The sequence below is a fragment of the Nicotiana tomentosiformis genome, chromosome 4 (genome assembly GCF_000390325.3).
Source record: "Nicotiana tomentosiformis chromosome 4, ASM39032v3, whole genome shotgun sequence".
Taxonomy (NCBI): domain Eukaryota; kingdom Viridiplantae; phylum Streptophyta; class Magnoliopsida; order Solanales; family Solanaceae; genus Nicotiana; species Nicotiana tomentosiformis.
Genome location: NC_090815.1, coordinates 45,174,115 through 45,246,203, shown reverse-complemented (window position 1 = coordinate 45,246,203; position 72,089 = coordinate 45,174,115). Strand labels below are relative to the sequence as shown.

At 40.3% G+C, this 72,089-nt stretch overlaps 2 protein-coding genes and 1 pseudogene across 3 annotated transcripts; 2 read left to right on the top strand and 1 right to left on the bottom strand.

Annotated features, from left to right (window-relative positions):
- Positions 1 to 3,296: 3,296 nt before the first annotated feature.
- LOC104113058 (uncharacterized) lies at positions 3,297 to 7,679 on the bottom strand. The gene is made up of 4 exons (XM_070200808.1): positions 7,323 to 7,679; positions 4,277 to 4,471; positions 3,577 to 3,699; positions 3,297 to 3,473 (listed from the first exon to the last, which is right to left on the bottom strand). The coding sequence occupies exons 1-4, from the start codon at positions 7,677 to 7,679 to the stop codon at positions 3,381 to 3,383; spliced, it is 768 nt and encodes a 255-aa protein (XP_070056909.1). The 3' UTR covers positions 3,297 to 3,380.
- A 16,585-nt stretch (positions 7,680 to 24,264) lies between these two features.
- On the top strand, positions 24,265 to 54,192 carry LOC104113061 (exocyst complex component EXO84A-like; annotated as a pseudogene).
- A 3,568-nt stretch (positions 54,193 to 57,760) lies between these two features.
- Positions 57,761 to 64,755, top strand: LOC104113059 (exocyst complex component EXO84A-like). Of its 2 annotated transcripts, XM_009623144.3 has the most exons (7): positions 57,765 to 57,870; positions 57,984 to 58,152; positions 59,346 to 59,443; positions 60,628 to 61,669; positions 62,711 to 63,412; positions 63,772 to 63,908; positions 64,401 to 64,755. In XM_009623144.3, the coding sequence occupies exons 2-7, from the start codon at positions 58,000 to 58,002 to the stop codon at positions 64,537 to 64,539; spliced, it is 2,271 nt and encodes a 756-aa protein (XP_009621439.1). In that variant the 5' UTR covers positions 57,765 to 57,870; positions 57,984 to 57,999; the 3' UTR covers positions 64,540 to 64,755. The 2 variants fall into 2 exon arrangements, 1 of the variants encoding a protein (XP_009621439.1); XR_011415377.1 differs by lacking the exon at positions 64,401 to 64,755 and adding an exon at positions 63,494 to 63,614 and having other exon boundaries at positions 57,761 to 58,152; positions 63,772 to 63,895.
- The last annotated feature ends 7,334 nt before the right edge of the window (positions 64,756 to 72,089 follow it).

Below are 72,089 nucleotides of genomic sequence, written 5' to 3'. Positions count from 1 at the left end.
TGCCCGCCTGCAGTTGGCCAGAATGGCTTTATACATTATTATTATATGGATCGGGGCTTCCCGCCTGCAGCAGGCCTTATAGGCTTTGTTATTATATGGATCGGGACTGCCCACCTGTAGTAGGCCATATAGGGTTTATGTCACGCTTGGGTTGAAGGAGCCCTCCAGAGTCTGTACACACCCCAGTGAGCGTAGATTATTATATATATTCGGGATAGATTTCCCAGGGCATGGACTTGCCTTACTTATTTATATTGTAATGAATTTACCTGGACAAGGATCTTGTCCGTATCATTTACATTTGGGGATAAATTACCCCAGGGCTGGATTGGCCTTATATGGTATTGAGTGAGTGACTGTCAGTCGATGTGTATATATATACGAGTTGGAAAACCCCTGGGCTGGATTGGCCATAAACAGTACTGAGTGATCAAATAATTTGTGACCAGTATTTACATGAGGTCTTTCTACTGGGATGTCATATTCCTCATATCATACAGTATTGATTTATTTTACTTGTACTGAGTTTAACTGTTGAACTTGAAAGCATGCCTACATTTTTGTTCCATTATTTATACTGGACTGTACCTGCAGAGCTTGTTATTACTTTTAGCCCAGAGGTTAGTCTTGTTACTTATTGAGTTAGTTGTACTCATACTACACTCTGCACCTCGTGTGCAGATCCAGGTGCTCCCGGATACGGGGGCTGCTAGATTTCGAAGTTAATTCTGTTGGGAACTATCAAGGTAGCTTCTTGACGTCCGCAGACTTGATTCCTTTCCTGTTTAATTCTTGTACTATTCTATAATTTCAGACAATGATTTTTATCCATCAGGCTTTGTATTCATATTAGATGCTCATGTACTCAGTGATACCGGATTTTGGGAATGTTGTATTTGAAATTGTGAGTTTCTTCCGCTGAATTTAATTATTATATTTTCAAATTTAAAAGATATGGTAGTTTATTGAGATTGTCTACTTACTTAGTATTGAGATAGGCGCCATCACGACAGGTGATAATTTGGGTCGTGACAAGAAGAATAGTAACACATTTCTATATTTACAAATAATTTAACTTAAACTTCTTACTTTACCTTGATGAGAATTTATAGCAACACAAATATCTATAGCTTATTTTGACCGCAAGTTCCAAAAATCTTCCTTTCTTAAACTCCGAAGTCCAGTCAAACGTTGTCACATAAATTAGGATGGAGAGAGTAATAAAGAAGAATTTTAGTTAAGAGCACTTACAATGCAAAAGATTTTTCACCATTGTGTAATTTAACCTTTTATAACAGGTTATTTACCATTTTTTCCCATTAATATTGTTATATAGAGTTATTTGTAATTACCCTTTTAGGTGACGTCATTTCTTACTCCGTGATGCATAGAACTTAAACTGATTAAAAGAAATTCATTGTGCAGTGTGCTTCCAGAGGATGACTGGTTCGCAGAAGTAGCTCAAATTGCTATAGATATGCTAACTGGGAAAACACACGTTGGGACTGTGGATAATGTTAGCAGTCCTACAACATAATCCGTTCTTTCTCATGGAAGTAACTAGTAATATTTTACTTCTATCTATCTTCCTGAAATAACATTTAGATAGTAATCTTTAAATATTTCATTTAATTATCGATTAGAGAAATATATTTTCTTAATTACACTCTGGTGTTTAGCTAAAGTCAACTTAGTTTTCTCTCATTGAACAAAAATGTATTTAGTTCTTTGAACTTTGTAATGCTTATAATTGATTAATACGAATGAATATTTGACTGTAGTCAAGCGCACCAGTACAACAGTACAACAGGCTTAGACATGTAAAACAACCATCATTCTATTTCTTTCTTTTATTGTTTATCGTTTGAGGAATAGGGATTCAAATGACCCTGTGCTACAAGATATGAAATAAGTATGAATTATTTACGCAATCGGTTGGTACTCGAAATGATTCCAAATCTAAAATATTGTCTTGCAAAGAAAGCCCGATGCTTATGTGAACCGTCCTCGACATCCCAAAAAGTCTAAACACAAACTCAATATTAGAGTTGCATAAACAATTAGACAAAAAAGGAAGAATTTCCAACTGCCCTTTATATTATCCAATGTATCAAGAAATATTCGATAAAACAAGAAGCAACATCTGCGGGATAAAATGCATTAAAACCTAGGAGGGTTGGATCTTCTAGAAATCCCAAAATTCCTGAATTTTCATATCTAATCATTTCACAAGTAGAATTTCAGAGAAGTGTTTTAAGTAGAGAAATCTGAAATAATTTAGACTTTCGGATAAAAATTCCCTTATATAAAGTAATTCATCGATCTTACCCATAATTCATGCTATGGAAACAGAGTGGGCAACTGTAAATATTGGATTTCACCATTCTTTTTCCCTTCACATAGTTTTCTTTGAAATTACCTAATATAGATTAGTATCTAACTGCTACTGCAACTTTTTGCTTCGTGTTCTCCATATTTTAATGGAAGTGGGATCATATCTAAGCAGAGGAGGATCCAAGATTTAAACTCTATGGGTTCAAGTTTAAATTTTTTTAACATTGAACCAATTATATTTTTAAAGTTATGGGTTCATATCTATTATTTTTGCAAGTTTAATAAATTTTTACACATAAACTTTTACTCCGCGTCGAAAGTTATGGGTTCAATTGAACCCGTAACTGTCACATTGCATCTGCCCCTGCATCTAAGATCTCTTTACTTCCAGGATTTTGAGCATATTTACATTTTAGAAAGCAGTAATAAAAGCATGTGTTGCAGCAAGCATTTGAGACAGATTGCTGCATGATGAAACATAGAAGCAAAGTGGAAGACTCACTCTAGTAACTATTTTCTCAGCATTCAAACTCGTTATCTATATCTTGCTCGATATGCCATTTGCTTCTCCAGAACACATGTGAAACTGTAGTTGGCAGCAAGAGGTGCGCAATACTGGCAAGTCCAAGATGGATCCACATAGCAGTCTTGTCCAGTGCAAGAAATCATCTTAAAAGAGTTCTTACGAAACCAGAGGCGGAGCTAGAATTTGGAGTTTATTATGGGTTATGAATTTCAAAAGAGGCAATTTACTGGGATCTAGATAAATTATTTATACATATTAAATAAATTTTTTTAAAATAAAAATACAGAGTCTGAGCCAAAGCTATTGAATTTTACCGAACCGGCTTGAGGCTCCGTTCCTGTATGAAATCAGCTACTTGTATATCCTCATAATACATTACGAGGCGCTGAAAACTCTATCAACTGGGAGAAAGGGGAGATATGGAGGCACAAGCAAATACACAAATGAGCTAACAATAACTTTATTTAATTGCCATATCCTGTGGATTACACTGTTTGTGCACCTATTCAAGGGGATCTCCTTACAATCCCAGTTGCTGATAATCCACATAGTCGATTTCATTTAACCGTACATAATATAAGACCTCTTCTGCCAGTTCTTCAGCTTTGTTACCCTGATTTGAGAAGTTAAAATATTGCTTACGATTGATCTCCAAACCGAAAAAAGAAAAGAAGAAGAAAATGACACAAGTATTGAATTATAGAACATATAGTCACCTGAATTATGAGGCCTACATTCAAGCAATAGAGCTTTAGCCTATCTAGGAATATTTCCAAACCCTTCCTAGAAATGAAACTGAATCTGTACATATCTATATCAATCTCAAAATAATTTTCTCCCTACAAAGAGACCATTAGCAACTCAGTAAGAACCTAAGATTTCTCCTTCAATATGCTAGAAATGAGACAATGATACAATGTTTGCAAATTAAATATTTTAATATCAGATCATATTACGCTGTGAAACAACATAGTTTATGTAACAAAAATATGAATTCTCTTTCGAATGAGAATTAGGAAAGGCCATGTAATAATGTTTTATACCAAGAGAATAAGAATGTCTACCACACTTCCAAGTTCCAACACCAAAATGGTTCGTGCTCTTTTCTTCTAAAAAGAAAATCTCAGAGCCAATAGTAGACTCTTAATCGAATATATTGTCTTAATCATTGTATAACACGCAAAATTTATGGATCCCTCATCAATTGAGGATTATCTTTATTTCTACAGGAAATTAATTTCATTTTTCTTAGACTAAAATTTTTCAAGGAAATGAAATCTCCGTAAATCATTCCATCGGATACAAGAATAATAACAATTTTTATTGACTCGTACTAGTGCCCACATGAAAATAGGAGTACGATGTACGTCCAAATCTAACTCAAAAGTGAAGAATAACAAAATATGGCCATTATACCTTATAGAATTCATGTTGAGGACGTGAAAGAACAGTCTTTTCATTGTAGGCATGCATAATCTTCCTCTCTGCTGCACTTAACCGTAGGTCCTCCACATTTTCTACACGACATAATATCTTCAAACGTTCCCTATAGGGAACAGTACCATCTGTTGGAAAAGCCTTCACTTTTTCCACTTCATCATCCATTACCCTCTGTTCAATAAGAAAGGGGAAGGAGGAAAACTGTAACAACCAATGTAACGACCTAGCCGGTTGTTTTGAGTATTATAACTCTGTTCTCCCATTTACTGCTTATTTTATGCTTTCTAACTATTATGTGACTTGTCGGGGTAATTGATTCGGGTCCGGTGAGGTTTCAGAATGAATTGCGACACTTAGTCTCAATGATGAAAACTTAAGTTGAAAAGGTTGACCGGATGATGACTTATGTGTAAACGACCCCAAAATAGAGTTTTGATAATTCTAATAGCTTCATATGGTGATTTTGACTTAGGAGTATGTCCGAAAAATTATTTGGAACTCCGTAGCTAAATTAGGCTTAAAATGGCGAAAATAAGAAATTTAAGTTTGGAAGTTTGATCTGGGAGTTGACTTTATGATATCAGGGTCGGAATTCAGTTCTAAAAATTTTCACAGGTCCGTCATGTTATTTATAACTTGTGTGCAAAATTTGAGGTCAATCGGACTTGAATTGATAGGTTTCGACATCGAATGTAGAAGTTGGAATTTGTTAGTTTTCATTAGGCTTGAATTGGTATGTGATTCATGGTTTTAGCATTTTTTGATATGATTTGAGGCTTCAACTAAGTCCGTATGATGTTTTAGGACTTGTTGGTGTAATTGGTTGAGGTCTCGGGGGTCTCGGGTGAGTTTCAGATAGTTAACAGATCAAAATTCGGACTTAGAACAATTCTGGAATTTTTTCTAGTTCTGGTGCAATCGCACCTGCGATGGAATTGGTCGCAGGTGGGCGACCGTAGAAGCGACAATAAGGTCGCAAAAGCGGATAGGGGCTGGTGAGTTAGTGGTCGCAAGTGCGAGGGAATTTCCGCACCTTCGTGATCGCAAGTGCGAGGGAATTTCCGCACCTGCGTGATCGCAAATGCAGACGGGGAACCGCAGAAGCGCAAAGTCTGCAGAAGCGGACTGGGTCTCGCAGAAGCGAGCCCACAGAAGCAGCTCCAAGGACGCAGAAGCAGAGGCAGTGACAGGCTTGGCAAACCGCACAAACAATTGGTTTCTCGCACCTATGAGACCGTAGTAGCGGCTAAGTGACTTGCAGGTGCGGAACCTCTGGACAGTGTACAAAAATAGAGGGTTCCGAGCTTTTGCCATTTTTTGACATTTCCTATACGGGTTTAGGAGATTTTTGAGCGAGAATTCACGGGAAAACTAGAGGTAAGTCACTTATGATCATTGTTAGTCAATAATATTGAATTATCATCGATTATTCCAATTAGATTACGTGTTTTTGAGGTGTAATTTGAGAATTTGGACCTAGGGATTTGAAAATAAGATTTGAAGGTCGAGTTGATGTCGGAATTTGATAAATTTGATATGGTTGGACTCGTGGTTGAATGGGCATTCATATTTTTAACTTTTGTCGGGTTCCGAGACGTGGGCCTCACTGATGATTTTGGAGTTGAATTTTAGATTTTGTTAGAAAATTAGTATTTTCATATGGAATTGATTCCTATAATTGGTGTTGACTGTATCGAATTAATTGTGATTAGATTCAAGGTGTTCAGAAGCCGATTCGCGAGGCAAATGCATATTGGAATAAAGAACTTGCACGGTTTGAGGTAAGTAACACTTCTAAACTTGGTTCTGAGGGTATAAATCCTTGAATTTCGTATTATATGAATTGTACGGAGGTGACGCACATGCTAGGTGACGGGAGTGTGGGAGTGCACCATAGAAATTATGACTTAAATAAATTCTGTGGAGTTGTATAATTAGAGAATCATGTCATTATTCGCATATCCTCCACGTGTTAAGAGGAAATTGAGTTGAGACTCATGGTAAAGATCATGTTTAGGCTACATGTCGATATTCTGTGACCCACATAATTGTGTTGCTATTTATTTATTTATTTGAATTGTAGTTTTGTACTCAGTTACATTCATCATCCGCATATCATATCTTAGTCTCTGTTGTCATTCATTGATACATCATATCATCAGGTCAGGTTGATTTTCATGTCATTGAGAGCCCGAGAGACTGGAAAGTTTTAGTGATATTATATGGGATCGGGTTGTATGCCGCAATAATTTTTATTTATTATCTTATCTGTTTTACTGTGTTCTTCTTCTTGACCTCCCTTAGCTTTCCATCCTTGCTTCTGCTTAATATATTTGCCTTGCAGGTGATGTGCAGACTTGGAGGGTTGTTGATGGGCTTTAGCTTGACAACAATGCCCCAATTGTAGGCATGAACTATAGTAAAGAGGTTTCCACTCATATTCAACATTTTGCATAAATAGCTTTCTTTAGGATCCTTGAGCTTCACCTTTGTAGGTAGTGACCTGGTGATATCCATTTTCACAAGAATCCTTGCATATGATATATGATCCACTTTGGTAGTACAATCATCAGCATGGATAGGAGTTCCTAGACTACTCCCTATCCTGCTTAATGTTTCATTTTCCCAACAATTGAGTGGTAAGTTGGGAAGTATCACCCACAATGGTATAGTTTTCAACACTTATTCATTAAAATAAAACTCATCAGTCCAAGCCTTTGTAATTACTGGCCTGCTATTGATGGTGTATGGCCCTGAATGCAAGACTTCCTTTCTTTCCTTCAAACTATTGAACTTGACCACAAAGTAACCCTCATTGTGGTAATATATTTTAGACTTAGAAGTAAAGTTCCATTGGAATGCAATAAATCTCTCTACTTCCCAATGCTTGGGGCCTCCCCTACAACATAGAGTATGATAGCATATTTCCATTTTTTAGTGCCCTTTTCAATCTCAGTCTGTTGTAGCTCCACAATTGGTTCTCCATTCTGAATTGTAGGTGTAATGAAAGTTAAATCCATACCTCGTGCTGCAAATTTATTCCCAATGACAAGGTTCGCCCATGTCTTCTTCCCATTTGAAGCTTGTTGATGCTTTTGCTCTCCCTCAAATTCAATAGGTTCAGTTGTTGCCTTATGTCAATTGCTCCTTCCTTAGTATCCCCCTGGCCTAGGTTTCCCCCCAATCGATTAGGCATTAATTCCTTCTTTGATTCTAATTTCGTCTCCATAGGATTAGGGATTGCCATCATCAATTGCTTGGCTATGTCCGGAGTTCTCATGCATGCATCCTTCGATTGCGACTCAGCAGTCACTCCGACGCCAGAGCTCGTTTCCTCCATAGATCCCATAACTATTTTTAGTGTAGTTGCTGCGGCCATATCTCGAGTTAGGGTTCCCTGAGGTGATTTCCCTTTCCCCGTTGTTCTTCTTATTGTAGTTATGAAGTCTACAAGCTGCACCTTTGTCGAATTTCGTTTTAGGCGTCCTCTTACCCCCTATTTGCGACGGGCGCAAGTTAGCGACACGCTAATCGTACGTTGAGAGCTAGAGAGAGGAGAGAAGTTCTTGGCTTATGATAATGTGTGGGGATGTTCTATTAAATTTATATATATTATGTTTTCAAACATAAAAGAAATTGTGGCTTATTGAGGTTATCTGCTTACCTAGTATTGAGATAGGCGCTATCACGATATGCGAATTTTGGGTCGTGATAAGTTGGTATCAGAGCCTAGGTTACATTGGTCTTACGAGTCATGAGCAGGTTTAGTAGAGTCTTGCAGATCGGTACAGAGACGTCTGTACTTATCTTCGAGCGGGTGCCGAACCCTTAGGAAAATTTTACTTTCTTGTATTCTGTCGTGCGAATTTGTTGATTTCGGAAACTAAATTTCTGTTATTCTTTTTTCTAACAGATGGTGAGGACACGTGCTACCGGATCAGATGGTCAGCCACCAGTGCCACCTGTTAGGGCCACGAGAGGTCGGGGCCGTGGTAGAGGTCGAGGCGTAGCTCACATAGCAGTTAGAACAGCACCTGTAGAACCACCAGTTGCCCCAACTCAGGAGTAGGTTCCAGATATAGTTGAGCCGATGGGGCCAACTCAGGCACCAGCTGTGCCTATTGTGATTCCAGGCCTTCAGGAGGCTCTAGCACACATATATTGACTGTTTGCACTGGCCTTGCTCATGTGGTTTCAGCTCAAGTCGCACCAGCCACTTCTCAGGCTGGGGGAGGTACTCATACCCCTATCGCCCGTACTCCAGATCAGGTAGTACAGGGACTTCAGATACCGGGGGCACTACCAATCCAGCCGGTTGCAGCTGCTCAGGCCCAGGTGGGTCCTATTATGAATGACGAGGAACAGAAGAGACTGGAGAGATTTAGGAGACTCCATCCTCCAACTTTCTGTGGAACTAAGTCGGAGGATGCTCAGGATTTCTTGGATAGATTCCAGCGGATGCTTCATACAGCGAGTATTCTAGAGATCAGTGGGGTCTCATTTACTACTTTTTAGCTGACCGGAGCAGCCTTCAGATGGTGGGAGACTTATGAGAGGAACATACTAGTTGGTGCAGCACCACTTTCATGGCATGAGTTCTCTGTATTATTCCTGGAGAAGTTTGTGCCACAGACCCGCAGAGAGGAATTGCGCAGGCAGTTCGAGCATTTATGTCAGGAGGACTATCCATGACTCAGTATTTGATGCGATGTTCATAATTGGCTCGTCATACAGTTTGGTTGGTTCCCACTGAGAGGGAGAAGATCAGGAGGTTCATTAATGGCCTCAACCATCAGTTCCGTTTTGTTATGACTCTGGGGAATGTAGCAGGTGCTAAATTCGATGAGGTGGTTGACAGTGCTCGATGTCTAGAAATGGTCCGTACTCAGGAGCGTGAGGAGAGGGACGCCAAGAGGTCTCGTGGTCCGGATAATTCCAGCGGTGTTCCTTCTGGGGGACAGTCCTATCACAGCAGGGGTCGACATTATAGGCCCTCTCAGATGGCTCGTCCAGCTCAACGTGGCGCATCAGCTAGCCATGGTTCATACAGTGCTCGACCGAGTTAGTCTTATCTTAGTGCACTTCCAGCTCAAAGTTCATCTCATGCACCATCAGTTTAGGGTTCATCTATACCAGGTTCTTCTGGTAGTTATTCTGGTTCTCGAGGTCCACCTTAGTACTTGCCGACATTTTCAAAGAATGGTTGTATTGAGTGTGGAGATTTGGGTCACATAAAGAGATATTGCCCCCGCATAACGGGAGGTTCAGCTCAGCAGAGGAGTCAAGCTACAACTTCAGCACCAGTTGCTTCACCACCCGCCCAGCCAGCTCGGGTGAGGCTCAGTAAGCTAGGGGTCGCCCAAGAGGGGAGGCCCATCAGGTGGAGGTCGGGCCCGATTCTATGCTATTTCTGCCAGGCCAGATGCCGTTGCTTCGGATGCAGTGATCACAGGTATTGTCTCAGTATGCCACATGGAATCTTCTATATTATTTGTCCCTGGTTCCACATATTCGTATGTATCATCATATTTTGCTCGTTATCTGGATATGCCCCGCGAGTCCTTAGTTTCACTTGTTCGTTTATCTATGCTAGTGGGTGATATTATTATTGTGTACCGTGTGTATCGGTCGTGTGTGGTAACTATTAGGGGATTGGAGACTAGAGTTGATCTTTTATTGCTTAGTATGCTTGATTTCGATGTAATCTTGGGTATGGATTGATTTTCTCCATGTCATGCTATTATGGACTGTCACGCAAAAACTGTGACGTTAGAGATACCGGAATGTACGAAGGTCGAGTGGAGAGGTTCTCTAGATTATGTTTCCAGCAGGGGTAATTTCTTACTTGGAATCCCAACAGATGGTTGGGAAGGGGTGTTTGGCATATTTTGCTTTTGTGAGAGATGTTGATGCAGACACTCCTACCATTAATTATGTACTGGTAGTGCGAGACTTTCAGGATGTATTTCCTGCAGACCTGCCGGGTATGCCACCCGACAGGGATATTAATTTTGGTATTGACTTGGTACCGAGCACTCAGCTCATTTCTATTCCTCCGTATCGTATGGCACCAACTGAGTTGATAGAATTGAAAGAACAAATTTAGGAAGTTCTTGATAAGTGGTTTATTAGGCCTAGTGCGTTACCTTGGGGTGCACCAGTTCTGTTTATTAAAAAGAAAGATGGTACTATGCGGATTTTCATCGACTACAGGAAGTTGAACAAAGTTACAATCAAGAACAAGTATCCTTTGCTGTGTATTAATGATTTATTTGACCAGCTCCAGGAAGCGAGGGTGTTCTCAAAAATTGATTTGAGATCTGGTTATCACCAGTTGAAATTCGGGTTTCGGATATTCTAAAGACGTCATTTAGGACTCGTTATGGTCACTATAAATTTCTCATGATGTCTTTTCGGCTGACCAACGCCCCAACAACATTTATGCACTTGATGAGTAGTGTATTCCAGTCGTATCTTGATTTGTTTGTCGTAGTATTTATTGATGATATCTTGGTGTACTCATGTAGCCAGGAGGAACATGCACAACATTTGAGTATTGTACTAAAGTGGCTGAGGGAGAAGAAACTTTATGCCAAATTCTCCAAGTGTGTGTTCTGGCTTAGTTCAGTGGCATTCTTGGGACACATAGTGTCCAGTGTGGGAATTAAGGTGGATCAGAAGAATATAGATGTAGTTCAGAGTTGTCCCAGGCCATCTTCAGCTACTGAGATTCGGAGTTTTCTCGGCCTGGCCGGTTATTATCGTCACTTTTTGGAGGGATTATCGTCTATTGCATCGCCTAACTAAATTGACCCAGAAAAGTCTTCCATTCAGGTTGTTGGATAAGTGTGAAGAGAGCTTTTAGAAGCTCAAGAATTCCTTGACCACAACTCGTGTTCTAATTTTGCCTTAAATTCAGGTTCTTATATAATGTATTGTGATTCTTCTTGGATCGGTATTGGGTGTGTCTTAATGTAGGAGGGTAGAGTGATTGCTTATGCTTCGTGCAAACCACATGAAAAGAACTACCCTGTTCATAATTAGAATTGGCAGCCATCATTCATGCATTGATGATTTGGAGGAACTATTTACAGATCATCGAAGTCTTCAGCACTTGTTCAAACAGAAGGATCTAAATTTGAGACATCAGAGATGGTTTGCACTGCTAAAGGACTATGATATTACTATTCTGTATTATCCTGGGAAGGCCAATGTGGTGGCCGATGTTCTGAGTAGAAAGGCGATGAGTCTGGGTAGCCTTGCATTCATTCCTGTTGGTGAAAGGCCTCTGGCAGTTGATGTTCAGGCCTTGGCTAATCAGTTAGAGAGATTAGATATTTCGGAGCCCAGTCTAGTTCTGGCTTGTGTGGTTTCTCGGTCTTACTAATATGACCGCATCAGAGAGCACCATTATGATGATTCCCATTTGCTTGTCCTGAAGGACACAGTGCAACACGGTGATGCCAAAGATGTTACTATTGGAGATAATAGGAAGTTGAGGATGCAAGGTCAAATTTGTGTGCCAAATGTAGATGGACTGCGTGAGTTGATTCTTGAAGAAGCACATAGTTCACGGTATTCCATTCATCCGGGTGCTGCTAAGATGTACTTGGACTTGAGGCAACATTATTGGTGGAGAAGTATGAAGAAAGATATAGTTGGGTTTGTAGCTCGGTGTTTAAATTGTCAGCAGGTGAAGTACGAGCATCAGATAACAGGCGGATTGCTTCAGAGACTTGAAATTTCGGAGTGAAAATGGGAGCGTATTACGATGGACTTCGTAGTTGGACTCCCACGGACTTTGAGGAAGTTTGGGTAATTGTGGATCTGTTGACCACGTCCGAGCATTTTACTCAAGTTGGGACTACTTACTCTTAGGAGCGGTTGGCTGAGATTTATATCCGCAAGATTATTCGCCTTCACGGTGTGCCAGTGTCCTTCATTTCAGATCGGGACACACAGTTTACATCATAGTTTTGGAGAGTATTGCAGCGAGAATTAGGCACACAGGTTCAGTTGAGTACAACATTTCACCCTCAGACGGACGGACAGTCCGAGCGCACTATTCAGATATTGGAAAATATGCTACGTGCTTGTGTTATAGATTTTGGCGGTTCTTGGGATCAGTTTTTGTCGCTTGCAGAGTTTGCCTATAACAACAGCTACCAATCGAGCATCCAGATGGCTTCGTATGAGGCTTTATATGGGAGATATTGTCGGTCTCTAGAGGGTTGTTTTGAACCGTGTGAGGCTAGGCTATTGGGTACTGATTTAGTTCCGGATGCTTTGGAAAAGGTTAAATTGATTCAGGATTGACTTCTCATGGCGCAGTCTAGACAGAAGAGTTATGCTTACCGGAAAGTTCACGATGTTGCTTACATGGTAGAAGAGAAGGTAATACTCTGAGTTTCGCCTATGAAGAGTGTTATGAGGTTCGGGAAGAAGGGAAAGTTGAGTCCTCGGTATATGGGACCTTTTGAAATACTTAAAAGGATTAGAGAGGTGGCTTATGAACTTACATTGCCACCTAGTCTATCGGGTGTTCATCTAGTATTTCATGTATCTATGCTCGGGAAGTATGCCGGAGATCCGTCTCATGTTTTGGATTTCAGTACAGTGCAGTTTTATGGTAATTTGACTTATGATGTGGAGCCGGTGACCATTTTGGACCGGCATGTTCAAAAGTTGAGATCAAAGAACATAGCTTCAGTGAAAGTACAGTGGAGAGGCCAGCCAGTCGGAGAAGCTACCTGGGATATTGAGCGGGAGATGCGGAGAAAATATCCACACCTATTTGACACTCCAGGTATGATTCTAAACCTATTCTAGGACGAACGTTTGTTTAAGAGGGGGAGAATGTAACGACCCGCCCGGTCGTTTTGAGTATTACAGCCCTATTCCCCCATTTACTGCTTATTTTATGCTTTACATCTGTTATGTGACTTGTCGGGGTAATTGGTTCTGGTCCGGTAAGGTTTCAGAATGAATTTAGACACTTAGTCTCAAGGATGAAAACTTAAGTTGAAAAGGTTGACCGGATGTTGACTTATGTGTAAACGACCCCCAGAATAGAGTTTTGATGATTCTAATTGCTTAGTATGGTAATTTTGGACTTAGAAGTGTGTCCGAAAAATTATTTGGAAGTCCGTAGCTAAATTAGGCTTAAAATGGAGAAAACAGGAAATTTAAGTTTGGAAGTTTGACCGGGAGTTGACTCTTTGATATCAGGGTCAGAATTCAATTTTGAAAATTTTCATAGGTCTATCATGTCATTTATGACTTGTGTGCAAAATTTGAGGTCAATCAGACTTGAATTGATAGGTTTCGACATCGAATGTAGAGGTTGGAATTTGTTAGTTTTCATTAGGCTTGAATTGGGGTGCGATTCGTGGTTTTAGTGTTGTGTGATATGATTTGAGGCTTCGACTAAGTTCCTATAATATTTTAGGACTTGTTGGTATATTTGGTTGAGGTCCCGAGGGCCTCGGGTGAGCTCCGGATGGTTAACGGATTGAAATTTGGACTAGAACAATTCTACAAATTTTTCCAGTTCTGGTGCAATCTCACATGCGATGGAATTAATCGCAGGTGCGCAACCGCAGAAGCGACAATGCGGTTGCAGAAGCGGATAAGGGCTGGTGAGGCAGTGGTTGTAGGTGCGAGGGAATTTCCGCACCTGCGTGATCGCAGATATGGACGGGGAACCACAGAAGTGCAAAGTCCGCAGAAGCAGACTGGGTCTCGTAGAAGCGAACCCGCAGAAGCGGCTCCAAGGACGCGGAAACGGAGGAAGTAAAGGCCATGGAAAACCGAAGAAGCGGCTAAGTGAGTCGCATGTGCGGAACCTCTGGATAGTGTACAAAAACAGAGGGTTCCAAGCTTTTGCCATTTTTGGACATTTCCTACACGGGTTGAGGCGATATTTGAGCGAGAATTCATGGGAAAACTTAAGGTAAGTCACTTATGATCATTGTTAGTAAATAATATTGAATTATCATCGATTATTTCGATTAGATTACGTGTTTTTGAGGTGTAACTCAAAAATTTGGACCTAGGGATTTAAAAATAAGATTTGAGGATTTGAAGGTCGAGTTGATGTCGGAATTTGATAAATTTGGTATGGTTGGACTCGTGGTTGAATGAGCGTTCATATTTTGTAACTTTTGTCGGGTTCGGAGATGTGGGCCCCACTGATGAATTTTTAGTTAAATTTTGGATTTTTTTGGAAAATTAGTATTTTCATATGGAATTGATTCCTATAATTGGTGTTGACTATATCAAATTAATTGTGACTGGATTCGAGGCGTTCAGAAGCCGATTCGCGAGGCAAAGGCATATTGGAATAAAGAACTTGCACGGTTTGATGTAAGTTACACTTCTACATTTGGTTCTGAGGGTATTTATTCCTGAATTTTGTATTATGTAAATTGTATGGAGGTGACGCACATGCTAGGTGACGGGCGTGTGGGCGTGCACCATAGAAATTGTGACTTAAATAAATTCTGTGGAGTTGTATAATTAGAGAATCATGTCATTATCCGCATATCCTCCACGTGTTAGAGGAAATTGAGTTGAGACTCATGTTAAAGATCATGTTTAGGCTACATGCCGATATTTTGGGACCTATAGGGTCGTATTGCTATTGATTTATTTTTTGGAATTGTAATTGTGTACTCGGTTACATTCATCATCTGCATATCGTATCTCAGTATCTGTTGTCATTCACTGATACATCATATCATCATGTCGGGTTGATATTCATGTCATTGAGAGCCCCAGAGACTTGAGATTTTGAGTGATATTATATGGGATCGGGTTGCACGCCGCAACATATTTTATTTATTTATGCCTGTATCTGGCTATTATAGTGCTTGGGCTGAAGGAGCCCCTCCGGAGTCTACACCCCCACACTGAGCGCAGTTCATTTATATTGAGGGATGGATCTTCCCTGGACATGGATCTTGTGTGAATCATTTATATATGGGGATGGATATTCCCCTAGGCTGGATTGGCCTTATACAATACTGATTGACTGATTATCAGTTGATGTGTATATATACGGGATGGATCTTCCCCGGGCTGGATTGGCCATATACAGTACTGAGTGATTGTGTATTTTGAGATTGTGAGTGTACGAGATTTTCCACAGAGGTGCATCACATATAGCATGTACATTGGCATGTAGATATAGAGATGTCACATTTCTCATATTATTCAGAATTTATCTATTTAATTTGTACTGAGTTTAACTGTTGAACTTGAAAGTATGCCTAGGTTTCTGTACTGTTATTTCTATATTGGACTGTACCTGTGGAGCTCGTCACTACTTTCAGCTCAAAGGTTAGTCTTGTTACTTATTAAGTACATGGGGTCGGTTGTACTCATACTACACTCTGCACTTCGTGTGCAGATACAGGTACTTCCGGGCACGGCGGTTGCTAGTTTTGGGAGATTATCTGTTGGAGACTATCGAGGTAGCTGCTTGACGTCAGCATGCCCTGACTCTCTTTCCTTTTGATTATTTGTAATGTTCTACATTTCCAGATGGTGTTGGTATTAGTAAGACTATGTTATCATTTAGATGCTCATGTACTCAGTGACACCGAGTTTTGGGAGTGTATTTTATATTAGTTTATGTGGAATTTTCTATAAAATTTATATATTATGTTTTCAAACTTAAAATAAATTGTGGCTTATTGAGGTTGTCGCCTTGCCTAGTGTTGAGATAGGCGCCATCATGACATGCGGATTTTGGATCGTGACAAAAATATGTTAAATAGGAAAAAAGAATGTTCAGTAAAAACTGAATATGATGGTTTATTGACAAACAAAGAATTTGAAAAACAAATGGAATAACGGCGAGGAAACCGGATGACTCAATACCACAAGAGGATGCGTACATAGAGAAAGTACCAGAATGTGAAAAAGGATAATGTCACGACTCCAATTTACCTCTGTATGATGTCATGATGACACCTAGTCTCTAAGACTAGGTAAGCCTAACAATTTGCGGAATAACTGAATATAAAACTGAACTCAAATCTCAACACATGATATATAATAGAAACTGCGTTTTAAATAATTACAACTCCCAAAATTCGGTAGAAATAAGTCACAAGCTTCTAAGAGAAAATACTAAGTGTCTCTATACATCAGAGTCTAAAGAGAATAAGGAAAATAACATAATAAGGATAGATGGGACTCCGAGGTCTGCTGACGCTGGAAGATATACCTTGAAGTCTCCACGTACGGTCCAACTCACTAGTATCTGGCCTGGTAGGAAGAACCTCGATCTGCACAAAAAGATGTGCAGAAGTGTAGTATGAGTACACCACAACGGTACCCAGTAAGTGCCAAGCCTAACCTCAGTAGAGTAGTGACGAGGTCAGGTCAAGGCCCTACTAGAATAAAAGGAAATGAGGCAGAAAATGTAATAATATAATGAAATGACTAAGAAATGAACAACAAGAAATTTTGAGAAAGGTAACAACACCACAAATAGAGGTAAACAACAGGGGCGCTCCCGAGGGATCGCCTCGTAGTCCCAAATATAAATACACAACAGAGGGATCTCCCGAGGTACCGCCTCGTAGTCCCAAAAGTAAATATGCAACAGGGGGATCTCCAGAGGTACTGCCTTGTAGTCCCAAAAGTAAATATGCAACAGGGGGATCTCCCGAGGTACCATCTCGTAGTCCCAAAAGTAAATACACAACAGGGGGGGTCTCCCGAGGTACCACTTCGTAGTCCCAAAAGTAAATATGCAAACTCATAACCTATGGAATAACGAATTTACACCAAGTATGTTGCACAAATTTCAAGTAAAAGTTAAGACACGTAGCCATGCGATACTAGGCTAAACATGACAACTACACATGCTAAGGCAACTCAGTTAAGGAATTAAAAAGAAGACTACTCAGCAAGTACCGGAAATTCCACATTTAGCATGTGTACGCACTCGTCACCTTGCGTACACGATGCTAACATATCACAAATTGTTACAACAATACCAAATCCTAAGGTGAGGTTCCCTCACACAAGATTAGACAAGTCACTTACCTCAAATATCACTCAATCAATCGATAAGAATGCCTTTCCCTTGACATTCCGACTCCGATCGGGTCAAATCTAGCCAAAACAATCATATACTATAAATATATTTACAAGAAACTAATTTAAATAATGAAACTACGACTTTAGCAAAAAATTGAAAACTCGGCCCAAAAGGTCGACCCGGGCCCATGTCTCGGGATCGGTAAAAGTCAAAAAATATGAACACCCATTCAACCATGAGTCCAACCATACAAATTTTACTAAAATCCGACACCAAGTCGCCACTCAAATCCCCAAATTAAACTCTCCAAATCCCTAGCCTCAAACTCCCAAATTCCACCTTAAATACACACAAACTAGGTGGGAAAATCAATGGGGAAACAAGATTATTGATAAAAAATGAGTACAAGAGACTTACCCCAAGAAATCCCTCAAAGATGATCTCAAAAATCGCCAAGACCCGAGCTCAAAATGTTTAAAATGAAGCAAAATCGCGAACCCTTGTATTTAAGTGTTCTGCCAGTACTTCCGCTTCTGCGGCGTCGCAGAAGAGACCACTCACTCGCATCTGTGGCTTCTTCCGCTCCTTCGTCCCCTCACTCCGCCTCTGCGGACTCGTTTCAGTGAGCTTACAAGACGCTTCTGCGGTCCCAGCTTCCATGCCCAACTCCACTTCTGCGGCCTTCACACCGCACATGCGACCATAGGCCATTTCCTCTAGCCCCACATTTGCGCACAAATGCTCGCCTCTGCGAGCTCGCACCTGCGGTCAAAGTTACGCAGGTGCGATTACACAAGAACTGGTGCACTTCAACCATTTTCACAAGTCCAAATTGATCTATTAACCATCCGGAAATCACCTGAAGCCCTCGGGACCTCGACCAAATATACCAACTAGTCCTAAAATATCATACGAACTTAGTTGAGCCTTTAAATCACAACAAACAACGCTAAAAACACGAATTGTGCATCGATTCAAGCCTAATAAACTTTAAAACTTCAAACTTCTACATCTGATGCTAAAACCTATCAAATCAAGTCCGAATGACCTTGAATTTTGCACACAACTCATAATTGATATTATGGACCTACTCCAACTTCCAGAATCAGAAACCGACCCGGATATCAAAAAGTTCTCTCCCGATCAACTTCCCTAAAATTATCCAATTTTCCAAATTTCACCAATTGACGCTAAAATGACCTACGGACCTCCAATTTAACACCCGAACACGCTCTTATGTCCAAAATCACCCTACAGAGCTATTGGAACCTTCAGAACCCCATTCCGGAGTCGTTTTTACACAATTCAAACTACGGTCAATTCCTAGAACTTAAACTCCAAATTTAGGGACTATCTATCCCATTTCACTCCAAAACCAAAAACAAATCCCCCGGCAAGTCACATACCCACAAAATGTAATAGAGGGAGCAATAAATAGGGGTTCGGGGCTAATACTCTCAAAACGACCAGCTGGGTCATTACACCCCCCCCCCCTAAAACAAACATTCGTCCTCGAACGAGTATAGAGACATAGCTGAAGTGGTTAAAAGATGAGGATAACGATTGCGCATATCATTCTCGGTCTCCCAAGTCGCTTCCTCTACCCGATGACCCCTCTACTGCACCTCCATTGATGCGATGCTCTTTGACCTCAACTTTCGGACATGTCTGTCCAAGATGGCCACCGGCTCCTCAACATAGGATAGATCCATGTCCAAGTGGACTGAGCTGAAGTCTAACACATGAGACGGATCGTTGTGATACTTCCTGAGCATGGAAACATGGAACATTGGATGAACTGCAGTGAGACTAGGTGGTAGTGCAAGTCTGTAAGCCACCTCTCCAACCCTCTCAAGAATCTCAAAAGGCCCAATATACCTAGGGATCAACTTTACCTTCTTTCCGAACCTCATAATACCCTTCATGGGCGAAACTCGGAGCAAGACCCACTCCCCAACCATAATAGCAACGTCGCGAGCCTTCCGATACGCATAACTCTTTTGTCTGGACTGGACTGTACTGAGTCGATCCTGAATCAATTTAACATTTTCCAAAGCATCCTGAACCAAGTCTGTACCCAATAGCCTAGCCTCGCCCGGCTCGAAGAAACTCACTGGAGACCGACACCGCCTACCATACAAAGCCTCATACGGTGCCATCTGAATGCTCGATTGATAATTGTTGTTGTAGGCAAACTCCGTCAGTGGCAAGAACTGATACCAAGCCCCCCCATATCTGAATAGTGCGCTCAGATTGTCCGTCCGTCTGAGGGTGAAATGTTGTATTCAACTCCACCCGAGTACCCAACTCATACTATACGGCTCTCCAGAATCGCAATGTAAACTACGTACCCCGATCATAGATGATAGATACTGGTAGGCCATGAAGCCTGACAATCTCGCGAAAGTAAACCTGAGCCAACTACTCCGAAGAGTAAGTAGTAACCACAGGAATAAAATGAGCTGACTTGGTCAATCTATCCATAATTACCCAAACTGTATCAAACTCCCTCTGAGTCCGTGGGAGCCCAACGAAATCCATAGTGATTCGCTCCCATTTTCACTATGGAATCTCTAACTTCTGAAGCAATCCACTCGGTCGTTGATGCTAATACTTCTCCTATTAACAATTTAGGCACCGGGCTACATATTCCACTATGTACTTCTTCATCTGCCTCCACTAATAGTGCTACCTCAAGTCCTGATACATCTTCACGGCACCTGGATAAATGGAGTACCGCAAACTGTGATCCTCCTGGAGAATCAACTCACGTAATCCATCTACATTGGGCACACATAGCATGCCCTGCATCTGTAATACACCGTCATCTCCAATGGTGATCTCCTTGGCATCGTTGTGCTGAACCGTGTCTTTAAGGACAAGAAAATGGGGGTCATCATACTGACGCTCTCTGATATGATCATAAAGAGAAGATCGAGAAACCAAGCAAGCCAATATTCTGCTCGGCTCGGAAATATCCAATCTGATAAACTGGTTGGCCAAGGCCTGAACATCCAAGGCTAAAGTCCTCTCTGCTACCGGTAGATATGCTAAACTGCCCAAAATCTCCGCCTTGCGACTCAAGGCATTGGCCACCACATTGGCCTTCCTGGGATGATAGAGAATGATGATATCATAATCCTTAAGCAGCTCCAACCATCTTCGCTGCCACAAGTTAAGATCCTTCTGTTTAAATAAATAATGTAGACTCCGATGATTGGTGAAGACCTCACAAGGGACACCATAAAAATAGTGCCGCCATATCTTCAAGGCATGAACAATAGATGCTAACTCGAAGTCGTGGACCGGATAATTCTTCTCATGCACCTTCAGCTGTCTAGACGCAAAGGCAATCACCCTACCATCCTGCATCAACACTGCGCCGAGACTAATGCCCGACGTGTCACAATACACCATATAAGGCCCCGAACTAGTAGGCAACACCAATGCTGGGGCTGTAGTCAAAGCAGTCTTGAGCTTTTAAAAGATCTCCTCACACTCCTCGGTCCACCTGAATGGAGCAATCTTCTGGGTCAATCTGGTCATAGGTGCTGCAACAGACGAGAAACCCTCTACAAATCGACGGTAATACCCCGCCAAGCCAAGAAAACTTCGGATCTCTGTAGCTGAGGATGGTCTAGGCCAACTCTGCACTGCTTCAATCTTCTTCGGATATACCTTGATCCCCTCACTCTATACCACATGACCCAAAAATGCCACTGAATCTAGCCAGAACTCACACTTCGAAAATTTTGCATATAACTTCTTTTCCCTCAAGGTCTAAAGCACAGTCCTCGTGTGCTGTTCATGATCCTCCCGACTCCGGGAGTACACCAGAATGTCGTCAATAAACACAATGATGAAAGAGTCAAGATAGGGATAAAATACACTGTTCATCAAGTGCATGAATGTTGCCGGGGCGTTGGTCAGCCCAAAAGACATCACAAGGAACTCGTAATGACCATACCGAGTCCTGAAAGCAGTCTTCGGGATATCTGGCTCTCGAATCTTCAACTGATGATAGCCTGAACGCAAGTCGATCTTAGAAAAAACTCTGGCACATTTAAGCTGATCAAATAGGTCATCAATACGGGGCAATGGATACTTGTTCTTCACTGCAACATTGTTCAGCCGGCGATAATCAATACACATTCACATAGAACCATCCTTCTTCTTTACAAACAAGACAGGAGCACCGCAAGGCAACACAGTGGGCCGAATAAAGCCCTTATTAAGCAACTCTTGCAACTGTTCCTTTAATTCTTTCAACTCTACTGCCATACGATAAGGTGGGATATAAATAGGTTGCGTGCCCGGTAACAAATCAATGCCAAAGTCGATATCTCTGTCGGGCGGCATGCCCGAAAGATCCGTCGGAAATATATCTGGATAGTCCCTCACTACCGGAACTAACTCGACGGTAAGAGTATCAGCACTAACATCCCTCACATATGCCAGATACACATCACACCCCTTCTCAACCATTCGCCGAGCCTTAAGAAATAAGACAACCCTGCTAGGAACATGATCTAAGGTACCTCTTTACTCTAGCCACGGTAGACCTGGCATAGCTAACGTCACCATCTTGGCGTGGCAATCAAGGATAGTGTGATAGGGCGACAACCAGTCCATGCCCAAAATAACATCAAAAGCCACCATACTGAGCAATAATAAATTGTCTATGGTCAATAAATCACTAAGAACAATCAAACACAACCGATACACACGGTCAACAACAATAGAATCACCCACCTGTGTAGACACATAGACATGTTAGCTCAGAGAATCATGGAATACACCCAAATACGAAGCAAAATAAGATGACACATAGGAATAAGTGGAACATGGATCAAATAAGGCTGATGCATCTCTATGCCAGACTACAACAATACTTGTGATGACAGAATCAGATACAACTGCCTCCGTCCTAGCAGGAAGGGCATAATATCTGGCCTGACCTCCCTCTCTAGGGCGAAATTGATCAAAAATAGCAACAAGATTATTGATAAAAAATGAGTACAAGAGACTTACCCCAAGAAATCCCTCGAAAATTCTCTAAACAATCACCAAGGCCCGAGCTCAAAATGTTTAAAATGAAGCAAAATCGTGAACCCTTGTATTTAAGTATTCTGCCAGCACTTCCGCTTCTGCGAAAGCTTAACCGCTTATGCGGCGTCACAGAAGCGACCACTCACCCGCATCTGTGGATTCTTCTGCTCCCGTGTCCCCTCACTCCGCTTCTGTGGACTCACTTCTACAGACTCGCTTCTGCGAGCCTCCAAGACGCTTCTATGGTCCCAGCTTCCTTGCTCAACTCCTCTTCTGCGGTCACTCTTCCAGTGAAGCGACTCCGCTTCTGCGGCCTTCACACTGCACCTCCGACCACATGCCATTTTCTCTAGCCCCGCATATGCGCCCAAATGCTCGCTTCTACGAGCTCGCACCAGCTGTCAATCTTGCGCAGGTGCAATTACACCAGCACTAGTGCACTTAAGCCATTCTCATAAGTCCAAATTGATCCGTTAACCATCCGGAAATCACCCGAGGCCCCCGGGACCTCGACCAAATATACCAACCAGTCTTAAAATATCATACAAATTTAGTTGAGACCTTAAATCATATCAAACAATGATAAAAGCATGAATTGCACATCGATTGAAGCCTAATAACTTCAAAACATTAAACTTCTACATCTGATGCTGAAACCTATCAAATCAAGTCCGGTTGACCTCAAATTTTGCACACAACTCATAATTGACATTACAGACCTACTCTAACTTCTGAAATCGTAAAACGACCCCGATATAAAAAATTCCACTCCCGGTCAACTTCCCAAAAATTATCCAATTTTCCAACTTTCGCCAATTGACGCTAAAATGACCAACGGACCTCCAATTCAACATCCGAACACAATTCTAAGACCAAAATTACCCTACGGAGCTATTGGAACCGTCGAAACTCCATTCTGGAGTCGTCTTCACACAATTCGAACTACGGTCAATTCCTAGAACTTAACTCCCAATTTAGGGACTATGTGTCCCATTTCACTCCAAAACTAAAAACAAATCCCCCAGCAAGTCACGTAACCATAAAATAAAATAGAGGGGGTAATAAATAAGGGTTCGGGGCTAAGACTCTCAAAACGACCAGTCGGGTCATTACATATACCAACAGAGAAATGAACGTTACAAGAGATAGAACTCTGGAACAAGTTGAAATAAAAAAAAGACAAATATGTAGAAGAAATGATTAAACAATTAAGCAATAAAAGGAGAAATATACAACTAAAGAAAGGCAAGAGAAACAAGGGACCGACATGGTAACTAGAACTTACTCTGATGTTATCTTGAAAATGAGAAGGAAGTTCCTTAGCATAACTTTCGGAAAGCTTAAAGTATAAGATAAAACTCATTCCTTCAGCATCAATTTCACCATGAAAAAAGCGGCAGGATATAATGACACCTGTAAAAAAAATAAAGAGGGTGAAAGAAGCTACTTAGCAGCTCAAATAAATGAATATTTAAATACGAACTGGTTCATCGAGAGAATACAAACTACTTGAACACAAGAAAGTAAAGCTCTCACGCTATCAAATATGATTTTTTATGAGTGAGAATAAGGGTAAAACCCACTGGCTTGAGAATAACAACGTTGGAAATAACAGAGAGAGAGAGAGAGAGATGAAGAGGAGAGAGCAGAGAAAGAGAGGCGAAGAAAGAGGGATGTGATTCGTTTACCAATTAAAAGCCCTAATAGTAAGGGAAGGGTTCTTATTTATTACTAATTTATATATAATTGGTAAATTTATATAATTTAAAACCTCTTTAGTGATAGTAAATAAGTCTATAATATATGGCTGGGTAAAAATCAAATATTATGATTATGATTTGGATAAAGAAAGAGTAAAAATATGTCTTTCCCTGTTAAAACAAAAAGAAAATGGCCAAGAGAAGGTAATTAGGAGCGAGTCCACCGTGATTGGTGATAAGTCAACCTTCTAAATTAATCATGTGTTGATCTCGCTTTTTATTTTCTTTTCTTTTGCATGTGTGCGATTCGCAAAAAAATATAGAGAGAGGGAGACAAAGATGGATGGAGGTTCATTCTCGTCAAGCATAGGAGATTCAATAGATTTTGAGGAGAAAGATCTATAACTTAGTGATAAGCTCAAAGTCTTTAAAGGTTCATTTTGATCTTGATTCCTATGATACCAATCGATGGTGTCACATGAGCGAAAAAGTAATTAATTAACCTCTCTGCATTATTATATGCCCATGCATACTCATGCACATTTATTCATACCAACTATGTGGTATGAATTTCTTCTGGGGTTCGAGCCCTCATAATAGTTTCATCCTCTTGTAGATGTACTTAATAGATGCACCAAAAAATTTTCATTGAACTCCTTATACATAATTTCTTCTATCTCTACTTAATTAAGATGAAAGCCGATAAGAAGTGCGTCTTGCTTGGAAAGACCATTGCCAAAAAGGGGCCAAGCTCGTTTATGCCCTTAATTGGCTTCAAAAAGCATTAGAAGCCCTTTTTTTAACTTGCGGAGTAATCAAGGAATAGAGGCTACCATTAGGAAGAGGAACTATTTTCTCTCTATCTAGCTCCTCGCGATATAGGCTTTATAGAGGCTTCTCATAAAGTATTAGCTTTCTACTCGGACTTGAAATCCTTCCCCTGGTTGGCTGGCTGTTTTAAATAAAAATAATGCACATAAAGATAAGATTTAAGCTTCACTGAAAAAAAAAAAGCTTTTTTCTTTCTTTTCATCCATATCTTACTGAACAGTGGATTGTGTACATTTGGATTAACTTTTATTTCCCCTCACAAAGTGCATTGCCTTCTTAAGTTTGCTTTTCTTGGGGTCCAAAGATACAAGTTTTCAATGTCTATTATTTATTTTTCATGTTATCAGACACGTAAGCCATCGGTCTGTTCTTGTTAAATATGACAGGGAGATGGAATTATAGGAAATTAGAATTTGCAATAGTTGAAGTTTCAGTGATGTGATTAGTCTATTGCTTATGAGTATGAAATCTGTTGACATGCTTTTGTTGAAAAGTTAAGCTACGATTACTCATATGCTTGGTTGAAAATTTGTTTTTTCAGTTTCCATTTTAGTGACTACTTCCTCTCTACCTTCACAAGGTAGGGATAAGGTCTGTGTACACACTACCCTCACCAGATCCCACTTTGTGAGATTGCACTGGATTTGTTGTTGTTGTTATTTTAGTGACTACTTAATGAACTATAGTTACTAGTAAAATATTCATCTGCTGCTGAAACAACCACTATCATCCTTTTGTAATGTATCTAGGTTGTTGGTGCATCACTTGCAGGACAACTTATTGCCTTGAGAAATCTCCTATCTACTCGAGCTGCAATTGTTCATTCGTTTAGCTGAAGGAATTAATGTTGATTCTCTGTCTAGATCCGAGGGTTTGACACAAGATGATAGTTCTAATTTTGGTGACAGATATGCCGCCAATTTTGAGAGTTGGTTAGGACAATTTATAGAGAGGCTGGAAGTGTTTCTTGCTGAGAGGAGAGTGGATAAAGCTTTGGATGTGCTGGATGAAGGTGAACATATGGCAAAGGATTCTCGTAGTAAACAGACACTGACTTCAGGTATACCTTGATCAGTGTAATATGCAGAAATTACAAGGTAATATGCAGGGTCTTCGGCCTTCAGGTACTTCACATGCAGTAGCATATAGTGCTACTCTTTCACAGCTTGTATTCTCGACCATTGCATAGGCCACAAGTGATTCCTTGACCTTATTTAATGATGAACCTTGTTATTCGTCTGAGCTAGTAACGAGAAATTTGCAGCATCAGGATGCTTAAGAGAAATTTGCTCGTGTAATTAAGAGACATGTGATAGCTTCACCAGCAGCATCAGGATGCTTAAGACCTGTTGTTGAAAGTGTTCACATAAGTCTCGGGCACTGCTCTTTACTCGAAGCTCGGGGGTTGGCCCTTTCACCGGTTCTCTTGAAAATCTTTAGGCCCTGTGTTGAGCAAGCACTGGTTGCCAATATAAAGGGGATTGAGTAGTGCACTGCTGCAATTGCTACTGATGATAATTGGTCGCTAACTTATCCACCAATCGGCTCCCGTTCTCTAGGAACTGCATCTCTTGCTGGTGTCATTGCCTCCCAGCCAAAGCTCTCAAGCAGTGCTCATAGATTCAACACAATGGTTCAGGTGATTCATTTATCACCAATAACCACCTCTTGCATTTAGCTTTGTTTCTCATATATTCCCAATTCTTGTTTTTTTTCCTGTGGATGGTGTGATAACTGTGATAATTATTTTCATTCTCATAATTACAGGTGGTAGCCCAAATAAACAAAACATATATACTGATTATGCATATAGTATATTATATGTATATTTATGTATGTCATATGTATATTTATACATAATCTATATTATACTAAAAGCACAAACGCTCTTAGCGAAATGCGATTTGCCTTTTTTACCCATTAAAAATATATTTTATATTGGATGAAATTATAAAATCAAAAACCTTTCCTAATTTTTAGGAGTTCAAAATCAAATGGAGAAAGTTATTTTCAATATTATTATATGTTGGATAGTTTTTACAAACAAAGACACAAAATATTTTAAAACAATAAAAAAGACCACAAAAAATAGGAAGAAACTTTCTCTTTCCAACAAGAAAACTCCACAATTTGTGTTTTTTCTGTCCTTGTATTTTCTTCATACAAGAACAATTTTCCTATTTATTTTTGTCACGATCCGAAATCCCCATCGCGGGATCGTTATGGCGCCTAACACCGAATGCCAGGCAAGCCAACATAACAGATAATATAAAAAGGAAATTAATAAATATCTAATAACTAACCGATGACATAACAAAACTATCCCAAGACCTTTGGTGTCATAAGTACATGAGCGTCTAAATCCAACTAAATACAAAGTTTGAAACAAATAAAACACTCTACGTAATGAGAGGAAACAATACAATGAAATAGAAAATAACTCAAGGGTCTACGAAAGGAATGCAACTCTACCTCGAATCACGGACTAGTAGCTGCTAAGTACCTCTCGGGACTTCGTGGTGTAACGACCCGGCCGGTCGTTTTAAGAGTATTAGCCTCGAACCCCTATTTATTTCTCCCACTATTTCATTATGTGGTTACGTGACTCGCCAAAAGGTTTTGTTTTTTTTCGGAGTGAAATGTGACACATAGTCCCTAAAATGGAAGTTTAAGTCGTAGGAATTGATCGTAGTTTGAATTGTGTGGAGACGACTCCGTAATGGAGTTTTGTTAGTTTAAATAGCTCCGAAGGATGATTTTGGTTTTAGGAGCGTGTCCAAATGTTATTTTGGAGGTCTGTAGGCCATTTCGGCATTAATTGGCGAAAGTTGGAAAGTTAGGTGAATTTTGGAAAGTTTGACCGGGGGTGGACTTTTTGATATCGGGGTTGGATTTCGATTCTGGAAGTTGGAACAGGTCCATAATGGCATTTATGACGTGTGTGCAAAATTTGAGGTCAACCGGACTTGATTTGATAGGTTTCAGCATCGGATGTAGAAGCTTACAATTCTAAAGTTCATTAGGCTTGAATCGATGCGCAATTTGTATTTATAGCGTTGTTTGATATGATTTGAAGGCTTGACTAAGTTCGTATGATATTTTAGGTCTTGTTAGTATTTTTGGTTAAGGTCCCGGGAGACTCGGGTGTGATTCAGATTATTATCGGATCATTTTTGGACTTAGAGGAATAGCTGATGCTGGGCTATTTCTGGTGTCATCGCACTTGCGGTGGGATGGGCCGCCGGCGCGGACTTGCATAAGCGAGCTTTGAGTCGCAAATGCGGAGCTGGCCTTTGTAATGACCCGATAGGTCATTTTTCCTTCTATATTCCCGTTCCCCTAAATAAGACTCCCCGTATGTGTTTTTATTGTTTTATGACTTGCGGGGATGGTTAGTTCGGGGCTTGGAAGGGTTCGGGTTGAAATTAGAACAGTTGGTTCCTTAATTTGGCTTTAAATTGCTAAGTTTGACGTTGGTCAACATTTTAAGTAAACGACCTCAAAACAGGGATTTGACAAATCAAATAGGTTCGTATGATGATTTTGGACTTGGGCGTATGTTCGGATCAGGTTCTAGATGACCCGTGAGCGTTTCGACGCTTAAGACTTATAGTTGGCACCGTGAAGGTTTTAAAGTTCTTTAAATTTTGTTTGGAGTAGTTTTTGGTGTTATCGAGGTCCGTTTGGGATTCCGAGCCTGGGAATAGTTTCGTATGGTAATTTGGGACTTGCACGCAAATTTTGGTGTCATTCCGAGTAGTAAGTTGGAAGAACTTGAAGTTCATAAGTTGATTCAATTTGGTTTGGGGTGTGATTCTTAGTTTTGATATTGTTTTATGAGTTCTGAGGGTTCGAGCGAGTTCATTTTATGATTTCAAACTTGTTGGTATATTTGGGAAGGACCCCGGGGGCCTCAGGTGTTAATCGGACGAGGTGCGGAACTCATTCGAAGTTGAAAGAGCAGCTGAAGCACCAGGTTTCTGGTGTAATCACACTTGCAGAGGGCTAGCCGCAGGCGTAACCTCACAGAAGGGAGCCATAGACCGCAGAAGCGGCGCAGCACAAGCTGCCCAGTGATTGCAGAAGTGGCCGCTCTCGCCGCAGAAGTGGACTCCCGTCCGTAGAAGCGAAACCAGCTGGCCTAGGCACTTCTGCAGAAGTGAACCTTGGTCCGCAGAAGCGATACCGCAGATGCAGCCTAGCGACCGTAGGTGCGGAATCGCTGCAGGCAGTGTGGTCCTTTTAAAATGGGACTTAGGCTATTTTGAATTCATTTATTGCACACTTGGGCGACTTTGGAGATTCAAACAGGGGGTTTTCTACCTAACTAATTAAGGTAAGTAATTTTTATGCAATATGAGTTTAATACATAGATTATGGGTAGATTTAACATGTAAAATTTATGAAATCATGGGTTTCGATGAAAATCCTAGGTTTTGATAAAAATGGGATTTAATCACGAAAATGGTTAGGGAATTGAGTGAAAATTATATATTTGAGTTCGTGAGGTTATGGGTAACAACTTTCTTCAAAAATTTCCGAAATCCGGGCACGTAGGCCCGGGGGTGAATTTTAGGAATCCTTCAAAATTGGGGTTGGTTAATTACTCTAATAGTTTGAATATAAACTTTTGAACATGTATTGATTAATTTATATAATGTTTGGCTAGTTTTGGATTGTTCGGCAACGAGTTGGGACTTTAGAGCAGAATTTTGACCGAAAAGTGAGCCTTGAGACGAGGTAAGTCTCTTGTCTAACCTTGTAAGAGAGAATTTGCCCCATAGGTGATTTAAATTAATGTTTGCTTTTAATTGTGGGGCTACGTACGTACGAGGTGACGAGAATCCGTGCATAGATACTACTTATGCTTATGTTCGGGTAGTCTTAGGACCCAAATCATGAATTATTTGAGATGTTTGCATCCCACTTGTTAATTAAAGTGCCTAAATTATAATGGAACTTGTTAGAGGAATTGTGAAAGACTTTTAATGGAATTTTTATCATATTGTGTATTAGCCTTTAATACCGTTTAAGTCAGAGCTTATGAAGTATCCTCTCTTCTTGTGGAGCGGGCCGAACGCCTCAACAATAGATAGATGCATCTATGGTTCGTTTCGCTCGACCCTTGACAGTGTACACATTATTATGGATCGGGCCGTACGACCTCGGCATAATCGTGTGTGGTAACACTCAGAGTTAATTATATATTTGATATCATTTCATGGCTTGAAAGGTTAAAACTATTCATGATGGAATGAATGTGGGACTTACCATGTGTGAAAGAAATTCTTTACTCCCTGCTTGTTATTTAGTTATTATCTTGATTACATGACCCATGCTATTTAGCACTTCTGTACTTTTATTGGTTGCCTATAGTAAGTGTCGATGTCGACCCCTCATCACTACTTCTTCAAGGTTATACTTAATACTTACTGGGTACATGTTGTTTATGTACTCACGCTACACTTCTGCACTAACCGTGCAGGATCTAAGGCAGATGCATCTGCATGTTTGCGTGGTCGGGAGCAGGCTATGAGGGATAAGCGGTTCCGATATTCTAGAGAGTTCAGTAGATCCTTGACTGTGGGCAGGGGTCAGTCCGTGAGGGGTCAGTTTAGCAGGCTCACATATCCAGTACCGCCGCCTCCTCGGGATGCTCCAGTGCGATCTATGTTTGCTCATTTCTTAGGTGTTCCTCATGAGTCCTTGGGTACTCCCGTTTATGTGTCCACGCCAGTGAGCGATTCTGTTATTGTGAATCGGATCTATCGGTCATGCATTGTTACATTCTGTGGTTATGAAACTAGAGCAAATCTTGTGTTGCTTGACATGACCGACTTTGAGTTCATCTTGGGCATGGATTGGTTATCTCCATATCACGCCATCCTTGATTGCCACGCCAAGACTGTTACCTTGGTGATGCCAGAGTTGCCTAGATTGTAGTGGAAGGGTTCGTCTATTAGTACACCTAGTCGGGTTATTTCTTTTCTAAAGGCTCGACACATGGTCGAGAAGGGGTTCTTGTCGTATCTAGCCTATGTTCGAGATACTACAGTAGAGACTCCGGTGATTGATTCAGTGCCCATGGTCCGGGAGTTCTCCGATGTGTTTCCTTCTGATCCTCCAGGCACGCCACTAGATCGGGATATCTATTTCTGTATTGAGTTGGCTCTAGGTATCCAGCCTATATCTATTCCACCATACCGCATGGCTCCGAGAGAGTTGAAGGAGTTGAAGGAGCAGCTTGAGGAGTTTCTAGCAAACATGTTCGTCAAATCGAGTGTATCGCCTTGGGGTGCACCAGTGTTATTTGTGAAGAAGAAAGATGGGACTATGCGGATGTGTATTGATTACCGTTAGTTGAACAGGTTTATCATTAAGAACAAGTACCCGTTGCCGCATATTGATGGTTTGTTTGACCATATGCACGGTGCTAAGGTGTTCTCTAAGATCGACTTGAGATCGGGGTACCATCAGCTGGAGATTTGGGATTCTGATGTCTCGAAGACGGCTTTCCGGACTAGATATGGCCATTATGTGTTTTTAGTGATGTCCTTTGGCTTGACTAATTCCCCGGCAACTTTTATGGATTTAATGAATTGGGTGTTCAGGCCGTATATTGATTCGTTTGTCATTGTCTTCATTGATGACATTTTGATCTACTCGCGTAGTATGGAGGAGTACGAGCAGCATCTGAGAGTAGCACTTTAGACCTTGCGGGAACAGAAGCTATATGCTAAGTTCTCCAAGTGAGAGTTCTGGATAGATTCTATGCAATTCTTGGGACATGTTGTATCAGGCGAGGGTATTAAGGTTGATCCCAAGAAGATCGAGGCAGTTCAGAGTTGGCATCGTCCTACCTCAGCGAGTTATTGCATATGCTTCACGTCAGTTGAAGCCCCATGAGAAGAATTACCCTGTACATGATTTGGAGTTGGCCGCGATCGTTCACACTCTTAATATCTGGAGGCATTATCCTTATGGGGTGTCCTGTAAGGTTTACACCGATCATCACAGCATACAACATTTATTCAAGTAGATGGATATCAATTTGATGCAGCGCAGGTGGCTTGAGTTACTAAAGGATTATGATATTGCCATCCTTTATCATTCGGGCAAGGCGAATGTAGTTGTAGATGCCTTGAGCAGAAAGGCGGAGAGTATGGGTAGTTTGACATTCATTTAAGCAGAGGAGAGGCCACTAGCTTTGGACATTCAATCCTTGCCTAACAGACTTATGAGGTTGGATATTTCAGAGCCCAGCCGAGTTCTTGCATGCGTCGTCGCTCAGTCTTCACTATTCTGCGACTTCATGGTCGCCTATGTGTTCCTAATGTTGATGGCTTGAGGGAGAAGATCCTAGAGGAAGCACAAAGTTCTCGGTATTCTATTCATCCAGGTGCTACGAAGATGTATCGTGACCTGAGGCAGCATTATTGGTGGCGTTGGATGAAGAAGGACATAGTTGAGTATGTTGCGAGGTGTTTAAATTGCCAGCAGGTCAAGTAAGAGCATCAGAGGCTAGGTGGACTACTTCAGCAGATGACATTGCAGAAGTTTGATGTTGTTTGGGTCATTGTCGACAGGTTGACCAAGTTGGCACAGTTCATTCCGGTTGTGACCACGTATTCTTCAGAGAGGTTGGCCTAGATTTATATTCAAGAGAGTGCGAAGCGGACTCCCGTCGGTAGAAGTAAAATCAGCCGGCCTAGGCACTTCCGCAAAAGCGGACTTTGGTCTGCAGATGCGGCCCAGCGACCGCAGTTACGGAATCGCCGAAGGCAGTGTGTTCCTTTTAAAATGGGACTTAGGCTATTTTGAGTTCATTTATTGCACACTTGGGTGACTTTGGAGCTTCAAAGAGGGGGGGTTTCCACCTAGCTAATTGAGGTAAATAATTTCTATGCAATAAAAGTTTAATACATAGATTATGGGTAGAATTAACATGTAAAATTTGTGAAATCATAGGTTTAGATGCAAAACCTAGGTTTTGATAAAAATGAGATTTAACCACGAAAATGGTTAGGGAATTGAGTGAAAATTATATATTTGAGTTCGTGAGGTTATGTGTAACAACTTTCTTCGAAAATTTTAGGAATCCGGGCATGTGGTCCCGGGGGTGAATTTTAGGAATCCTTCAAATTGGGGTTGGGTAATCACTCAAATAGTTTGAATATGAACTTTTGAACATGTATTGATTAATTTATATAATGTTTGGCTAGTTTTGGATTGTTTTGGCACCGAGTTCGGACTTTAGAGTAGAATTTTGACCGGAAAATAAGCCTTGAGACGAGGTAAGTCTCTTGTCTAACCTTGTAAGAGGGAATTTGCCGCATATGTGATTGAAATTAATGTTTGCTTCTAATTGTGGGGGCTACGTACGTATGAGGTGACGAGAGTCCGTGCGTAGCTACTACTTATGCTTATGTTCGGGTAGTCTTAGGACCCAAATCATGAATTATTTGAGATATTTGCATCCTACTTGATAATTAAAGTGCATAAATTATAATGGAACTTGTTAGAGGAATTGTGAAAAACCTTTAATGGAATTTGTATCACATTTTGTATTAGCCTTTAATACCGTTTAAGTCAGAGCTTATAAAGTATCCTCTCTTCTTGTGGAGCGGGCCGAACGACTCAACAATAGATAGATGCATCTATGGTTCGTTTCGCTCAACCCTCGACAGTGTACACATTATTATGGATCGGGCCGTACGACCTCGGCATAATCGTGTGTGTTAACACTCAGAGTTAATTATATATTTGATATCATTTCATGGCTTGAAAGGTTAAAACTATTCATGATGGAATGAATGTGGGACTTACCATGTGTGAAAGAAATTCTTTACTTCCTGCTTGTTATTTAGTTATTATCTTGATTACATGACCCATGCTATTTAGAACTTCTGTACTTTTATTGGTTGCCCATAGTAAGTGTCGATGTCGACCCCTCATCACTACTTCTTCGAGGTTATACTTGATATTTACTGGGTACATGTTGTTTATGTACTCACGCTACACTTCTGCACTAACCGTGCAGGATCTGAGGCAGGTGCATCTGGCGGTCCTACCGGCGCGCGTCCCAGATATCCCGAGGCCTAGTGATGAGCTACTTCACGAGCCGTTCTGCAGCCCCTAGAGTCTATCTTTGTATTTATATTCTGTCTACCTTATTTAGGACAGTAGTTAGAGTTTTGTATATTTTACTAGTTGCTCATATACTTGTGACACGAGATCTTTGCACACACTCTAGTAGACGTTATGGTTTGTGGGTATTTATATATTATGCTTGCATTTAGATGTTTTCATTTTAATCACTTGACTCTATATATCTCAAATTTCTTAACAAATGGGATTTAGTTACTTGGAAATTGTTTAAAAGAAAAAATTATGTAATAAATCCATCGTAGGCTTGCCTAGCAGTGACGTTAGGTGCCATCACGGCCTATATGAGAAATATTGGTCGTGACAACATGGTATCAGAGAGCTAGGTTCACGTAGGTCTCACAAGTTATGAGCAGGCCTAATATAGTCTTGCGGATCGGTGCAGAGACATCCGTACTTATCTTCGAGAAGCAATAGGGTGTGAGTAAACTACTCTTTCTTCATCTCCTATCATGCAGTTGATGTAGTACTAAGTATTTTTCTCTCATTCTCTCACAGATGGTGAGAACGCGCACATCGAATGTACCAGACCATGGAGGAGCTACTCCCCCTGTTGCTAGATGCCGAGGGAGGGCTCCAGTTCATGGTAGAGGACGAGGGAATCCTAGAGTTGCACCAGTTATACCACCAGTGGATCCAGTAGAGGGTCCCATTATTAAGGTGCAGGATGAGGTGCCTGCAACAGGACTAGCCCCGGTGGATTTCATGTCCGCACCGGGATTCCAGGAGGTCATGGACCGTATGTTACGGTTCATGGATTCTATGACTCAGGCTGGTTTATTTTCAGTAAACCCTGCAATATCTCAGGCAGGAGGGGGAGCACAGACCCCTACCGCTTAGGCTCCAGCGCAAGAAGCTTTCGTACATCAGACCCCGAGCGCACTACCCGTGGGCGGAGCTCAGCCAGTTGCAGCAGCTATACCTGAGCCCATACTAGCTGCGGCCGGTGATCCGCACAGACTATTGGACAGATGGACCATGCTACAGTCTCCTGTCTTTGGAGGTGAGCGACACGAGAACCCCCAGGACTTTATTGACCGGTGCAGGGACAGACTGCAGAATATGAGGATATTGGAGTCTCATGGGTGGATTTTACTACTTTCCAGCTGGAGGGCAGGGCCCGTAGGTGGTGGCAGTCATATCTTCATGGAAGACCAGCAGGTTCTCCTCCCATGACTTGGGACCAGTTCACACGCCTCTTCTTGGACAGGTATATTCCACCCTCTCAGAGGGAAGAGTTGCGATTTTAGTTCGAGCAGCTCAAGTAGGGCCAGCTGCTAGTGACTGACTATGAGGCGAGATTCTCTGAGTTATCTCACTATGCACTTATGATACTTCCGACCGATGCAGAGAGGGTGCGGATATTTTTTGTCGGTTTGCACTCTGCTAGCCAGGCCACTATGGCCCGAGAGGTAGAGATGGGGACTTCTTACGAGCTAGTTGTAGAGATAGCTCAGAGGATCGAGGGTGCACGTCAGCGTGGTCGGGATTAGGCTACGAGAGATAAGCGGTTCCGATATTCTGGAAAGTTCACTGGTGCCCTGACTGTGGGCAGGGGTCAGTTCGTGAGGGGTCAGTCTAGCAGGCCCACATATCCAGCACTACTGCCTCCTCGGGGTGCTTCAGTGCGACCTTATTTTAGTGCCATGCGAGAGAGTTCTTACCGCCTGCCAGCTATTCAGGGATCCTCCAGTGGGTATTCAGGCCATCAGGGTCAGACATCAGGTCAGCAGTCCACCGTACTGAGAGGTTATTTCGAGTACGGGGATCTCAGTCATGTGCGGAGATTTTGCCCTAGGCTTCGGGGCAAGGCAGTACAACAGGGTCAACAACCAATTATTCCAGCACCAGCTGCCCCACCAGTTGTCTAGCCAGCTAGAGGCGGAGGGCAGGTGGGTAGGGTCCGTCCTAGAGGTGGAGGTCAGGCAAGAGTAGGCCAGTCAGGTGGCGCTCCAGCTAGATTCTATGCATTTTCGGCCAGACCAAATGCAGTGGCCTCAGATGCCGTGATCACAGGTATTATTTCCGTCTGTCGTAGGGATGCTTCGATACTATTTGATCCATGGTCTACCTATTCATTTGTTTCATCTCTGTTTGCTCATTTCTTGGGTGTTCCTCGTGAGTCCTTGGGTGCTCACGTTTATGTGTCCATACCAGTGGGCGATCATGTTGTTGTAAATCGGATCTATCGGTCATGTATAGTTATATTCTGTGGTTATGAGACTAGAGCGAATCTTCTGTTGCTTGACATGACTGACTTTAGGGTCATCCTAGACATGTATTGGTTATCTCCATATCACACCATCCTTGATTGTCATGCCAAGACTGTTAGCTTGGCGATGCCAGAGTTGCCTAGATTGTAGTGGAAGGGTTCGTCTATTAGTACACCTAGTCGGGTTATTTCTTTTTTAAAGGCTCATCACATGGTCGAGAAGAGGTTCATGGCTTATCTAGCCTATGTTCGGGATACTACAACAGAGACTCCGATGATTAATTCAGTGCCCGTGGTCCGGGAGTTCTCTGATGTGTTTCCTTCTGATCTTCCAGGCATGCCACCAGATCGCAATATCTATTTCTAGTCTACCGTACCGCATGGATCCGAGAGAGTTGAAGGAGCTGAAGGAGAAGCTTGGGGATTTGCTAGCAAAATAGTTTGTCAGACCGAGTGTATCGCCTTGGGGTGCACCAGTGTTATTTGTGAAGAAGAAAGATGGGACTATGCGGATGTACATTGATTACTGCCAGTTGAACAAGGTTACCATTAAGAAAAGGTACTTGTTGCCATGTATTGATGACTTGTTTGACTAATTGCAGGGTGCTAGGGTGTTCTCTAAGATTGACTTGAGATCGAAGTACCATCAGCAGAAGATTCGGGATTCCGATATCCCGAAGACGGCTTTCCGGACTAGATATGGCCATTATGAGTTTTTAGTGACGTCCTTTGGCTTGACTAACACCCCGGCAATGTTTATGGATTTGATGAACAAGGTGTTCAGTCGTATATTGATTCGTTTGTCATTGTCTTCATTGATGACATTTTGATCTACTCGCGTAGCATGGAGGAGCACGAACAGCATCTGAGAGTAGTACTTCTGACCTTACGGGAACAAAAGCTATATGCTAAGTTCTCCAAGTGAGAGTTCTGGCTAGATTATATGGAATTCTTGGGACATGTTGTATCATGCAAGGGTATTAAGGTTGATCCCAAGAAGATCGAGGCAGTTTAGAGTTGGCCCCATCCTACCACAGCGACTGAGATAAGGAGCTTCCTAGGGTTGGCAGGCTACTATCGTCAGTTTGTGGAGGGCTTCTTATCTATTACAACACCTTTGACTAGATTGACCCAGAAGGATGCTCCGTTCCGATGGTTCGATGATTACGAGGCGAGCTTTCAGAAGCTCAAGACCGTATTGATATCATCACCAGTGTTAGTGCTACCTTCCGGTTTAGGGATGTATATTGTGTATTGCGACACTTCACGCATTGGTTTGGGTTGTGTATTGATGCAGGAGGGGCGAGTTATTGCATATGCTTCACGTCAGTTGAAGCCCCATGAGAAGAATTACCATGTACATGATTTGGAGTTGGCCGCGATCGTTCACGCTCTTAATATCTGGAGGCATTATCTTTATAGGGTGTCCTGTGAGGTTTACACCGATCATCGCAGCATGCAACATTTATTCAAGAAGAGGAATCTCAATTTGATGCAGCACAAGTGGCTTGAGTTACTGAAGGATTATGATATTACCATCCTTTATCATCCGGGGAAGGCGAATGTAGTTGCAGATGCCTTGAGCAGAAAGGCGGAGACTATGGGTAGTTTGACATTCATTTATGCAGAGGAGGCCACTAGCTTTGGACATTCAGTCCTTGGCTAACAGACTTATGAGGTTGGATATTTCAGAGCCCAGCCGAGTTCTTGCATGCGTCGTCACTCAATCTTTACTATTCGAGCAGATCAAGACTTGCCAGTTTGACGATCCGCATTTATTGGTTCTCAAAGAGACGGTACTGCAGGGTGGTGCCAAGGAGGTTACTATCGATGAGGATGATATTCTGTGACTTCAGGGTCGCCTATGTGTTCCTAATCTTGATGACTTGAGGGAGAAGATCCTAGAAGAAGTACACCGTTCTCAGCATTCTATTCATCCAGGTGCTACGAAGATGTATCACGACCGGAGGCAGCATTATTGGTAGCGTCAGATGAAGAAGGACATAGTTGAGTATGTTGCGAGGTGTCTAAATTGCCAGCAGGTCAACTATGAGCATCAGAGGCCAGGTGGCCTACTTCAGCAAATAACTATACCGGAGTGGAAATAGGAGCGCATTACTATAGACTTCGTAGTTGGGTTGTCGCGGACCTTGCCGCGGACCAAGTTGGCACATTTCATTCCGGTTGTGACCATGTATTCTTCAGAGAGGTTGGCCTAGATTTATATTCAGGGGATTGTTCGGTTGCATGGTGATCCTTTCTCCATCATATTAGATAGAGGCCCTCAGTTTACTTCACATTTCTGGAGAGCAGTACAGAGCGAGTTGGGGACCCGTGTAGAGCTCAGCACATCCTTTCATCCGCAGACCGACGGGCAGTCGGAGAGGACAATTCAGATCTTGGAGGATATGCTTAGAGCACGTGTGATTGACTTCGGAGGGTAGTGGGATCGATTCTTGCCTTTTGCCGAGTTTGCTTAACACAACAGTTATTAGTCCAACATCGAGATGGCTCCATTTGAAGATTTATATAATCGGTGATGTCGTTTTCCATCGAATGGTTTGAGCCAGGCGAGGCTAAGTTTTATGGTACTGATATGGTGAAGGATGCCTTGGAAAAAGTAAAGTTGATTCAGGAGCGACTTTACACAGCACAATCCAGGCAAAAGTTACACAGATCAGAAGGCGCATGGTTTATCATTTATGGTGGGCGAGAAAGTTCTCTTGAAGGTCTCACCGACGAAGGGGTCAAGAGGTTTGGGAAGAAGGGCAAGTTGAGCCCGAGGTTTATAATTCCATTTGAGGTGTTGAGGCGAGTTGGGGAGGTTGCTTATGAGCTTGCCTTGCCTCCCAATCTATCGGGAGTCTATCCAGTTTTCCACGTGTCTATGCTCTGGAGGTATCATGCCGACAGGTTGCATGTGTTAAACTTCAGCACGGTTCAGTTAGATGAGAGCTTGGGTTATGAGGAGGAGCCAGTTGCCATTTATGATAGGCAGGTTCGCCAGTTTATGTCCAAGAAGATTTATGAGGTAAACGATTAGTGGAGGGTCAACCAGTCGAGTAGGCGACTTGGGAGGCCGAGGAGGGCATGCGGAGCAGATATCCACACCTATTCGGCACTTCAGGCATGATTCTAGACCCGTTCAAGAACGAACGTTTGTTTAAGAGGTGGAGAATGTAACGACCCGACCGGTTGTTTCGCCTTCTAGATTACTGTCCCCCTAAATAAGACTCCCCGTATGTGCTTTTACAGTTTTATGACTTGCAGGGATGGTTAATTTGGGGCTTGGAAGGGTTCGGGTTGAAATCGGAACACTTGGTTCCTTAATTTGGCTTTAAAATGCTAAGTTTGACTTTGTTCAACATTTTAAGTAAACGACCTCGAAACTGGGATTTGATAGTTCCAATATATTCGTATGATGATTTTGGACTTGGGCGTATGTTCGGATGGGTTCTGGATGACCCGGGAGCATTTCGGTGCTTAATACTGATAGTTGGAACCTTGAAGGTTTAAAAGTTATTTAAATTTGGTTTGGAGTAGGTTTTGGTGTTATCAAGGTCCGTTTGAGATTTCGAGCCTGGGAATAGTTCTGTATGGTAATTTGGGACTTGCACGCAAATTTTGGTGTCATTCCGAGTAGTTTGGGTATGTTTTGGTGCGTTCTAAGTAAGTTGGAAGAACTTGAAGTTCATAAGTTGATTCAATTTTGTTTGGGGTGTGAGTCTTAGTTTTGATATTGTTTTATGCGTTCTGAGGGTTCGAGCGAGTTTATTTTATGATTTCAAACTTGTTGGTATGTTTGGGCGGGGCCTCGTGTGTAAATCGGACGAGGCGCGGAACTCATTTGGAATTGGAAGAGCAGCTGAAGCACCAGGTTTGTGGTGTAATCGCACCTGCGGAGGGCTAGCCATAGGTGCGAGCTTGCAGAAGTGAGCCATGGACCGTAGAAGCGGCACAACACAGGCTGCCTAGTGATTGCAGAAGTGGCGAAGGGACCGCACCTGCGGAGGCACAGGTGTGAAAAGATGATCGCAGATGCGGAACGGGGTCATAGGTGCGAGCGCTCGCCGCAGAAGCGGGACCGCAGAAGCGGACTCCCATCCGCAGATGAGAAACTTGCCAGCCTAGGCACTTCCGCAGAAGCTATGCCGCAGATGCGGCCTAGAGACCGCCGGTGCAGAATCTCTAGAGGCAGTGTGGTCCTTTTAAAACGAGACTTAGGTTATTTTGAGTTCATTTATTGCACACTTGGCTACTTTGGAGCTTCAAAGGGGGGGGGGGGGGGTTTCCACCTAGATAATTGAGGTAAGTAATTTCTATGCAATATGAGTTTAATACATAGATTATGGGTAGATTTAACATGTAAAACTATGAAATCATGGGTTTAGATGAAAAACCTAGGTTTTGATAAAAATGGAATTCAACTAAGAAAATGGTTAGGGAATTGAGTGAAAATTATATATTTGAGTTCGTGAGGTTATGTGTAACAACTTTCTTCGAAAATTTCAGGAATCCGGGCATGTGGTCCCGGGGTGAATTTTAGGAATCCTTCAAATTGGGGTTGGGTAATCACTCAAATAGTTTGAATATGAACTTTTGAACATGTATTGATTAATTTATATAATGTTTGGCTAGTTTTGGATTGTTCGGCACCGAGTTGGGACTTTAGAGCAGAATTTTGACCGAAAAGTGAGCCTTGAGACGAGGTAAGTCTCTTTTCTAACCTTGTAAGAGGAAATTTGACGCATAGTGATTTAAATTAATGTTTGCTTCTAATTGTGAGGGCTACGTACGTACGAGGTGACGAGAATCCGTGCATAGCTACTAATTATACTTATGTTCGGGTAGTCTTAGGACCCAAATCATGAATTATTTGAGATGTTTGCATCCTACTTGTTAATTAAAGTGCCTAAATTATAATGGAACTTGTTAGAGGAATTGTGAAAGATAGTTAATGGAATTTGTATTACATTGTGTATTAGCCTTTAATAATGTTTAAGTTAGAGCTTATAAAGTATCCTCTCTTCTTTTGGAGGGTCGAACGCCTCGACACTAGATAGATGCATCTATGGTTTGTAACGCTCGACCCTCGACAGTGTACACATTATTCTGGATCGGGCCGTACGACCTCGGCATAATCGTGCGTGTTAACACTCAGAGTTAATTATATATTTGATATCATTTCATGGCTTGAAAGGTTAAAATTATTCATGATGGAATTAATGTGGGACTTACCATGTGTGAAAGAAATTCTTTCTTCCATGCTTGTTATTTAGTTATTATCTTGATTACATGACCTATGCTATTTAGAAATTCTGTACTTTTATTGGTAGCCCATAGTAAGTATCGATGTCGACCCCTCGTCACTACTTCTTCGACGTTAGACTTGATACTTACTAGGTACATGTTATTTATGTACTCACGCTACACTTCTACACTAACCGTGCAGGATCTGAGGCCGGTGCATCTGGCGGTCCTACCGGCGCGCGTCCCAGATATCACGAGGCCTAGTGGTGAGCTGCTTTCCGAGCCGTTCGGCAGCCCCTAGAGTCTCTCTTTGTATTTATATTATGTCTACTTTATTTCGGATAATTTTTGGAGTTTTGTATATTCTACTAGTTGCTCATATACTTGTGACACCAGATCTTGGCACACACTCTAGTAGACTTTATGGTTTTGGGGTATTTACATATTATGCTTGCATTCAGATGTTTTCATTTTAATCACTTGACTCTCTATCTCTCAAATTTTGAAACAAATGGGATTTAATTACTTGGAAATTGTTCAAAAGAAGAAATAACGTAGTAAATTCATCGTAGGCTTGCCTAGCAGCGACGTTATGCACCATCACGGTCTATAAGAGAAATTTGGGTCTTGACAGCCTTGCCCACCAGTGGTCGTAGAAGCAGAATATTTTCCGCAGAAGCTCATTCGCTTCTGCGATGGCAGGAGTGCAAAAACGCTTTGGGTCGCAGGTGCGATCCTTGTACCGCAAAAGCGGTTCCGCAAATGCGGTCCCTTGTCCTCATAAGCAAAAGTCTAGGACTTAAGTATTTTCCGTACCTGGGATGATTTTCCGCAGGTACGGCATCACAGAAGCGATTCTTGGGCCGCAGATGCGGTTTCACTGGGCAGAAAAATAGGAAAAACGAGGGTTTGATCTCATTTTTAATTTGGGACTTAGAGAACTCGAATTGAGGCAAAAATTGAGGGATTTTCAGAGGAAATATTTGGGTAAGGATTCTACACTTATTTTTTTTATTAATATCCACTAATCTATCATTAATTTTCTTCATTTAATTAAGGATTTGGGTTGAGAAATTGGGGGAAAAGGTGGAAGATCCTTAGGCCGAATTTTGAGATTTTAAATCGAGATTTTGGGATCGTATTTGTGTAATTTTGGTATAGGTGAACTCGATATCGAATGGGTATTCGTATTTTGTGACTTTTACCCGATTCCGAGACGTGGGTTCGGGTTGAGTTTTTTGGGCGATTTTTCAATCCTTTGCTAGAGTCGTAGTTCCATTATTTAAATTAGTTTCTTGTAGTTGTATTCATAGTGTGTAATTACTTTTGGCTAGATTTGGGTCGTTCGGAGTCGTAAAATCGAGGAAAATGCATTCTTATTGACTGATTGAGCTTGGTTCGAGGTAAGTGACTTGTCTAAAATTTTGTAGGGGGGATTCCCTTAGGATTTGGTATCGTTGTAATAATATATGACATATGAGCGCCGTGTACGCAAGGTGACGAGTGTGCACATGAATAATTGTGAAAATTCAGGTTCTTGCTGAGTAGACATCTTTTAAATTCCTTAACTGAGTTTCCTTAGCATGTGTAGCTGTCATGCCTAGCCTAGTATCGCATGTCTACGTGTGGTTCCAAAGATCATACCAATGTAGTAGGTAGCTCCAGTTCAGCCTGAGATTAGTGCAGCAGTTTTCGAGGCGGAGCAGCTCAGGCTCGAGAGGTACAAGAAGTACCACCCTCCTACCTTCAGTGGCTTGGCATCATAGGATGCCCAGGATTTTCTTGAAGAGTTACACCGTATCCTTCATATTATGGGTGTTGCGGAGACTAGTGGGGTTTCTTTCACTAAGTTCTAGCTTAGTGGAGTGGCCTACCAGTGCTGGCAAGCTTATGAGTTTGGTAGTCCGGCTGAGGAGGCTTCACTCACTTGGACTCAGTTCTCATATATGTTCTTGAGGGAGTATGTTCCCCAAAGTCTCAGAGATGCATGGCATGCAGAGTTTGAGCAATTGTGACAGGGTTCTATGACCATGTCAGAGTATGCGGTTTGATTCAGTGATTTGGCTAGGCATGCCCCAGCCTTGGTTGCTACTGTTCGTGAGTGGGTTCATCGGTTTGTTGAGGGGCCCAACCCTAGTATCAGATTTAACATGGCTCAAAAGCGGGAGATAGATATTGCGTGCCAGCAGGTAATGGGGATTGCTAGGAGGTTGGAGGGTATGCTGACTCGGGATATAGAGGAGAGAGAGGCCAAGAGGTCTCGAGAGTCTGGCACTTATAGTGGTACTCGTACCGCAGCTGCAGCTCGTCAGGGTAGGGGTTATATGGGCAGCCCTGTTCATTCAGCACTTCCAGCCGTCAGCGGTGCTCCGGCCACTCCTAGGCCCCAGGATTCCTATTAGGCACCGCCAGTATCTAGCGTACCTACTATACGGGGTGCTTTTAGTGGTCCGTCCAGTCGATCAGGCACGAACCAGTCACAACAGCCATGTCCTCCGAGAGCTTGTTTTGAGTGTGGTGACACTCGCCATATGGTGAGGGATTGCCCCAGATTAGGAGGGGTACACCTCCACAGATTTCTCAGGCACTGTGTGCTCTGTCGGGTCCTCACGCTATGGTTACAGTACCAGCTACCACCCCACCTACACAGCCAGCTAGAGATCAAGGTCGGACGGGTAGAGGTCGCCCTAGAAGGGGAGGCCAGGTCGGATATTATGCCCTTCCTGCTAGAACGGAGATAGTTGCATCTGATTCTGTCATCATATGTATTGTTCCGGTCTGTCATAGAGATGAATCAGTCTTATTTGATCCAGGCTCCACTTATTCCTATGTGTCATCTTATTTTGCTTCGTATTTGGGTGTATCCCATAATTCTTTGAGTTCACCTATATATATGTCTACACCCGTGGGTGATTCTATTATTGTTGACCGTGTGTATCGGTCGTGTTTGATTGTTCTTAGTGGTTTTGAGACCAGAGCCGATTTATTATTGCTCAGTATGATGGATTTCGATGTTATTTTGGGCATGGACTGGTTGTCACCCTATCACGCTATCCTTGATTGTCACACCAAGATGGTGGTGTTGGCTATGCCAGGTCTACCGCAGCTAGAGTGGATAGGTACCTTAGATCATATTCCTAGAAGGGTAGTCTCATTTCTTAAGGTTCAGCGAATGGTTGAGAAATGGTGTGATTCTTATCTGGCATATGTGAGGTATGGTAGTGTTGATACTCCTACCGTTAAGTCTGTTCCGGTAGTGAGGAATTATTCAGATGTATTCCCGGCGGATCTTCCGGGCATGCCGCCCGATAGGGATATTGACTTTGGTATTGATTTGTTACCGGACACTCAACCCATTTCTATTCCACCTTATCGTATGGCCACGTCACAGTTGAAAGAATTAAAGGAACAGTTGCAAGAGTTGCTCGATAAGGGCTTCATTTGGACCATTGTGTCATCTTGGGGTGCTCCTGTCTTGTTTGTAAAGAAGAAGGATGGTTCTATGCGAATGTGTATTAATTATTGCTAGTGGAACAAGGTTACAGTGAAGAACAGGTATCCATTTCCACGTATTGATGACCTATTTGATCAGCTTTAGGATGTCAGAGTGTTCTCTAAAATCGACTTGCATTCAGGCTATCATCAGTTGAAGATTCGGGAGCCAGATATCCCGAAGACTACTTTTAGGAAATGTCTTTTGGGCTGACCAGTGCCCCAGCAACATTCACGCACTTGATGAATAGTGTATTTCATCCCTATATCTACTCTTTCGTCATTGTGTTTATTGACGACATTCTAGCGTACTCTCGGAGTCGGAAGGATCATGAGCAGCACTTGAGGACCGTGCTTCAGACCTTATGGAGGAAGAATTTATATGCAAAATTTTCAAAGTGTGAATTCTTGCTAGAGTTAGTGGTATTTTTGGGTCATGTAGTGTCGAGTGAGGGGATCAAGGTAGATCTAAAGAAGATTGAAGCAGTGCAGAGTTGGCCCAGACCGTCCTCAGCTACGGAGACTCGGAGTTATCTTGGCTTGGTAGACTGACGGGCAAGCAGAGCGGACTATTCAGACGCTTGAGGACATATTGCGTGCTTGTGTTCTCGACTTCAAGGGTATCTGGGATGATCATTTGCCACTGATAGAATTTGCTTACAATAACGGCTTCCATGCTAGTATTCATATGGCACCATTTGAGGCCTTATATGTTAGGAAATATAGATCTCCCATTGGGTGGTTCGAGATTGGGAAACTGAGCTGATAGGACCAGACCTTGTGCATTAGGCTATGGAAAAGTTTAAAATCATTAAGGATCGGTTGAAAACTGCTCAAAGTCATCAAAAAATCCTATTCGGATGTTCGTCGCAGGGACTTAGAGTTCAAAGAAAATGATTAGGTATTATTGAAGGTTTCCCCAATGAAGGGTATAATGTAGTTTGGAAGGAAAGGGAAATTGAGTCCGAGGTATGTCGGGCCGTACAAAATCATTCAGAGGATTGATCATGTGGCGTACAAGCTTGAGCTACCACCTGCGATGTCATTAGTGCACCCGATGTTCCATGTATCTATGTTGAAAAAGGTAGTTGGAGATACGTCAGCTATTGTGCCAGTTGAGACCATTGAAGTTAATGAAGAACTATCATATGAAGAAATTCCAGTTGCGATTCTTGATAGGCAAGTCCGAAAGTTGAGGAATAAAGAAATTGCCTCCGTGAAGGTGTTATGGCGAAACCAGCAGGTTGACGAGGATACTTGGAAGGCCGAGGAAGAGATGAAAAAGAAGTATCCTTATTTGTTTGAATAGCCATGAATTTATAAAGTTGTAATTTATGAAAATTCTAAGAGTTACTTTCCATGAATTATGTATCATTTATACAGTTGATGTTAAGGGTGTTCCATTCCTGGTAATATATTGCTTGTGAGGCCACAATTGGCGTTGTTATGCGTTATGTTACGTCATTGGTTTATGTATATGTTTTAAGGATGTATTTCTGGGGCTCTCTGACAGGTGGATAGGCCTAGTTACAGGGGAAACTCTGGCGAAATTTTTGGAAATTTAGGGAGTTAGTCAAATTTGGGGTTGCTGGTGTGTGGTATGAAAACTGAGTTACATAAGATGCTAATAATGAACCTTGACCCTCATTCGAGGACGTATGATCTTAATTGAGGGAGGATGTAAGGCCCATTATGCAGCCGCATAATCACTCTACGGGTCGTAGAATGGCCGCAGAGTGAAGCAGCTACTTGGGCTATTTTTGTTATCAATTTCGCAGCCAATTATGCGACCGCATAATCATTTTGCCGGCCACACTTTTGTCGCACAATCAGCCTTAGGATTTTTGTGGAGGGAGGTTCTGTGGCGCATTATGTGACCGCAGAACAGGTCTGCGGGCCGCATAACTACCGTATACCTAGGCAGATATTTTTTAATTTTTGGCACCAAATTGTGCGGCCGATATGCGGACCGCATATCCATTCTTCGGTCGCATATGCGCCCGCATACCCTGTTTCGGAGCTTCATTTTTGGGGTTTTTAAACCCGACCCTATTTCGTTAAAACATATACCATAGTCCATTTGTTTAGCATATTTCTAATATTTTTAGAGTGAGAAAGAATTCTTAGAGTGGGGAAGTAACCTTCAACCTAATATCTAACAATTGTTGCTCAATCCTTGAAGATTATCAAGAAAGTCTTCATCCTAAAGGTAAGAATCTATGTCTTAGCTCTCAATTTCGAAAATTTACAAAAAAAAAGGGGATAAATTGAAAGAAAATTCTTGGGGGTGGGAGTTGTTATCTTGCATGCATGTGTTATTAAATAATATAGGAAGGTTGTGGATTAAAAATGGTAGAGAACGGGTTGAGGGATGATGGAATCTTTCGTAAAAGGGCCTTAAAAATATTAATGCACACCTAGTGTATGATAATGTGCTCAAATAAGCTAGAATGATGACCATATTCCTAATTTTGGTCCAGCTTGTTATATTTCTAAAATATATCGAAGTGTTAAGAATTTCGAAACGTTTTAAAGTTTAAAGGAAGCTCAATTGAGGTATGTTGGCTAAACCCCCCTTCTCAATTGAGGTATGTTGGCTAAAATAGATCGAAGTGTTCATGTAATTGGTGTAAGTCCCAAATTGATCATTATAGAATTGGCTATTCCTAATGTGTTTGTGTTGAGGGATGTATGTTCAATATTTATTCTAAATGCTTCATCATGCCATCTTTCCATTTGAGGATGTGTTCAAAATGTGGAACATGTGTTAGAAATGTTAAGACTTCATATCAAGATCGAATAAAGGTTGTTATGCCAAATTGTATGAAAAGTCTCTCTGTGCCTAAGATTCCCAAATTGCTCATATGTGAATTTAATGTCTTGAATGGGAAGCCTTATTATTGTTTATAATGATAATGATGTTTGAATGTGGAAAGGGGAAACTGGAATTATAAAATATGACCAAGTGCCAAGAATGACTTTATATTTCTGGCCACTAGTGCCAATGAATTGAAAGGATGTGAAAGAAGTATGATGTGCGATGATTGACTGAAAAGGGTAGTGTCTCGGGTGAGACGGCCTAGCCGATCGGACCGTGATCAGATGCCATGCCGCACACATGGTGGTAACTGTGCTGGAAATTATAAACTGAAAAAGGTAATGTCTCAGGTGAGACGGTCTAGCTGATCGGGCCGTGATCGGACGCCATGCCGCACACATGGTGGTAAATGTGCTAGAAATTATAATGAAATTGTGGTTATGGTTGATGTCTCAAATGAGATGACCTAGCCGATCGGTTCAAGATCGAACTCCGTGTAAGAATACAGAGGTATTGTAAATTACGGTATATCAGCTTTAAATATCACCCAACCTAATAACATGGAAATTGACTTGACAACTTATTTGATCCTTACTTGATGTTTTAGTGTTGTTTGAAGCTCTTATTGAACTCATGACTGTTTCCCCCTTGTATTATTATTCATTCTATTGAGATGGTGTTTAATTTTACATACTAGTACTATTCGACAGTACTAACATCCTTTTTGCCCGGGGAGCTGCATCTTTAAATGGATGCAGGTGGTTCCATAGCGGGCAGTGTTGATCAGCCATAGTGGTACATCCTCTTCCCAACAGACTTGGTGAGCCCCACTTCATCTCGGGGTCATGTATTGTATCCTTTGTTCATATTATTATCACGTTTTGAGGTATAGACGGGGCCTTATTGCCGACACTATCATAACTCTCTTTTGTATATCTTAGAGGCTCCGTAGACACTATATGGGTTGTACATGGGTGCTAGAAAAGTCAAACTGATTATGTTATGTTTTGATCTCTTGCTCCACTCGAATTATAAGAATGTGTGTATCTTAAAACTTAAAAATGATGTAACTAATGAGACGATTTAGTATTGTACATATGATCTTCCTACTGTCTAATTAATGAAATCATGTCTTCTTTTGATCATGGATGAGTTGGGTAGAAAGTATCTAACAGGCTTGCTCAACCGAGTTCACTCGGTTGAGCGCCGGTCACGTTCCTCGAGGCTTGGGAGTGACAGTATTATCCCTGAACCCCTATTTATTGCTCCCTCTATTTCATTCTGTGGTTACGTGACTCGCCGGGAGGTTTGGTTTTTGTTTTCGGAGTGAAATAAGACACATAGTCCCTAAAATAGAAGTTTAAGTTGTAAGAATTGATCGTAGTTTGAATTGTGTAAAAATGACTCCGGAATGGAGTTTTGTCAGTTCCAATAGCTCTGAAGGGTGATTGTGGACTTAAAAGCGTGTCTGGATGTTGTTTTGGAGGCCCGTATGCCATTTCGGCGTTAATTGGCGAAAGTTGGAAAGTTGGATGAATTTTAAAAAGTTTGCCTGGGGTGGAATTTATGATATCACGATCGGATTTTGATTCCGGAAGTTGGAACAGGTTCGTAATGCCATTTATCACTTATGTACAAAATTTGAGGTCAATCGGACTTGATTTGATAGGTTTCGATATCAGATGTAGAAGTTTGAAGTACCAAAGTTCATTAGGCTTGAATCGATGCGCAATTTATGTTTCTAGCATTGTTTGATATGATTTGAAGGCTCAACTAAGTTCGTATGATGTTTTAGGACTTGTTGGTATTTTTGGTTGAGGTCCCGGGGGCCTCGGGTATGATTTGGATCATTATCGGATCATTTTTGGACTTAGAGCAATAGCAGATGCTAGGCTGTTTCTGTGTCATTACACCTGTAGTGGGATGGGCCGCAGGTGCAGACTCGTGTAAGCGAGCTTTGAGTCGCATATGCGAAGCTGGCCTTGCCCAACAGTGGTCGCACAAGCGGAACATTTTCCGCAGAAGCACCTTCGCTTTTGCGATGGCAAGAGCGCAGAAGCGCTTTGGGTCACAGGTCCGATCCTTGTACCGCAGAAGTGGTTCCGCAAATGTGGGCCCTTGTCCGCAGGGGTGGAAGTCCAGGACTTAAGTGTTTTCCGCACCTATGATGATTTTTCGCATGTGCGGTATCGTAGAAGCGATTCTTGGGCCGCAGATGCGGTTTGACTGGGCAGAAAAAATAGGGAAAATGAGGGTTTGATCTCATTTTTATTTTGGGACTTAGAGAGCTCGGATTGAGGCAATAATTTGAGGGATGTTTAATGGAAACATTTGTGTAGGATTCTACACTTATTTTTTATTAATATCCAATAATCTATCATTAATTTCTTCATTTAATTAAGGATTTGGGTTGAGAAATTGGGGGGAAAAGGTGAAAGATCCTTAGGCCGAATTTTGAGATTTTAAATCGAGGTTTTGGTATCGGATTTGTGTAATTTTGTTATGGGTGAACTCGATATCAAATGGGTATTCGTATTTTGTGACTTTTACCCAATTCCGAGACGTGGGCCCGGGTCGACTTTTTGGGGTGATTTTTCAATCCTTTGCTAGAGTCGTAGTTCCATTATTTAAATTAGTTTCTTGTAGTTGTATTCATAGTATGTAATTTCTTTGGCTAGATTTGGGCCGTTCGGAGTCGAATAATTGAGGGAAAGGCATTCTTATTGAATGATTGAGCTTGGTTCGAGGTAAGTGACTTGTCTAACCTTGTGTGGGGGAGATTTCCTTAGGATTTGGTACTGTTGTAACAATTTGTGATATGTGAGCATCGTGTACGCGAGGTGCCGAGTGCGTACACGGGCTAATTATGGAAATTATGGTTCTTGCTGAGTAGACTTCTTTTAAATTCCTTAACTGAGTTGCCTTAGCATGTGTAGTTGTCATGTTTAGCCTAGTATCGTATGTCTACGTGTATTAACCTTTACTTGAAATTCGTGCGACATGCTTAGTTGAATTTCATGATTCCTTGATTATTGTATTCGGTCTTTAACTGTAGGATTCCTTGTTGTAAATTCGTTGTTCCATAATTTATGAGTTTGTATATTTATTTTTGGGACTACGAGGTGGTACCTCGGGAGATCCCCCTATCGTGTATTTATTTTGGGACTACGAGGTGGTACCTCGGGAGATCCCCAGTCGTGTATTTACTTTTGGGACTACGAGGTTGTACCTTGGGAGATCCCCTTGTTGCATATTTACTTTTGGGACTACGAGGCAGTACCTCGAAAGATCTCCCTATTGTGTATTTACATTTGGGACTACGAGGTTGTACCTTGAGAGCGCCCCTGTTGTTTACCTCTATTTGTTGTGCTGTTACCTTTCTGCAATTTTTTGTTGTTCATTTCTCAGTCATTCATTGTATTATTATATTTTCTGCCTCATTTCCTTTTATTCCAGTAGGACCCTGACCTGACCTCGTCACTACTCTACCGATGTTAGGCTTGGCACTTACTAGGTACTGTTGTGGTGTACTCATACTATACTTCTGCACATCTGTTTGTGCAGATCCAGGTTCTTCCTACAAGACCAGATACCAGAGAGCTGAACCGTACTTGGAGACTTCAAGGTATATTTGCCAGCGTCCATAGACCTTGGAGTCCTCCTCTATCCTTATTATGTTTTTTCCTTATTCTCTTTAGACTTTGATGTATAGGGACACTTAGTATTTTATCTTAGAATCTTGTGACTTATTTCTACCGGGTTTTGGGAGTTTTACCTATTTTGAATCGCAGTTTGATTTATGTTATATGTTGAGATTTGAGTTTCAGTTTTATATTTTCGTTATTTCGCATAATTGTTAGGCTTACCTAGTCTTAGAGACTTGGTGCCATCATGACATCCTACGGAGGGAAATTGGGGTTGTGAGACGTGGGTACCAATGTCAATCTGCACAAGAAGTGCAGAAGTGAAGTGATACGGAATCATATAGAAAACCCGGATAATGCAAAAATACATGGAATAAAAAGATAGAAGATTAGGGATTAAAATAGAGAAAGACAAGACCTTAACTATGAATTATATGTATATTTATGTATGTTATATATATATTTATACTTAATATACAAAACATATATATTTGCCGGCTATTATTTTTTCAGGACGGCTCAAAAATGTAATTATCCCAAAATGTATCTGTTGTGCACTTTGCCTCTGTTAGTTTCTATTGATATTTTGAACACTCTTCAATGGTCTTTCTAAAGGATGTAATATTCTGAAGCTCCTTCTTGATTATTCTGTCACGATCTATGCAAGGACATTAGTCCTCTTGATAGATTACAGTTGTCCGAGCAAGCTTTGGAAGGTGTAATGCAAGTGTTTAATGCATACATAAGTATGTTAATAAAAGCAATACCTATTTCAGTGGAGAATGAGAATCTTGAAGGATCTGTAAATAGAATTGTAAGGATGGCTGAGACAGAATCTGAAAAAATTACTTTACTAGCCAATGCATTATTGCTAGCGGACGAGCTAATCCCTCATGCAGTCGCCATGATTTCATCTTCACAACAACCTAATAAGGCAGATAATACATCTAAACGGAGTATAGATAGGCAATCTCGTCCTATAGAGCAGATAGAACTAAAGCAAAGACTCCAGCGTCTAGTTGATCAGTTATGTGACAGCTTTCGTAGGCAACATGCACTTGAACTCATTTTCTTGGAAGATGGTGGTGTTCTTTTGAGTCCGAAAATGTACATAAATATGGATGGAAATCCAGAAGTGATAGAGTGATTTCCATCTCCAGTATATCAGGAAATGTTTGGGAAGTTGACTAGAATTGCTGGCATAACATCGGACATGTTTGTGGGAAGAGAAAGATTTGCTACTATTCTTTTGACGAGGCTCACTGAAACTATTATCCTACGGCTTTCTGAAGATCAAACCTTTTGGGAAGAGATTGAGCAAGGGCCAACGCCTTTAGGTCCTCTTGGGCTTTAACAGGTTTGTTCTTTTTATGTCAGATTATTTATTTTGAAGGGGAGCCTTGGAGCAACGGTAAAGTTGTATCATTGTGACTTATAGGTCACAAGTTCAAACAATAGAAGCAACCACTAATGTGTGCGTTAGGGTAGGCTATCCCATACCCCTTGGGGTGCGGCCCTTCCCCGGATCCTGCGTGAATGCGGGATGCTTTGTGCACCGGGTTGGCTTTTTTGTCAGATTATTTATTTTCACCCATCTCTATAAATTTTTCTCTTTTCATTTTCTCTCAAATTATGTTGTCGTTTTGTAAATGCACAAGTTTATTACTTAGTAGTACCTTGTATTCTTGAGAAACGAAACACCATTTTCCAATACAGTTTTATTTAGATATGGAATTTGTGTTACTCTTTGCTTCACAGAGGCGCTACTAGTCTCGAAATCTTCAGCAAGTAATCAAAAACATTATAGGCAGAGCCATTGAAGCAGTTGCTTCCACCAAAATTGACCCTTACAGGTATACCGTAGAAAATAAAACAAAGCTTATTTCATAGTCATTAGTTACTTCTCCCTCCATCCCAAATTATGTGACACTATTTCCTTTTTAGTTAGTCCCAAGAAGAATAGTAACACATTTCTATATTTACAAATAATTTAACTTTAAACTTCTCACTTTACCTTGATGAGAATTTATAGCAACACAAATATTTATAGATTATTTTGACCGCAAGTTCCAAAAATCTTTCTTTCTTAAACTGTGAAGTCTAGTCAAGCGTTATCACATAAATTAGAACGTTAAGAGTAATAAAGAAGAATTTAAGTGAAGAGCACTTACAATGCGAAAGATTTTACACCGTTGTGTAATTTAACCTTTTATAACAGGTTATATAGAGTTATTAGTAATTACTCTTTTAGGTGACGTCATTTCTTATTCTGTGATGCATAGAACCTAAATTGATTAAAAGAAATTTAATGTGCAGTGTGCTTCCAGAGGATGACTGGTTCGCAGAAGTAGCTCAAATTGCTATAGATATGCTAACTGGGAAAACACACGTTGGGACTATGGAGAATGTTAGCAGTCCTACAACATCATTTGTTCTTTCTCATGGAAGTAACTAGCACTATTTTACTTCTATCGATCTTCGTAAAATAACATTTAGACAGTAATCTTTAAATACTTCATTTATTTGTCGATTAGGGAAATTTGTTTTCTTAATTACACTCTTGTGTTTAGCTAAAGTCAACTTAGTTTCCTCTCATTGAACAAAAATGTATTTAGTTCTTTGAACTTTGTAATGCTTATAATTGATTAATACGAATGAATATTTGACTGTAGTCAAACACACCCGTATAACAGTACAACATGCTTAGACATGTCAAAAAATCATCATTCTATTTCTAGCTCTATATGATTTCAAAGTGGTAACTTTCATTCTTTTATTGTTTATCATTTGAGGAATAGAGCTGCAAATGACCCCGTGCTACAAGATATGAAAAAAGTATGAATTATTTACGTAATCGGTTGGTACTTGAAATGATTCCGAATCTAACATATTGTCTTGCAAAGAAAGCCCGATGCTTATGTGAACCGTCCTCGACATCCCAAAAAGTCTAAACACAAACTCAATCTTAGAGTTGCATAAACAATTAGACAAAAAAGGAAGAATTTCCAACTGCCCTTCATATTATCCAATGTATCGAGAAACATTGGATAAAACAAGCAACATCATCTGAGGGATAAAATGCATTAAAACCTAGGAGGGTTGGATGCTCCAAAACCCCCCCAAAATTCCTGAATATCCATATCTAATCATTTCACAAGTAGAATTTCAAAGCAGTGTTTTAAGTAGAGAAACCCGAAATAATTTAGACTTTCGGATAAAAATTTCCCTATGTGAAGTGATTCATCGATCTTACCCATAGTTCATGCTATGGAAACAGATTGGGCAACTGTAATTCTTGGATTTTATAATTCTTTTTCCCTTCACATAGTTTTCTTTGAAATAACCTAATATAGATTAGTATTTAACTGCTACTACAACTTTTTGCTTCGTGTTCTCCATATTTTAATGGAAGTGGGATCATATCTAAGTAGAGGCAGATCCAGGATTTAAACCCTATGAGTTCAAGTTTAAAAAGTTTTAACATTGAACACATTATATTTTTAAAGTTATGGGTTCAAATCTATTATTTTTATAATTTTAATAAATTTTTACACATAATTCTTTACTCTGCGTCGAAAGTTATGGGTTCAATTGAACCCGTAACTGCCACATTGCAATCAACCCCTGCATCTAAGATCTCTTTACTTGCAGGATTTTGAGCATATTTAGATTTTAGAAAGCAGTAATAAAAGCATGTGTTGCAGCACCAATTTGAGACAGACTGCTACATGATGAAACATAGAAGCAAAGTGGAAGACTCGCTCTAGTAACTATTTTCTCAGCATTCAAACTCGTTATTTATAGCTTGCTCGATATGCCATTTGCTTCTCCAGAACACATGTAAAACTGTAGTTGGCAGCAGCAGGTGCCCAATACTGGCAAGTCCAAGATGGATCCACATAGCAGTCTTGTCCAGTGCAAGAAATCATCTTAAAAAAGTTCTTAGGAAATCAGAGGTGGAGCTAGAATTTTGAGTTTATTATGGGTTTTGGATTTTAAAAGAGGCAATTACTGGGACCTGAATAAATTATTTATACATATTAAATGAATTTTCTTAATAAAAGTACAGGGTCTGAGCCAAACCTATTGGGTTTTACCGAACCGGCTTGAGGCTCTGTTCCTGTATGAAACCAGCTACCTATATATCCTCATAATACATTACGAAGTGCTGAAAACTCTGTCAATTGGGAGAAAGGGGAGATATGGAGGCACAAGCAAGTACACAAATGAGCTAACAATAATTTTATTTAATTTCCATACCTTGTGAATTGCACTATTTGTGCACCTATTCAAGGGGATAATTCACATAGTCGATTTCATTTAATCGTACACAACATAAGACCTGTTCTGCCAGTTCTTTAGCTTTGTTACCATGATTTGAAAAGTTAAAATATTGCTTACAATTGATCTCCAAACTGGAAAAAGAAAAGAAGAGGAAAATGACACAAGGATTGAATTAGAGAACATATAGTCACCTGAATTGTGAGGCCTACATCCAAGCAACAGAGCTTTAGCCTATCTAGGAATATTTCAAAACCCTTTCTAGAGATGCAACTGAATCTGTGCATATCTATATCAATCTCAAAATAATTTTCTCCCTACGAAGAGACCATTAGCAACTTAGTAAGAACTTAAGATTTCTCATTCAATATCTTAGAAATGAGACAATGATACAATGTTTGCAAATTAAATATTTTAAAATCAGATCATATTACGCTGTGAAACAACATAGTTTATGTAACAAAAATATGAATGCTCTTTCGAATGAGAACTGGAAAAGGCCATGTAATAATATTTTGCACCAAGAGAATACGAATGTCTACCACACTTTCAAGTTCCAACACCAGAATGGTTCGTGCTTTTTTCCTAAAAAAAGAAAATCTCAGAGCCAATAGTAGACTCTTAATCGAGTATATTATCTTAATCATTGTATAACACTCAAAATTTATGGATTCTCATATCAATTGAGGATTATCCTTATTTCTATAGGAAATTAACTTCTTTTTTCTTAGACTAAATTGTTTCAAGAAAATAAAATCTCCGTAAATCATACCGTCGGACACAAGAATAATAACAAATTTCATTGATACGTACTAGTGCCCACATGAAAATAGGAGTACGATGTACGTCCAAATCTTACTCCAAACTGAAGAATAACAAAATCTGGCCATTATAAATTATAGAATTCATGTTGAGGACGTGAAAGGACAGGTTTTTCATTATAGGCATGCATAATCTTCCTCTCTGCTGCACTTATCTGGAGGTCCTCCACATTTGCTACATGACCTAATATCTTCAACCGTTCCCTAAAGGGAACAGTACCATCTGTTGGAAAAGCCTTCACGTTTTCCACTTCATTATCCATTACCCTCTGTTCAATAAGAAATGGGAGGGAGAAAAACATGTTAAATAGGAAAAAAGAATGTTCAGTAAAAACAAAATATCATGGTTTATTGACAAACAAAGAATTTGAAAAAAAAATAGAATAATGGCCAAGAAACCGGATGACTCAATACCACAAGAGGATGCGTACAGAGAGAAAGTACCAGAATGTGAGAAAGGATAATACCAATAGATCAATGAATATTACAAAGACAGAACTCTGGAATAAGTTGAAATGAAAGAAAAGACAAATATGTAAAAGCAATGATTAAACAATTAAGCAACAACGGGAGAAATTTACAACTAAAGAAAGGCAAGAGAAACAATGAACCGACATGGTAACTAGAACTTACTCTGATGTTATCTTGAAAATGAGAAGGAAGTTAACTTTCGGAAAACTTAAAGTATAAGACAAAACTCATTCCTTCACCATCAATTTCACCCTGAAAAAATACGGCAGGATATAATGGCACCGGTAAAAAAACTAAAGAGGGTGAAAGCAGCAACTTAGCAGCTCAAATGAATGAATATCTGAATACGAAATGGTTCATCGAGAGAATACAAACTACTTGAACACAAGAAAGTAAAGCTCTCACTCTTTATGTATCCTAATCATAAGAATAATATTAGATTTTTACCCAGCCATATATTATAGACTTATTTACTATCACTAAAGAGGTTTTAAATTAATTGCATTTAAATTATATAAATTTATCAATTATATATAAATTAGTAATAAATAAGAATCATTTCCCTAATATTAGGGCTTTTAATTGGTAAACGAACCCCATCCCTCTTTCTTCGCCTCTCGCTTTGTGTTCTCTCCTCTTTATTTCTCTCTCTCTTTGTTATTTCCACAGTCGTTATTCTCAAGCCAGTGGCTTTTACCCTTATTCTCACTCATACAAAAATCATATTTGATAGCATAAAAATAGGTCTTTCCCTGTTAAAACAAAAAAAAGGCTAAAAGAAGGTAATTAAGAGCTAGTCTATCGTGATCCAGTGATAAGGCGACCTCTTAAATTAATCAATCTCGCTTTTTATTTTCTTTTCTTTTTCATGTGTGTGATTCGCAAAAAAATACAGAGAGAGGGAGACAAAGATGGATGGAGGTTCATTCTCGTCAAGCATAGGAGATTCAATAGATTTTGAGGAGAAAGATCTATCACTTAGCGATAAACTCAAAGTATTTAAAGGTTCTGGTTTTGATCCTGATTCTTATGTTACCAATCGATGCCGTCACATGAGCGAAAAGGTAATTAATTAGCCTCTCTGCATTATTATATGCCCATGCATATTCATGCACGCTTATTCATACCAATTATGTGATATGAATTTCTCCCGGGATTCGAGCCCTGAAAATAGAGCTCGCGCTTTTGGAGTAGAGAATATTTCTACGGAGTACACTTGGAGGCTTAGCTTAGCGAATTCAAATTAGTTGACTAATCTAATGACATAATCATAAATAGTTTCATCCTCTTATAGGTGTACTTAATAGATGCACCAAAAATTTTCCATTGAACTCCTTATCAATAATTTCTTCTATCTCTACTTAATTAAGATGAAAGCCGATAAGAAGTGCATCTTGCTTGGAAAAAACATTGCCAAAAAAGGGGCCAAGCTCGTTTATGCCCTTATTTGGCTTCAAAAAAGCATTAGAAACCCTTTTTTAACTTGCGGAGTAATCAAGGAATAGAGGCTACTATCAGGGAGAGGAACTATTTTCTCTCTATCCAGCTCTTCGCAATATAGGCTTTATAGAGGCTTCTCATAAAGGATTAGCTTTCTACTCGGACTTGAGATCCTTCCCTTAGTTGACTGGCTGTCTTAAATAAAAACAATGCACATAAAGATAAGACGACTTAAGCTTCACTAAAAAAGGAAACGATTTTTTCTTTCTTTTCATCCATACCTTACTGAACAGTGGGTTGTGTACATGTGGATTAGCTTTTATTTCCCGTCACAAAGTGCATTGCCCTTTTAAGTTTGCTTTGTTTGGCGTCCAAAGATACAAGTTTTCAATCTCTGTTATTTATTTTTTATTGTTACCAGACACGTAAGCCATCGGTCTGTTCTTGTTAAATATGATAGGGAGATGGATTTCTTAGCAAATATAACGTGATTGTTATAGGAAATTAGAATTTTCAATTGTTGATCACAGTCTGAAAGAGAAAGTTTATTTCGTTTCTAGGAGTGTTTCTATTTTGAAGTTTCAGTGATGTGCTTAGTCTATTTCTTATTAGTATGAAATATGTTGACATATTTTTGTTGAAAAGTGAAGCTACGATTATTCATATGCTTGGTTGAGAATTTGCATGCTTTATTTATTTATTTATTTATTTCGTAGTCAAATATTGACTACGCTAGTCCTCAACCTATATAAACTAGTAGCTTTATTTTGCTGAAAAGAAATGTACAATGTAAAGAAATTCGTTGGAATTTTTACAGGAAATAAGGCATTTATGTCATTACCTTGTAGAATTGAGGAAGGCTTCCGCAGAGGAAATGCGGAAAAGTGTTTATGCAAATTACGCTGCTTTCATACGGTAAGCAAACTCTGGCATAGTATTTCAAAGTTAGTACCTAGTATAGTACTTTACAACTCGGAGCTGCAAACAGTTGTAAGTTATACATATGGCTCTGCCCAAGTGCCCATAGAATGATTAAATGTGATTATTAAAATTATTAGCCAATTTCAAAAGGATTGTCAAAGCATTTATAGCTACACAAATGTTATATATGGTTTCAGACCACAAGTTTCAAAAGTTTTATGATCACACAAATGTTATGGCTTATTTAAGATCACATATCTAAAAAGTCTTCCATTCTTTATTAAAATTTGTGTCAAGTCAAACTAAGATAATCTTTTAGAAACAGGTGAGCAACTGATTAAAAGGAGCTGATTAAAAGGATAAAATGAACTTAGAGTGTAAATGACAGATCATTTTTATTTCCTGTTTAACTAAGTGAATGCGTTTGAAGATTGTCAGTACGCATGCATGAGCCACTATCTCCAATCCATATTTTTTGCCACTAAATTGTGAATGATCTTGTCCTGCAAATAAAATCAGAGTTTCGAACTCAAAGGAGTAAAGGACCAAAAACAACTAGACTTGTCTTGGAATTAATATTGCAAAAAGAATTGAGATATCGATCCATAGCTAGATATTCTTAGAGCTTGAAGATCTGTTCACATATTATCTACTATGAAAACTAGACTTGCCCTAGAGTAAATCTCTTATATTGCAAAAAGAATTTAGAGTGTTGCTTGCAGTGAACCTCACAGCCTTAGCTAGATGTTCATTGAGCTTTACTGGAAGCTATTCACATATCTCTGCCCAGAACTGAACTTTGTCGTAAAGGTGCATTCATTATTCCTGTTGATTCCATATGGCAAGGTTTTGCCTGTGAAGTTGCAACATTTTTTGTTCCGAATAAATACCAGTAAGCATAAAGTTTATTTGGTTTTTCAGTTTTCATCTTATTGAATACTTCCTCTCTACCTTCACAAGGTAGGGGTAAGGTCTGTGTACACACTACCTTCCCCATACCCCACTTTGAGGACTGCACTAGGTTTGTTGTTGTTGTTATCTTAGTGACTGCCTAATGAACTATAATTACTAGTAAAATATTCATCTGCTGCTGAAACAACCAATATCATCCTTTTGCAGTGTATCTAGGCTATTGGTGCATCACTTGCAGAAGTTTCTTATACGTTTTATATATGCAGCACATCAAGGGAAATCTCCAATCTTGAAGGACAACTTATTGCCTTGAGAAATCTCTTATCTACTCGAGCTGCAATTGTTCATGGTTTAGCTGAAGGAATTAATGTTGATTCTCTGTCTAGCTCTGAGTGTTTGACGCAAGATGATAGTTTTAATTTTGGTGACAGAGATGCCGCCAATTCTGAGAGTTGGTTAGGACAATTTATAGAGAAGCTTGAAGTGCTGCTTGCTGAGAGGAGAGTGGATGAAGCTTTGGATGTGCTGGATGAAGGTGAACATATGGCGAAGGATTCTCGTAGTAAACAGACATTGACTCCATCAGTGTTATTATCATTGCAGAAAGCTATCACTGAACATAAGCAAAAATTAGCAGCACAATTAGCAGAAGCTGCTTTCCAGTCTTCAGTCAGTGCTGCTGAGCTTCGCTCGGCGGTGCAAGCTCTAAAACGTCTAGGTGATGGGCCTCATGCTCATACCTTGATGTTAAGTTCTCACCAGCAGAAATTACAAGGTAATATGCAGGGTCTTCGGCCTTCAGGTACTTCACATGCGGTAGCATATAGTGCTGCTCTTTCACAGCTTGTATTCTCGACCATTGCACAGGCCACAAGTGATTCCTTGACCTTATTTGATGATGAACCTTGTTATTCATCTGAGCTAGTAACTTGGGCTGTCAACCAGACTGAGAAATTTGCTCGTTTAATTAAGAGACATGTGATAGCTTCACCAGCAGCATCAGGATGCTTAAGACCTGTTGCTGAGAGTGTTCACATAAGTCTCGGGCACTGCTCTTTGCTCGAAGCTCGTGGGTTGGCCCTTTCACCGGTTCTCTTGAAAATCTTTAGGCCCTGTGTTGAGCAAGCACTGGTTGCCAATATAAAGAGGATTGAGCAGTGCACTGCTGCAATTGCTGCTGATGATGATTGGTCGTTAACTTATCCACCAATCGGCTCCCGTTCTCTAGGAACTTCATCTCTTGCTGGTGTCATTGCCTCCCAGCCAAAGCTCTCAAGCAGTGCTCATAGATTCAACACAATGGTTCAGGTGATTCATTTATCACCAATAACCACCTCTTGCATTTAGCTTTGTTTCTCATATATTCCCAATTCTTGTTTTTTTTCCTGTGGATGGTGTGATAACTGTGATAATTATTTTCATTCTCATAATTACAGGTGGTAGCCCAAATAAACAAAACATATATACTGATTATGCATATAGTATATTATATGTATATTTATGTATGTCATATGTATATTTATACATAATCTATATTATACTAAAAGCACAAATGCTCTTAGCGAAATGTGATTTGCCTTTTTTACCGATTAAAAATATATTTTGTATTGGATAAAATTATAAAATCAAAAACCTTTCCTAAAATTTAGGAGTTCAAAATCAAATGGAGTAAGTTATTTTCAATATTATTATATGTTGGATAGTTTTTACAAACAAAGACACAAAATATTTTAAAACAATAAAAAAGATCACAAAAAATAGGAAGAAACTTTCTCTTTCCAACAAGAAAACTCCACAATTTATGTTTTTTCTGTCCTTGTATTTTCTTCATACAAGAACAATTTTCCTCTTTATTTTTGTCACGATCTGAAATCCCCATCGCGGGATCGTGATGGCGCCTAACACCGAATGCCAGGCAAGCCAACATAATAGATAATATAAAAAGGAAAGTAATAAATATCTAATAACTGACCGATGACATAATAAAAATATCCAAAGACCTTTGGTGTCACAAGTACATGAGCGTCTAAATCCAGCTAAATACAAGGTTTGAAATAAATACAACACTGTCCGAAATGAGAAGAAACAATGCAAAGAAATAGAAAATTACTCAAGGGTCTACGAAAGGAATGCAGCTCTACCACGAATCACGGAGTGGTAGCTGCTATGTTCCTCTCGGGACTACGTGGGTACCAATGTCAATCTGCACAAGAAGTGCAGAAGTGAAGTGATACGGAATCGTATCGAATACACGGATAATGCAAAAATACATGGAATCAAAAATACACTCTTCAGTGATCTTTCTAAAGGATGTAATATTTTGAAGCTCCTTCTTGATCATTCTGTCAGGAACTATGCGAGGACATTAGTACTCTTGAAAGCTTACAGTTGTCTGAGCAAGCTTTGGAAGGTGTAATGCAAGTGTTTAATGCATACATAAGTATGTTAATAAAAGCATTGCCTAGTTCAGTGGAGAATGAGAATCTTGAAGAATCCGTAAATAGAATTGTAAGGATGGCTGAGACAGAATCTGAACAGATTGCTTTACTAGCCAATGCATTATTGCTAGCGGACGAGCTAATCCCTCGTGCAGTCGCCAAGCTTTCATCTTCACAACAACCTAATAAGGCAGATGATACATCTAAACAGAGTACAGATAGGCAATCTCGTCTTGTAGAGCAGAGAGAACTAAAGCGAAGACTCCAGCGTCTAGTTGATCAGTTACGTGACAGCTTTTGTAGGCAACATGCACTTGATCTCATTTTCTTGGAAGATGGTGGTGTTCGTTTGAGTCCAGATATGTACATAAATATGGATAGAAATCCAGAAGAGATAGAGTGGTTTCCATCTCCAGTATATCAGGAACTGTTTGGGAGGTTGACTAGAATTGCTGGCATAGCATCGGACATGTTTGTGGGAAGAGAAAGATTTGCTACTATTCTTTTGATGAGACTCACTGAAACTATTATCCTATGGCTTTCTGAAGATCAAACCTTTTGGGAAGAGATTGAGCAAGGGCCAACGCCTTTAGGTCCTCTTGGGCTTCAACAGGTTTGTTCTTTTTTTGTGAAATAATTTATTTTGAAGGGGAACCTTGGAGCAACGGTAAAGTTGTCTTTTTGTGACCTATAGGCCACAGGTTCAAACTATGAAAACAGCTACTAATGCGTGTGTTAGGGTAGGTTGTCTCACACCCCTTGGGGTGCGGCCCTTCCTCGGATCCTGCGTGAATGCGGGATGCTTTGTGCACCAGGTTGCCTTTTTTGTCAGATTATTTATTTTCACCCATCTCTATAAATATTTCTCTTTTCATTTTCTCTCAAATTCTGTTGTCGTTTTGTAAATGCACAAATTTATTACGTAGTAGTACCTTGTATTCTTGAGAACCGAAACACCATTTTCCACTGCAGTTTTATTTAGATATGGAGTTTGTGATTCTCTTTGCTTCACAAGGGCGCTACTTGTCTCGAAATCTTCAGCAAGTAATCAAAAACATTATAGGCAAAGCCATTGAAGCAGTTGCTGCAACCAAAATTGACCCTTACAGGTAAACCATAGCAAATAAAACAAAGCTTATTTCACAGTCATTAGTTACTGCTCCCACCATCCTAATTTATGTGACACTATTTCCTTTTTAGTTAGTCCCAAGAAGAATAGTAACACATTTCTATATTTACAAATAATTTAACTTGAAACTTCTCACTTTACCTTGATGAGAATTTATAACAACACAAATATCTATAGCTTATTTTGACCGCAAGTTTCAAATATCTTCCTTTCTTAAACTCCGAAGTCCAGTCAAACGTTGTCACATAAATTGGGACAGAGAGAGTAATAAAAAAGAATTTAAGTAAAGAGCACTTACAATGCGAAAGATTTTATACCATTGTGTAATTTAACCTTTTATAACAGGTTATTTACCATTTGTTCCAATTATTATTGTTATATATAGTTATTTTTAATTACCCTTTTAGGTGATGTCATTTCTTACTCCGTGATGCATAGAACTAAAACTGATAAAAAGAAATTCAATGTGCAGTGTGCTTCCAGAGGATGACTGGTTCGCAGAAGTAGCTCAAATTGCTATAGATATGCTAACTGGAAAAACACACGTTGGGACTGTGGAGAATGTTAGCAGTCCTACAGCATTATCTGTTCTTTCTCATGGAAGTAACTAGCAATATTTTACTTCTATCTATCTGCCCGAAACAACATTTAGATAGTAATCTTTAAATACTTCATTTAGTTGTTGATTAGGGAAATTTATTTTCTCAATTACACTCTGGTGTTTGGCTAAAGTCAACTTAGTTTCCTCTCATTGAACAAAAATGTATTTAGTTCTTTGAACTTTGTAATACTTATAATTGATTAATACGAATGAATATTTGACTGTAGTCAAGCGCACCTGTACAACAGTACAACAGGCTTAGACATGTCAAAAACCCATCATTTTATTGTTTATCGTTTGAGGAATAGTGTTGCAAATGACCCTGTGCTACAAGATATGAAATAAGTATGAATTATTTACGCAATCGGTTGGTACTATGATTCCAAATTTAACATATTGTCTTGCAAAGAAAGCCTGATGCTTATGTGAACCGTCCTCGACATCCCAAAAAGTATGAACACAAACTTAATCTTAGAGTTGCATAAACAATTAGACAAAAAAGTAAGAATTTCCAATGCCCTTTCATATTATCCAATGTATCAAGAAACATTAGATAAAACAAGTAGCAACATCTGAGGGATAAAATGCATTAAAACCTAGGAGGGTTGGATCTTCCATAAAAACCCAAAATTCCTGAATATCCATATCTAATTATTTCACAAGTAGAATTCCAGAGAAGTTTTTTAAGTAGAGAAACCCGAAATTATTTAGTCTTTCGGATAAAAATTCTCTTATGTGAAGTGATTCATCAATCTTACCCATAGTAAATGCTATGAAAATAGAGTGGGCAACTATATCTTGGATTTCACCATTCTTTTTCCCTTCACATAGTTTTCTTTGAAATAACCTAATATAGATTATATAACACCCTGGAAAATTTCGAAATATTTAAGTGTAAATTCCCGTAAAACTTCGCAAATAAATTCAAGGTTTCATGGTATCGGAGTAGGCTACGTATTTGAGGATTGTATTTTCTCCATGAGGATGCTATGTGAATTCTTAATAAAGGTAAAATATGTGTGGTCACATTAGGCCTTATGAAATTTTGAAGGAAATAGGCCAAACTATGAGTATGATGTTTCCCTATTATTGTTCTTCGTGTACCTGGTATTTCTATGTCTAATAAGGTGAAGTTAATGGATAATTTAATTATGAGGGGTATCTACTTGCCATCCTTGTTAGATAAGACCTAGAGTTGTGATTGCCTTCGTAAATGTGTTATGACGAAGTCTGTAAGCCGAGGAGGCGACCTTAAGGGCCAAGAGTGTTAAGGAAATAAAATATTCTCACTTGAGTGTATAGTCAAATGATTGTGATTTGAAAGGTACTTTCTAGGTGTTATGATTTAAAAATATGCAGTTCCTGTCCAGATATCATTTTGATAATGAATTGCTTGTAATACTGAGATTAGTGTTATTGATATATACATTGTGGTGCTTTATAGGGTTGTGGATGTGTTACTAGGAGTTGTTTTGGTGTTACTCTGACAGGTGGATAGGCCCAGTTACAAGGGAGACTCTAGCTAAGTTTTTGGAAATTTAGGGAGTTAGCCAAATTTTGAAACTACTGGTGTGTGTAAACTTACAGTTGAGCCACATTGAATGCTAATGGAGAATTTTGACCCTCATTCGATGACTTTGAAAATAGAATTGTCTAAGAGCTTTTGTACTCAATTAATGCCCATAAGTGGCTGCTTTAACTAATGCTTTGCTTTATAAATATATTTTGTGTGATTCGAGTTTTGGTTGGTATGTGTGTTTTATATGTGTGTTTCTATTGCTGGTTGGTATGCCCCATTCTTTGGGAAGAAATCATTTATGTTTAAAGTTCCCATTACAAATGGATTTGAAATATATGATTTCTGAAATATTCTATATGTTGATATTTGATGGTGATCTTTGAAATTGAAAGAGGTGAAAGTGTGGAATATGAAATATGGCCATCGTGTCAGGAATAAAGACTCTTGTGAATGGCCAAATGAGCCAAGAAAATATTATCGTCGTGAATGACTGGAAATATTAATGAGAATTTATACAATGTGAAAGATGTTGAAGTGAGTACAATTGAATTTATGTTATCTCTGTGCAAATCAAATCAAAAATATTTTTGGGAGCACCATTAGCAAAACCAAGGAAGGGTGGGCCATAAGGCCCACACCTGAAACTACACGTGCCGGTGTAGGGGTGGATTGTGATTATTCCCCTTATTTGGGATGAAATTGAAATATTGGAGAAATTGTGATATTATTCCCCTTAATTGGGATAAAACTGGTAACAATTGTGGATTGGAAAAGTCAACCCACACGACATATGTGGGAAGGCGGCCTAGCTGATCGGGTGGAGATCAGACGCTATGTTGCGCACATAGTGGTACTACTCTTGGTAACAACTTTCTTTCGCATCACATGTCAAACCACATTGTTCATGGGGAGATGGCCTAGCCGATCGGGCGTGATCGGACTTCGTGCTAACAAAGATGGTGGTATATCGGTGCTCAAAGTCATATGATGATTTAAGACTAGTCCAATAGGTTCGTATGATGATTTTGGACTTGGACGTATATTCGGGTTGAGTATCGGATCACCCGAGAGCGTTTCGGCACTTATTATGGAAGGTTGGTATTTTAAAAATTTAAGAAATTTTTAAGTTTGACTTGAAGTGGATATTAATATTATCGATGTATGTTTGGGGTTGCGAGCCTTGGAATAGCTTCATTATGTCATTTATGACTCGTGTATGAAATTTGAAGTCATTCCAGCTTGATTTGATACATTTCGGCATAAGATATAGAATTTGGAAATTTGGAAATTTATAATTTGATTTGAGGCACAATTCATGACTTTTGATGTTGTTTGACGAGGTTTAAGGCTTTGACTAAGTTCGTATTGTATTTTGGGACGTGTAGGTATATTTGGTTAAGGTTTCGAGGGCCTCGTGAATTCCGGATGGGTTAACGGATTGATATTTTGGACTTGAGAAATGCTAGAGTTGGGCAGCAGCTGGTGTGATCGCTTCTGCGGTGTCTTGGTCGTAGAAGCAACATTGCAGAAGCAAGGTCGAGCTCACAGAATCGGAATGGGAAGGGCCAAGGCAGTGGCAGCAGGTGCAAAGAAATTCACGCACTTGCGGAATCGCAGAAACGAGAATGAAGATGCAAAAGCGGCTGGTCCGCAGATGCACGATTGGCCATCGCAGAAGCGCCTGCTTAGAAGCAAAAATACTTCCGCAGATGCGAGGTCTCAGCTGGGAAGTGTACTCCGCAGATGCGCATTTTGGCTCGCAAAAGCGAGGCCGCTAATGCGCAAATATGTCTGCAGAAGCGAAAACTAGGCATAACATAAGGGGATCAAAATTGGTCATTTCGTCATTTTCATTTAGGATTTTTAGAGCTCGGTTCTTGGGCGATTTTGAGGAGTTTTCATTATGTAACGCAAGGTAAGTAATTTTCCACTTGTAGTGAGCTTAATGTAAGGTTTATATGTTGATTTAAGGAGGAAAATTTAAGAAAAATTTAGGATTTTGGTAGAAAACCTAAAAATTTGGTATTTTTAGATCTTGACCACGAAATCGGACATGGAGTCAAGTATAATTATATATTTGAGTTTATGGTACGATGGGTATAGTTTATCTTCGAATATATTTGGAATGTGGATACGTAGGACCGAGGGTCGACTTTATTGACTTTTAGAGCGGAGTTGGGAATTGTTTGAATTGTTTAATTATGGGTATTCGAGTATATTTTGACTGGTTTGCACATTGTTTGACTAGTTTTGGATTGACGGGCATCGGCTTGAAGTCTTAGAGAGGCTTTGGAGTCGGTTATGGAACTTCGGAACGAGGTAAGTCTCATGTCTAACCTTGTGAGGGGGAAACTACCCCCTAGGTGATATTTATTGTTATGTGCTACTAGTTGTGGGTGCTACGTACGCACGAGGTGACGAGATTCCATACGTAGCCAAAGCATGTTAATGTCCGGGTAGACTTAGGATCGTATCTTGAAATACTTGAATTACTTGAACTCATTCTGGTGGCTTAATTAATTGAAGTTATAATTGAAATTGATTTAGAAGTAAATATATATACACTAGGCTAAGCGTTAACACTTTGAGTTGTGGACGAGTTATTTGAGAAATGGTAAATATTAAATTCATTTTGTGCTCATGTGCTATATTGTAAATATGTGCCTCGTAATTCGGTAACTTCCTTCCTTTTCTTGTGGATCGGGCTAAACACCTCGGCAGTATATAGATGCATCTATGGATCGCGCCGCACGTCCCTCGACAGTGTACACGTTATTCTGGATCGTGCCGAACGACCTCGGCAGTATCGTGCGTTATATCGCTAGTAGCCCATATATTTATGAGCTAATCTTTCCACTGATGTCCGGCCTTTTATAGTATTTCCTATTTATTTTGTATTCACACTTGGCATGTTCTGAGATATTAAGGAAGAATACAAGTTTGAGAAAATTTATGCTTTAAAGGGAACAAATTGGAAAAATAAACTATGGGATTACAGATTTACTTCATTATAGTTGTACACTTCATATCTGTTATGAATTTATCATATTATTTATTTGGACCTCTAGTAAGTGTCGATGTAGACCCCTCGTCACTACTTCTCTGGAGTTAGGCTAGATACTTAGTGGGTACGCGTTAATTTACGTACTCATACTGCACTTCTGCACTAAATGTGCAGGATCTGAGAGGTTCATTTAGAGATCATCTTGGCGCACAGGCGCATCTGTTGAGGAGACTTTATATGAGCTGCAACCCAGATTATGCATCGCAGTCCACTAAGTCTCCATCGTACTAACTATTTTATCCTGTCTTATTTACATTCTGGACAGATGATGTATTATTATTGTACTTCTTAGAAAAAGGCTCATGCACTTGTGACACCGGGTTTTGGGGGTTCCTTCAGGTTATTCATTATTGTGGTTCGTTTAAATATTTTTATTTACTCTATAAATTCTATTTTATTTCGTTCAATTAAGGAAAATTATGATTTCAAAATACTAAAATGAGTACTTAAAATTGATAAATCATTGTTGGCTTGCCTGACGGCGGTGTTAGGCGTCATCACAACCTATAGTGGATTTTGGGTCGTGACAGCTTGGTATTAGAGTATTAGGTTCACTTAGGTCTCACGAGTCATGAGCAAGTCTAGTAGAGTCTTGCGGATCGGTACGAAGCCGTCTGTACTTATCTTCGAGAGGCTACAGGGCTGTTAGTAGCACTTCCCTTCTTGATTTCCTCATTATGCGGTTTGATTCCATTGAGGCTTGTGCCTTTATTTCCTTCCTACTCAATCTTATGCGACGTGAAGTGCTTGTTGGCAATTAGACATCCAGGAGTGTATGGGTACCACAGACGTGGTGCAGGATGTTTTACCCGGCGTTTTCGGGCAGGCTATTATCGTCGCCTTGAGGTAGGATATTCTATTATTTCAGTTCAGTATTTATACTTCCTATGGTTTCGATACTGTGCACGATTTCCTACGATGTTTTATGCGTTGTTATCGCACAATTATGGTGTAATGGTAAGGTGCTTGGTTATGTGTCGAGGCAGTGAATGACTCAAAGGGAGGATATCTCAGTGCGTGATTTAGAGGTTCAGCGTTTAATTCCAGCAAATGAAAGGCAATAGGGCTATGAATGTTCAGGTTTTGGTAGATGGAGTAACGAGACTTGGTATTTTCGAGCGTGGTGGAATTTTCATTGTGATGTGGTGTCGTCATCCTTATTTGACCACATTATGATTCACCGGTGTTATGGTCTCCTTTGATTTTGCCTTCGGGGTAGGGTGTTGTGAAATGGTGCCTGAGGGGCGATTGGTAGAGATAGCGGTGTGCAGCGGTTCGGAATCGAATTGGTATTTCTAATGTTGATTTATCGAGAAAGATGATCTTCGAAGAGGCTTAGAGGCGGTAACAATTTATTGGTTCAGGTGCTGCAGAGATGGATTTTTGATTTGACTCAACATTTGAGCAGCGAAGTATGAAGAAGGACATGGCGGGAAGTGTTTCGCGGTGGTTGAAGTACTAGCATGTTAAGTATGAAAAGCAGAGGTTGAGAAGTTGGTTAAAGGAGATGGTCTAACCGGAGTAGAGTGGAAGATCAGCATATGGAATCTGTGGTGGGATAGCTGTGTGCCTTGAGAGGTGTGAAACGGTTTGGGAATCGTGATGGAAGGTGATTTGGTCTACGGATTTTATTTGGAATGATGGTTACTATACGAAGAAATATTAAATATGGCAGGAAGGGTTGCTTGAAAAGAAGAAGGGTGTGAAGATTTGATTATCGTTTCGGATGCAACATGGCTTTGAGTTTAGAAGGTATGGTTGCACTTTCAGTTGATGTCAACGGGGAAGGAACAAACATCTACGGCTGGTGGACGAGCATGGGCTCAGAAGGGTTTATTGAACTCTTGGTAGTTGTACCCAGTGCAGCGTCGTTGGAAGATGTCGTTAAGGAATTTCACAGGTGGGTTATCTCATGTGAGCAGGTTAGCGGTTGTGTGATGTTGATGAAGCTTCTGCGAAGAATACTACTTGTGACTCGATATGAGGTCGAATATGTAATTGTGACAGATTTTTCAGAATGTTCATGAAAGGCTTAACAAAAGATTTCGAGAAATTTGGCGGGTTAACAGTACGGGATCATGGTAATTGAGAAGGAGGAATCATTATAGGCTCTACATTATGCGATGGTAGCTTAAAGCTAAGTGGGGGAGATCCACCGTCTATGATTGGATCGCATGGTTGTCTGCTTGTGCGGTTTCTGGTTATCAATGCATTGGTGGATTATTTATGACTAAGAAAAAGGAAATATCAGGAGTAATTCGAACGAGGAACTTGATGAATGTGTGTTATACTTCGCCTTATCGATTCAGGTGCAGGTTTAGGGAAGACTCATAGTTTATGCTTCTTGTGGATGTAATGTACAAGAAAAAAAATTCAGTCGGTTGCTTCTTTGATAGGGTGTTCATATTCTAGCAGCGCGATGGAGTTTGGTTATACTCAGGACCAGGTCAGAGTGGGTGACTCTCAATAAGCGATCCTAGTGGGTTCAATAATTAAAGTGTAGTGCCTAAGAATTCCGAGTCCATTGTGTGGTTAAGGACCGAGTTTTCGTAGTGGGTTGCGAACGGAACTTGGAATGTTCTATGTCATTATGTCACGACCCGAAATTTCCCACCGACTGGACCGTGATGGCGCCTAACATTTTACTTGGTAGGCAAGCCAACGTTAGAAAAATCGTTAAACCAGTTCCTTATTTTCATTCAGTAAATAACAATAATTAACTAAGATGAAATATAATAAGTGCGGAATATCATAAAACTATATTAATTACTACCACCCAGATCTGGAGTCATAATTCACGAGCATTCTAGAATTTACTGCAAGTAATACTCTGAAAGAAATACAACTGTCTGAATGAAAGAAAACAGTAGGACATAAAAGATAGACGGGGACTTCAAGATCTGTGAATGCCGACAGATCTACTTTGAGTCTTCGGACAGTGGACCAGTAGCAAATCTCGATCAACCTGAGCCGGTAT

Coding starts and splice junctions, on each gene's coding strand:
- LOC104113058 (XM_070200808.1), bottom strand. CDS start 7,679: ATGGCCGCAGCAACTACACTAAAAATAGTTATGGGATCTATGGAGGAA. Junction 4,472..7,322: donor GAATAAATTTGCAGCACGAG/GTATGGATTTAA, acceptor CTTATTGAACAG/AGGGTAATGGATGATGAAGT. Junction 3,474..3,576: donor ATGTAGGCCTCATAATTCAG/GTGACTATATGT, acceptor TTCTCAAATCAG/GGTAACAAAGCTGAAGAACT.
- LOC104113059 (XM_009623144.3), top strand. CDS start 58,000: ATGGATGGAGGTTCATTCTCGTCAAGCATAGGAGATTCAATAGATTTT. Junction 58,153..59,345: donor GCCGTCACATGAGCGAAAAG/GTAATTAATTAG, acceptor GAATTTTTACAG/GAAATAAGGCATTTATGTCA. Junction 63,413..63,771: donor GTCCTCTTGGGCTTCAACAG/GTTTGTTCTTTT, acceptor TTTCCACTGCAG/TTTTATTTAGATATGGAGTT.